The 72089-nt window shown below is 39.6% G+C and overlaps 1 protein-coding gene and 1 pseudogene across 1 annotated transcript; one reads left to right on the top strand and one right to left on the bottom strand.

The window, feature by feature from the left end:
- Positions 1-23614: 23614 nt before the first annotated feature.
- Positions 23615-48269, top strand: LOC109067439 (prospero homeobox protein 1-like). The gene is given in 5 exon segments (XM_042746810.1): positions 23615-24169; positions 24171-25254; positions 26945-27052; positions 27120-27314; positions 45787-48269. Coding segments are annotated over 5 exon segments (2124 nt in total). The 5' UTR covers positions 23615-23618; the 3' UTR covers positions 45973-48269.
- A 1835-nt stretch (positions 48270-50104) lies between these two features.
- On the bottom strand, positions 50105-50278 carry LOC122141145 (annotated as a pseudogene).
- Positions 50279-72089: the final 21811 nt, after the last annotated feature.

Here is a 72089-nt window from a genome sequence, read left to right as displayed (position 1 = left end):
CTGTCTTTAAATACTCTGGTTGTTCTGTCATTGTTACGGAGTCCTTGTTGCATGTCACCCTGCTTTTTCCTGGTTCCCTAGTGGATGTTCGTGTTTCGTGTTTTGGGACTGTGTTTATGTTTGGTTTTGACCCCTGCCTGACTGTTTTATGATTTTGGATTACCCTTTAATAAACACTGGCATTTGGATCTACCTGTCTGTGTGCGCTTACGTGACAGAAGGACTCTGTCATGCCTAGATCCAGCGGTGGTGGGATTTCGAATCTGTTCCCCAGCCACCATGGGGGGAACGGAGGGGGAGATTCCGGAACTTAACCACCCTTCGTCAAAGGGGGAGTGAGGTGGGTGGCCTGGCGCAAGTGTTTTGGACCATGGCAGTCGGGCTAGGTTATAATGATGCAGCACTGAAAGACTTATTCAACAATTGCCTAGATGATCCTTTGCCTCAATGGGAGATGATGGGGCTGGAGATCCTGGACTTTTGGGGTTTTACTAATTACCTGCACCATCGTGCTCGGTGGGATACATCGGGCTGATCCAGCGCCACAGCACAAGATGGCCGCCAGCCCATCGCCACAGCACAAGATTGGCCGCCAGCCCAGCGCCACAGCACAAGATGGCCGCCAGCCCAGCGCCACAGCACAAGATGGCCGCCAGCCCCAGCGCCACAGCCCAAGATGGCCGCGGAGACAGTATTAGTTACTTTTCCAGGATGTGCCAGATCCCAGAGTTTCCCGGGAGTGTTCACACCACGGCCGCTGAGCCAGCGCCAATGGCCAAGATGGCCACCAGTGCAGCACCACAGCACAAGATGGCCGCCAGCCCAGCGCCACAGCACAAAATGGTTACGCCAGCCCAGCACCACTGCACAGGATGGTCGAATCTACACCTGTGGTGGCAGACTGATGGGTTGACTCAATGCCTGAGTCTTCCGTCAAGGACCGCCCGGCACGTCATCATAGAGGCCAGCAGGAGGAGGAGACAGGCGTCAGCCGTTCCTCAAAGCCCGGAGGACGTTCCCCCGAGCAGGCCGCTGCCGTCCAGGAGGACGTTCCCGAGCAGGCCGCTGCCGTCCAGGAGGACGTTCCCGAGCAGGCCGCTGCCGTCCAGGAGGACGTTCCCGAGCAGGGCCGCTGCCGTCCAGGAGGACGTGTCCGAGCAGGTTCCCGATCCCGAGGCCCGGTTCCCGAGATGGCTCGGTTGTTCTTGGAGGCCGAGGCGGTTCCCGATGCAGTGTCCGAGGCGGTGCCCGAGGCGGTGCCCGATGCCGAGGCGGTGCCTGATGCGGTGGCCGAGGCGGTTCCCGATGCAATGTCCGATGCCGAGGCGGTGCCCGTTGCCGAGGCGGGTGCCCGTTGCCGAGGCGGTGCCCGATGCCGAGGCGGTGGCCGATGCGGTGGCCCGAGGCCGAGGCGGTGCCTGATGCGGTGGCCGAGGTGGTTCCCGATGCAATGTCCGATGCCGAGGCGGTGCCCGATGCGGTGCCGAGGCGGTGCCTGAGTGCAATGTCCGATGCCGAGGCGGTGTCCGATGCCGAGGCGGTGTCCGATGCCGAGGCGGTGCCCGATGCCGAGGCGGTGCCTGATGCGGTGGCCGAGGCGGTTCCCGATGCAATGTCCGATGCAGAGGCGGTGTGCCGATGCCGAGGCGGTGCACCCGATGCCCGAGGGGCGGTGGCCGATGCCGAGGCGGTGCCTGATGCGGTGGCCGAGGCGGTTCCCGATGCAATGTCCGATGCCGAGTTCCGGTGCCCGTTGCCGAGGCGGTGCCCGTTGCCGAGGCGGTGCCCGTTGCCGAGGCGGTGGCCGAGGCGGTGCCCGAGGCCGAGGCGGTGCCTGAGGCGGTGGCCGAGGCAGTGGTGTCCCGATGGCGATGTCCGATGCAGAGGCGGTGCCCGATGCGGTGGCCGAGGGCGGTTTCCCCGATGCAATGTCCGATGCCGAGGCGGTGTGCCGATGCCGAGCGGTGTCCGATGCCGAGGCTGTGCCAGGCGATGCCGAGGCGGTGCCTGATGCGGTGGCCGAGGCGGTTCCCGATGCAATGTCCGATGCCGAGGCGGTGCCCGATGCCGAGAGGCGGTGGCCGAGCGGTGCCTGATGCGGTGGCCGAGGTGGTTCCCGATGCAATGTCCGATGCCGAGGCGGTGCCTGATGCCGGTGGCCGAGGCGGTTCCCGATGCAATGTCCGATGCCGAGGCGGTGCCCGAGGCGGCCCGAGGCGCGGTGCCCGAGGCGGTCCCCGACGCAATGACCGAGGCGGTGCCCGAGGCGGTGGTCGAGGCGATGCCCGATGCCGAGACGGTGCCCGATGCGGTGCCAGAGACGGTGCCAGAGACGGTTCCCGATGTAATGCCCGAGACCGAGGCTGTTCCTGGAGGTCGAGGCGGTGCACGACGGTCGTTGTTCCCGATGCCGAGGCGGTGCCCGATGCCGAGGCGGTGCCCGATGCCGTTCCGAGGTCGAGGCAGTGCCCGATGCTGTTTCCGCCGAGGCGGTGCCCGAGGCTGGTGCCCGATGCGGATGGCGGTGCCCCGAGTTGGTTCCGAGACCTAATACTGGGCAGTGCCCGAGTGCGCAGGCCGAGGTCGTTCAATCAAAAAACCCGAGGCGGTGCCCGATGCCAGGCCGAGGTCGTTCCCGAGGCGGTGGCCGATTGCCCAAGGCTGTTCGCCGAGGCCGTTCCCGAGGCGGTTGCCCGATGCCGAGGGCCTAGTTCCCGAGCGGTGTCCTGTGTCCCAAGGGCCGTTCCCGAGTTGCCATTCCCGAGGCGGTGCCCGAGGCCGTTCCCGAGGCGTGTGCCCGATGTTCCGAGCGGTGATGGGCCCGAGCCCGAGGCCGTTCCCGAGGCGGTGTCCTTGTCCGAGGTCGAGCCCGAGGGGGCCGTTCCCGAGGCGGACCGAACGAGCCCGAGGTCCGTGCCCGAGGCTGTTCCCCAGGCGGTGTCCTGTGCCCAATGCCCGTTCCTGAGGCCATTCCTGAGGCCGTTCCTGAGACCGTTCCCGAGGCGGTGCCCGATGCGCAGACCGAGGTCGTTCCCGAGGCGGTGTCCTTGTCCGATGCCGTTCCTGAGGCCATTCCCGAGGCGGTGCCCGATGCTGTTCCGGAGGCCGATGCGGGGCTCGAGATGGTTCCGGAGGCGATACCCGTGTCCAAGGCCCGTTCCCGAGGTGGTGCCCTTGTCTGAGGCCGTTCCCGATGCCGTTCCCAATGCCGTGACCTGGCCATCGCCACAGCCTGCTCCTTACTGGCTCCCCCGATTGGCAGGTTCCGTTCGGGCAACTCAAAATGGCGAATTCCTCCCTGGCCGTCTGCACAACGAGAATGGACTGATCCACCGTGGCCACCTGAACTGCCTGGCCCCTCGTGGTCCCCTGAACTTTCGGGTCCACCGTGGCCACCTGAACTGCCTGGTCCCTCGTGGTCCCCTGAACTTTCGGGTCCACCGTGGCCACCTGAACTGCCTGGTCCCTCGTGGTCCCCTGAACTTTCGGGTCCACCATGGCCCCCTGATCTGACCGAGCCACCTGGGCTACCAGGGGAGCCATCGCTGCCGGTCCCAGTTCCCCTACACGGGCCTGGCCCCGCCATCCCTCCCCCTGTTCTGCCTCCACCAGTCCCCCTCCCTCCTGGTCTCTTTGTTTTGTGTTTATTGTGTTCTGAGGAGCATCTGGAAGCTGCTCCTTAGAGGGGGGGTAGTGTCACGGTGTCTGTTCTGTGTCTCCCTGGGTGGCCACTAGAGGTCTCACTTCCCCTTATTGTCACCCCTTTCAGAACTACATTTCCCACTAGCCTTATCTGTTCATCACTGTTCTTTGGTTCAGCTGTCACACCACTTACCTTGTTTGCACCTGTCTTTAAATACTCTGGTTGTTCTGTCATTGTTACGGAGTCCTTGTTGCATGTCACCCTGCTTTTTCCTGGTTCCCTAGTGGATGTTCGTGTTTCGTGTTTTGGACTGTTTATGTTTGGTTTTGACCCCTGCCTGGACTGTTTATGATTTTGGATTACCCTTTAATAAACACTGCATTTGGATCTACCTGTCTGTGTGCGTTACGTGACAGTGATAAACTGTGGTAAATTTTTTGTAAAAGGCTGCCAGGTGGTTGTTCTCCTAAAGGTGAAACTGTAGCTTTTTTTTGTTTGTTTGTTTTTTTTTTTTCTGAATGATTTATTATCAGCAATTACACAACATAACACAATCCATTTGAACTTTTAACTTGTAATAAATTCACTTGCACAAACTAGGCTATTTAAAATATATATTACATGTACACAAAAGTTTAGGGTTAGTTAGATTTTGTAATATTTTTTTTAAATAAGTCTCATGCTCACCAAGACTGTACTTATTTAAACAAAAATTTAGTAAAACAACAATATTGTGAAATATAACCATTAAAATAACGATTTCATCTTAATATATTTTAAAATGTAATTTAAAATGCATCTGTGATCAAAGCAGAATTTTCAGCATCATTACTCCAGTCTTCACTGTTACATGATTATTCAGAAATAATTCTAATAGCCTATCATTTGGGGCTCAAGAAACATTTCTGATTATTAGGCTATTGCTGCTTCATATTTGTGTGGAAACCGTGATGCATTTTTCAGAATTAATTTTATACATAGTAACAATGATATGTAATGTAATATTGTGGCAATGGTTTCTTATGCTTCTGATGCTTTTGGGAAATGAAGCCCTATTTGAACAAACATTGTGACTGAGCCATGCGTCAGCAGCGAACGCTGTCTGTGATTGATTGGTTCTGTCTTTCAGCATTTGCCTGTGTTCTGATGAGCAGGAGAAATAGTTGTTGAAGCTGCCATCATAACATAAAGGGTAGAAAGCCGACTAAAACATGATGGAGGAATAAACTCACGTAGCCATCGGGTTTCGTTTGACTGGCGTGCCAACTCACAGGGGCATGCAGTCATTTATTAAATTGCAACACCTGAACAGCATAATGAATGAACCACACCCCTTAGACTCACAGTCATAATAAGAGCACATTCAAGGTCACCAACGTTCAACACCCCCACTTGCTCTTAGGCTGAATAACATACAGTTCTACCAGAAAGACTCGGAGAAGATATTGTAGCAAATCATCCCTTTATTAATGACCCAGCAAGCTATACATATGATAATATTTGGCGTAGGCCCCATCCGTAACTAGCAGTCCGAGGGTACGGATTCAGCATTTCCTGCCTGAAGACGAAGGCAGGGGTGCAGCCCGACCCCATGAGGTTTTAGGAGGGACCATCCTGGTGGTGGTGGAGTGGGTTGGAGGGGAAGAACATCCTGCGGTGGTAAGGAAGATGGAGAGAAGAAGCTTTGTTATTGGTGAGGGAGGAAACCATCTTGGTGTTGGAAGGGTGGATGGTGGTGAGTGAAGCGTTCAGAATCTGCAAACTCAGACAAGTGTAAGCACAGGTCCTTTATACTTCTATTATTAGAACATGATTGGACAATTGAGAGGTAATAAGTGACGCTAACAATTGAGTCTTCCCGGCAGAACTTATGCTAAAGCTTCCATTTATCATGTACATTTACATCACACCAAAAATAAAACACGCAAATCTATCAAGCATGGCTTTGGTTACAGGTTTGGTCAGAATATCTGCAACCATGGCTGCTGTAGGACAATATTCAATAGTTATCTTTCCATCTTCAAGTGCAGATCGAACAAAATGATACTTAATATCAACATGTTTACACCTTTGACGGCATATAGGGTTCTTGGACAAAGCAATTGCCCCTTGATTGTCTCATAAATTTGTCACTGGTGTATAAATACATTCATTGTCCCTTTTGTTTACTAAAATGGGACAAGATATAGGCTTTTCGGCTGTGCAGTAGTCTGCCAAAGCCATATACTCAGCCTCACATGTAGAAAGAGCACTGTGGATGTTTCTTAGACCTCCAAGAAATAACACAGGACCAGTGGCAGACAAACTAAAACAGTAACCCAGTTGGACTTCTTCTATCATTTTTGGTCTGCTGCCCAATCAGCATCACTAATGCAAAGAGATTAAGATTTACATCATTTCTCATATAACACAATTCCTTGTTCACAGTTCCCTTTAAATATCGCAATACATGCTTAGCAGCTACGCCAGTGTTGGTTTTCTTTGGTTCAGAAAAGTGTTGTGACAGCTTACTGACAATGAAACCTAGATCTGGGTCTAGTACCTGGTCATTAGATAGATCAAGCTACCCAACCACTTCTCGATACAGATTTTTGGATCGCATACATTCACCTTCATTATCAAATTGCCTTATTTGTTTTTCGCATGGAGTTGACCTTGGTTTTACAATTAATCATATCAAACCTCTCCAAAATCTTAATAATGAACCTTTTCTGGTTCATTTTTATTTCACCATCTCCTTGTGCAAAATCAATACCCAGAAAATGTGTACGTTTGTCACGATGGACTGTCAAACAGTCTTACAACGTTTACCAAAATCTTTCATTTTAAATCTTTCCTCCAACATTCTTTTCGGTTGATTTGAGTGTCTGCGACTATCGCTTGCTGCAAAAAGCAGATCATCAACCCAGACTATCAAATATGATTTTTCTCACCTCCAGTTTGTTTACTGTAAACACAATGGTCAGCAGGATTTTGAATAAAAATCATTTTGAATCAAAAAAAATTCAGCTAACATTTTATTCCAATTCCGCCTGACTGTTTCAAACCATAAAGTGATTTGTTAAATCTACAGACAAGCCTCTCACTTGTTTCTGACTTTACCTCACAATCCTTCTGGCTGTTCCATGTATAATTCAGTATCAATAGGGGCATGCAAATATTGCAGTCTTTACATCCATTTGATGCAGTTCTAAAACATATTGAAGCTGCAATTGCAATATTAAGTCTACTTATTGATGTCATATCAGCAGTTTGGAGAAAAAAGTTTCATTATAATCAATGCCTGCAACCTTGACTATACCCTTTCGCCACATACCGAGCTTTGTATGTTGTTCCAACTGGGTTTTCCTTCACTGTGTAGACCCATCTGCCCCCCCACTATATTTTTACCTTCAGGTAATGTTGTAAGGGTAAACGTATCATTCTCCTTTAAGAGCGTTCATCTCCTCCTGCATGGCCTTACTCCACAATTCTGACTCTGGTGAACTTATAGCCTCCTTTAGAGTGTGGGGTACATCACATGCAACTCTATAACAATAATCAATACTGGTTAGTGCATGGTCATCATCACATTTTATTCCATACTCATAATCCCTCAAATACTGTAGAGGGACTCTTCTCTCTCTGTGGATAACGCCTGCTCCCTCAAACTCTTTCCCTTTTTTCACCTCCTGTATTGGTTGGGTCACACGTTTCAGATTTTATGTCCTGGGAATTTATTAATTCTATTATCTCAGGTTTTGGTAGGTGAGTTTCAGCACTCTCCCTACGCACATCATCTTCACACATTGACTGATCTGTCTGAGTGTGGCATTCTGTCCCACTCTTTGTGAGAAACTCCACCAACCTGCTTTTGAACAAATTTACCCTGTGTGCACACTTCACATTTTAAATTAGACATTTCAGTTGTACCTTTGATTTTCATCCCTTTTGTAACATTTTCCAGCTTCAACACATCCTCATAATTACAGTGACCGAGAATTTCATGCCTGGTGTGGATATCATACATTCCATGGACACTGATCAAACCTCATCTGTAACAGTGCTTAAATAGAACAGTCTATCATACACCTGGATGTTAAATGTTAAACAACACCGTTCTTATGAACAAGTCTGTTCTGACCTTCTTTGAAAATGACCGTCGCTCCCCTGGGACGTCGCTGCCTTGACCTGAGAAGATGTCCTGTGACAAAAGATGGGACGTACAGCGCCCCCATCAGCATCATTTCCACCACTCGACCTTTGTTGTCTCTCAGGCGAACTTTGGCTGTACCTTTCCTCAAGGCGATACCGCTGGTCTTCTCTCCATTAGCCAGCTCTAGGATGTGCTTGTGTGGCTCAAAACTTTTGTCAAAGTCCTTGAACTGTGTGATGTCCCGGGGATAATGTGCAAACGTGGCTCCTGTATAAACCATGGAGGCCTTTTTCCTTCACTCCACTGACCAGAACGGCCTCCACTTGGCCCACCTTAAAAGCAAATGTGTGGTCTCCTCATCCACCACCCGCTTCACGTTTGTCCCGCTTTCTCTGTCTGCAATTCACATCCTTATGCGTGGAACTCTTGCAAAGATGACACCACTGTCACTGTTCTTTATGCTCGCTCGTAGCAGAAGTGCACTCCACAGCACTTATGTCCCTTCTGTCCGCAGTTAAAACAGGTCAGTTTCATGTTCCAACCGTCTCAGCTTGCTTTCACCTTCATCCCGCTGTCATCCTCTGAGCAAAGCAGCACTAAACGTTTCTGTGCTCTCATAGCTCCTCAGCTTTGTGTTTAAACTCCGTGAAAGTTATCGTTTCATCACTTTGGGGTACGTGAATAGAAAAATGGCTTAAAAGAGTCCGGTAGGCCCTTCAGAACCATTTGCGATCAACAAGCCATCACTTAAAGTCTCTTCCGCATTTCTCCAAAGCTGTAATAGCGGTCTCTGTGCGAATGACCATAATCGTTGTGACGCTCTCATTGACAGCTTTTCTGGAGAGACGTAAGCTCTGTGTATAAGCTAATCACTCGTGGTTTCCCTTTACCAGCATAGTGTTCTCTCAGAATCTTCAGCGCCTCTCTTCCATCATCCGCTGCATCTCTCATCACAAGGGAAAGGCTTTTATCATCCAACAGCTGAACCAGTTCTGCATACGGGTCCTCATTTTTCTTTGCGTCTTCTTCTGCATCGTCATCATCAGGTGGTTCGCTCAGTATGATGTTCTTCAAACTGAGCAGACGCAGGTACGCCAGAAACTTAGTTTCCCACAGTTCATAATTTTTCTCATCCCGTCAAAACATAAACGGTTCCACCGGCTTCCAAACTCCTTCCTGGGCCCATAACCTGTTGAAGCTGCCATCGTAACATAAAGGGTAGAAAGCTGACTAAAACATGATGGAGGAATAAACTCACGTAGCCATCGGGTTTCGTTTGACTGGCGTGCCAACTCACAGGGGCATGCAGTCATTTATTAAATTGCAACACCTGAACAGCATAATGAATGAACCACACCCCTTAGACTCACAGTCATAATAAGAGCACATTCAAGGTCACCAACGTTCAACAATAGTTCTATCCAGCACAATTGTTCCCTAGTATAGTGTATTTTTCCACTTAGAAGCATATTTCATGGACAGAATGTCTTGATAAATAAAATTAGTGGTTAAAAAATGCACTTTAGAATTGATATTTTTATGTGAGGATCGAGCCACTGGATTCAACATCAGTATCGAAAGTATCGATACTTTAGGATCGATCTGCCCATCCCTACCCCATGCGCTTGACATGCTCACTGAACCTCATGCACCTTCTACTAGGCGTCTGTATGCTCTTAAATGGGAAATTGTTGCTTCAATAGAGATATCGACCCATATGACAAGGGCTACTGTCTCTTCATGGGCCTGGTCTAAGATCACAGCTACTTGGAATATAGATTTTGCAGCCGGCTGGTCCTCTCAGAATACTTTCGCCAGGGTTTACAAGTTGGATGTGCTGTCCTAAGTGTCTATGTAAATTTTTATATGTGCTTCTGTACCAGTTTGTCACCACGTATAGCTGTTGACACTACACAGGGCTATGTACATTTTTATATGTGCTTTTGTACCAGTTTGTTACCTCTTACAGCTTTTGACATTAGTAGCATAGGGAGAATTTTATTTTTGGGCAGGCCTGGGCAAAAATGAGTGGGCACTAGTAACTAACAGACGGTGGTTAGCTCAATATTCAGGTCATTTCAGTCTTCTTTTCTTTGATCCAATTGAAAAATAAACTGTAGAACACAGTGGAAGACACGCATAGTAAAACACCCCTTCTCCATCACTGTCACGAACTTGCCCATTGTCAGCATATAACTTAAATAATTATTAATAGTAGCAGTAGTTAAATAAATTGTTTTGGATTTTAGTGTGTTTTTCTAAATATATAAATTTAGAAACTGTGTACTGTTGTATGCTTGGTGTGGTCTTAACCTTGGTTCGGGCTGATCTTCACTGCTCTTATTGCAGGATTTTACACTGTTCCCACATTGAATGCTTTGCAATCTAGAGTGAATACTTAATAGGGAACGCCATAACATTGGTTCCCTGAGAGCTGGAACAAGACATTGTGAAGATAGCCAAGCTCAAGCCCTTGAGCAATAGTGCAGCATTCAGTCTAGATTCTAAGGCAGTTGTCGCCCTCACTGCATTATATACTGCCTGCAGGCTTGTCAGTATTTGCATGCAATTTGCAAAGTCAGTGATAATTGGCCAGTTTATTGAACTGGTGTTATCCTATAAAGTTTCAGTAATTTGGAGAAAGGGAGGATTTCCCAGGTTATGACAGTAACTGGAGATGTTTTCTTCCAACTCTTTACAGTTGTATAGGACTTTATAACTCATTTAAAGACCGTTTTTACGAGGTCACTCGCCAAAACCGTGCATTTTGACACAATTTTGTGTGTTGTCTGAAGCAGCTCAGCGCATGCGCACAGCCAAATGCACCAAGACTTTCAATCTGAGACTTTCAAACTACTTCATTTGATAATAATCAAGACAATCATCAAGTAAAGGGGAACAGTACCTGGATCATGACATGGACCATGGAACAATGGGCAAGACCATGGGTCATGGACCAATGGTGGACTTGGATCATGGCATGGATCATGGATCAGTGGGCAAGACCATGGGTCATGGATCAATGGTGGAGTTAGACCCTTGAGCAAGGGCAGGTCAAACTATGGTGCATAGGTGGGCCTCGACCATTAAACACTGGAGGACCTTGGCTGTGGAGCAGTGGCAAACAGTGAAACACTGGAGGACCTGGGCCATGGAGCAGAGGCAGACTGTGGAACAATGGCGGACCTGGGCCATGGAACAGTGGCAGACAGTGAAACACTGGAGGACCTGGGATGTGGAACAGTGGAGCAGGAAACCACCAGGTCAGATCCAAAGGAACATGGAGCCATGGCAGAGCAGGAAGGCAGCGTGGAGCCAGCAGAACAGGAAGCCATGGTGGAATTGACAGAGCAGGAAGACATGGCAGAGTTGGCAGAGCAGGAAGGCAGGGTGGTGCCGGCAGAGCAGACATCCATAGTGGAGCAGAGACCTTGAAAGACCAGTTGACTGTGACAGAACTTGCAGAGAGTTCATGAGCAGTCTCCATAGCCACAACAGAGCAGACTGAGAGTTCAGAGGATGGCATCACCTCTGGAGGATCTGCATCGTACACCGCCACCTATGGAGGCACTGTAGCAGACTTAGGGATTTGAGCAGGCTCTGGAGCTGACTCAAGGACAGGAGAGACCTCTGGGGCAGACTCATTGACAGGAGAGGTCTCTGGGGCAGACTCATGGACAGAAGAGACCCCTGAGACAGACTCGTGGACAGGAGAGGTCTCTGGAGCACAGTTTGCAGCCAACATGCTCAAAATGGCAACCACCATTACAGGAAGGGCAGAAGAGGGTGGCAGGACCTCTAAGATGGCTGGGCTTGAAAGTGCTGAACCTACATGGTTAGAGAGTATTGAGACTGCGTGGCTTGGAAGCATAGAATCTGCGTGGATCGGGAGCATAGAATCTACACAGGATGCTAGTCTCGAATAACTTGGGCCTGACTTAATGGCTCTGGGCATGGTTGACATGACGTGAGGTGTCACTGGAACAGTGGCCATGACTGAACAAGACTCTGGAATGGCAGCCATTTTGTACAAAGTCTCTAATCTGTTAGTCATTTTATGTACAGTCTCTGGGTTGGCAGCCATTTTGTCTGGGGACCATCTTGTGAAGAGGCTCTTGAGTGGTGGCCATCTTGTGAGCAGGCGCTGGCTTTGGAGGCATGATGAGAGCAGGCCCTGGCTTGGGAGGCATGACGAGAGCATGACGAAAGCAGGCACTGTCTTGAGAGGAATGATGCGACCAGGCCATGGCTTGGCTGACATGACGTGAGCAGGCCCTGGCTTGGCTGACATGACGTGAGCAGGCGCTGGTGCAGCATAGCGTAAACAGACCCTGGAGTAGAAGGGATGACGGTTGGGTGATCTGGTTGATCTGGTTTAGTGGATACTGTAGGATAAGAGCGTTCCAAATCCCCAATCCCCATAGTAAACAAGGAATCACTTAAATGGAGTGCAAGGTCAATATATTGTCCCAGAGTCTAGTGCGGAGTGTTGTCGTGGCATTAATTTAGGGATTTCATTTGTGAGACCAAAATTGAAAATGTCCTTGAGTGCAACGACATTGAAGTCCACCTGATGGCACAGTCCACAAAAGTCCTGCACATAATCCTCTATGGCCTGGGTTGACGAGATAAGAAACCAGGAAAACAGCCTGCGGGGAAATTGGTTCTCAAAGAAACACTGTCCATGCTGGCTAGTTACTAGAATTAAGCTCCTAGAATGACATGGTGTGAAAACTCCTTTTGTTGTAGTATCCTTTCAACCCTTAAAGGGATTCCGGAAGATAACGCTGCTCAATGCATTTGTAAGTTGCTTCTTACAAGATGCTGCAAGTAAAAATAAAGTCCTTCATTGCAACCTTGTTTTAGTCCCTTTCAATATAAAAGTCTTTGCTACTCATTCATAAAGATTAATCTAATGGTGTAACAATGTAACTAAAATCACCATCACTGCCACACAGACACCATTTAATACTATTTATAAATACTTCTGTTATTTATTAACAGTTAATAAAATTGTTTATTGAACAATAATATCTACAGGTGCAGTATTTAATAATGACAGCTAGTGGCTGAAATGGGTACTGCGGTCAAAATTCTAAATATTTTTTCTTCTGTCCTCTCCTCAGACTCAATGCCTACATGTGTTGTCACATTGGCTACACAAACGAGCGCAATTGACAATGAAAGGCGACAAACTTTATAACTGGCTTTAGTGTTGTTTTTCAGATAAACAAGTATGTGAACTTGAATTTCTGCAAATGTATTATGGTGTTTTTATGCTTTAGTACAGTCAATAGATTACATACAGCACCATTAAAAAACAACAACAGCCATTATAAAAGTTGGTTAGCAATTCAGTCAAAAGTACTAAAGCTCAAATTTACATAAATATAGAAAGTTATGAAACGTTGCCCTCAGCCAAAGTTATTTACAAAAATAATACATTAATGAGACCAAAGACTGACCATTAGATTTACCTAAAACAATTTATATTTCATGTTTAACCACTATAGAGACATCAGAGCCAGCAGCAAATTCCAGAAGTCCTAGCTGAGGTAAAGCTTTTCTGCAGGGGTTGATAAGCCCTGAACGACCGCTGATGCCCTAGAGCTCACATCTCTGAAAATATCAAAGCTAATTTTCAAATACGTGCTATCTTTATAAACAAATTGCATATTTGAAGTTTAATCAACAATATTCTCACCTAAAAAAAATCTTAGAACTACATTTGGTAACACAACAAAAGCATTCCTAAAATTATAGTGGATTTTGGCATCTGCTATGACACCTGCTGTGAGAAATGCTGTAAAGCGAAGTGATACAAACTGTGAAATGGTTCCCATGGTCAATCAGATTTTGAAGACCTCTCAGCCAATCAGATTTGAAAACCATAAACAAACTGTTGTATAAATATATTCCTGTGACTATAAGAACAATCTCTCTATGTATAATAATATTAATAATAATAATAATTTATTGTCATTGCTGTGGAACAACGAGATTACATTAGAGCATCAATTGACGGTGCAATTTCATAAAAGCGGAAGCGTAGGAATGACATTGACAACAGTGACATAATAAGGTCCAACATTATCAGCCATAACACAGTATGTCAACAGGGCAATACGACATTGGTAAGGAATACAGTGTACAAGGTAGAGAAACAGTAGTAACCAGAAAGATGTGTATTGTTGTGTGTGCTGCAGCAATGCAAAGTCCAGTTGACAGTAAATGCAAATTGTAGAAGAATGGTGCATAATGGATACAAATTAAGTGAATGGAGAGGGGAGAGGGGAACAGTGTTTATTCAGCAGACTGACTGCCTGGGGATAGAGGCTTTTAGCCATTCTGGTGGTCCTGGCCTGAAGGGACATGTACCTCCTACCAGAAGGCAACAGGTGGAACAAACTGTGTGCTGGAAGAAACCGGTCTTTTATTATGTTGCGTGTCCTACGCAGGCAGCGGGAGGTGTACACCCTCTGAATCATCTGCTGTTCAGCTACAGTGCTGCTGGAGAAACACTCTAGCAGCCCATAAGTCAGTACAATATGAATTGCACAATTGTAGAAATTTATCATGAACTTCTGGGGCAATCTCATTCCCCAGCTTCCTCAGGAAAAAGAGATGTTGCTGGGCCTTCCCTACAGCTAAGGTGATGTTATACTGCCCCAGGACAGATTCTCCGACACAGTGAGACCCAGGAATTTAAAACTGTTTACCCTCTCTACTGCCTCTGTGTTAATGTAGAGAGTTGAATGTCAAGGGTGGTTTAATTTACAAAGTCTACTATAATTTATTTTGTCTTTTTGATGTTAAGAGCCAGGTTATGCTTTTTACACCACCCTGCCAGTAGTTCAATCTCCTCCCTGTATGCCACCTCATTGTTGTTTGTTACTAGGCCTAGTAAAGTTGTGTCGTTGTTTGTTACTAGGCTGAGCACAGTTGTGTCATCTGCAAATTTAACAATGTGTGGGATTTGTGGGGAAGGAGGCAGAACAGTCATTTGTGTAAAGTGTGTAGAGTAGTGGACTGAGAACACAACCCTGAGGGGCACCAGTGTTGATGTATATGGTGTTTGAAATGTGCTCGCCTGTTTTCACACATTGAGAGCGGTTGGATAAAAAGTCCAATATCCAGTTACATAATGAGTTGTTCAATCCAAGGTTGCAAAATTTCCGCAGGAGTGTGTTCAGCCGGATTGTATTAAAAGCCAAACGAAAGTCAATAAAGAGCAGCTTTGCAAAGTTGTTTTTGTGCTCCAGGTGTTCCAGAAGTATGTTATGTATATGTCTGTCTGTCCCCAAAGGTCATCCTATGAGGGTGGTTAGTGGTCAGGATTCGCCTTGGGACAGTCAGCCTCCATCTGCACCAGAGTTGGAGGATCCCAGATCTCTGTCTCCGGCCTTCGAGACCTTTGGTGTCGCCTTGGCTCAAAGCTCCCTCATCTCCACCATGATCCGTCAATACACTGGCTCCGCCAGGCTCCCTTGTCCCTCCGGCTCCACCTTGGTCAATCGTTGACCCGCCTTCGCCTCAGGACTACACTCCTCTGGCTTTTTCTCATCCCTCCGTCCCTCCGGCTCCATTGGGCTCCTTTCTCCCTCTGGCTCCGCCTTGGTCCTTGGTCGCTCCAGCTCCACTGTGGCCCTCTGATCCCTCAGTGTCACCCTGGTGCTTCGGCTCTCCGTCTTTGCCTTGGGCTCCCCTTCCACCGGCTCCATCTCCGTCAGTCTGACCCCTGATGCCTCCGTTTTCACACCCTTCATGGTTACTGCCTCCATCAACTCCACCGTGGACTGAGAGTTGGTCTCTTAATTCTGTTTGGAGTGCCTGGAAGCCACTCATAGTGGGGGGACTCTGTCACGATAGTGGGTCTCATTTTTGTTTTCTCCAGACTCCATTTCCCATAACCCCTGCCTAGGAACTCATTATCACACTTCACCTGTTTCCCATCAGTGACACTATAAAGGTTGCACTCATGGAGGATATTCTGCTGGAGCTCTGATTTGACGTACCTTTCTCGAATGTTTAATTATAAGATTAATTACTAGATTTTAAAAGCATTAAAGGTGCCATAGAATGCAAAAATCACTTTTATAAGTTGATTGAACACAGTTGTGTGGCCGCAGTGTGTGAAAACAACCAGCCTATAATGGTAAAAATCCACTCACTCATTGTTTTATAATCTCAAAAAATCATAAACAGTCTCTCCACATGAGCAGTTCTAGACTATGACATCATGCTCGGTGAAAAACCCACCAATTTGTGACCCTCTCTGCCTTATGAGCATATACACAGCCCTGAGTCAGAAGCAGCGGTCCGCCATTTATGTTTTCTTGCTGTAGCTGCGGCAGATACAATGTCAGCACCAAAGAGCCATTAAAAGTTACATGTGATGGGATGCACAAATGAACATAGGAGTCTCCATAGACCACTGAGGACATGGTGGTTACATTTCATTTTTCGAAGGAAATGTCCCAAAAAAAAAAAAAAAAAAAAAAAAAAAAACAGAAAAGCCCTATACGTTTGTGCTAACATTTTACTCTGGACTGCCTCACAAATGAGGGTCAGTTTAGCACTGGAGTTGTGCAAAGATTGCTTCTGAAAGAGGGATCGATACCAATGCTTCGTGCACAAATGTCCAGACTCCAGACAAAGTAAGCATCACGCATCGTATTTTGTTTTCCAAAAGAGCTTCTTGGCTCTCTGTAAGGCTAATGTTGCTAAAGCTATTATTGTTTCTGCCTGTTTTTACTAATGCTGCCTTCACGTGCTACCAGAATGATCGTGAATAGGAATATGGTAGTTAAAAATTTTTTGTGTATTGGTGTGAGTGTGAGGATCAGTTACACGGTCACCACCAGTTAAACCATAACACTGGTATGCCCGCGAGCATGAGCTCTTGAAGCTCCGCACTCTGCTCATTTTCATTTAAAGGGGACATACACATAAACGGTATGTTTTGGCATTTCAACAAGCTATAAAAAATTATCTGTGGGGTATTTTGAGATAAAACTTCACATACACACTCTGAGGACATCAGAGAACAATTTAAAATGTTGAGTTCCAGTGCATTCTATGGCACCTTTAATTAATGTTTTTTTTAATGCTTTCTGTCATTAAGACAGATAATTAAGACAGGTATCTGTGTTTCTTTATTGTAGAAATATTCCTACATTAAAAGACTCAAATAGGGATTTTAACAGATGAAAAGAAAGGAAAATTAAGCTTTAAAGCATCCATGTGAAATCCAGGTGAGAGACAAGACTCATGCTTTAGAGAGAGAACAATTTGGAATTGAGCAGAATAAAAATGAACACAGTGCAATATCAACAGTTTTGATGTGGTATTTAAATGTGGATTTATGTTTTTATAACACAAGCAAAATCACCTCTGTGCATAGGGTATGATTTGATAGTGAATGATTTTGTTTGTATCACCCATAAAATTTGAGTAACCATTATAATCTCATAATACATGCTCTTTATCTAATGTCCCAGATATGGAACACTTCCTTTGCAGGACCACAATTAAAGTCTCACATCAGTGGGTCTGGCACACGACAGGAAATGGGTGTTTGCATCCTCCACTTTAGTACCGACTTTCCTCCATTATGACATCACGGGGATCAGGAAGTCATTGGAATGGAAAAAAAAAATGCGTTAAAGCCCTCAGCGGAGGACAGCCATGAACCACACAATATACAAACAGATGCCAGGTGACTGAGGAAAGACTGAGAGATGAATGAAAGGGAAGGAGACGCGACCTGCCCCAACACAGAGTGCTGCTGGTGATCCACAGGCTTCGTCTGGGGCCTCTAGAGTGCTGCAGAGAGCAGGATGTTTTGGTTTATTTAGCGCTTAATGTGGGTGTTTCTGACAAGGTGTGCAGTGCCCTCCTCACCACAGAGAAGTAGATTTATGAGAATGATGGTTGATGGCTCAGGGGCAAGAGTAGATTACAATCTCTAATATGCTACTGCTATGCCACAAAGTGAAAAAGAATACTTATACATTTGTTAAAATTAAAACATCTGAAAGTGAGCCTATTTCTGATTCCTCTGATAAATAATAAAAATAAACTTTATTTTATATAGTGCCTTTAACACAAAGTGCTTTATATTAAACAGTTAAACAATGCAATCATCACAAACTAGTAAAAATACATAAACAATAAATCGACAGTGTAAAATGACAGGCCAGGCCATGCAGTGCAGTGTATGTAAGCATAAGAACTTTAAGATCAACTAGAGCCAGTGCAAAGATTTTAAAATTAGAGTAATGTGATCACTTGCCCTGGTCCTGATTATGATCCAAGAGAAGAATAATAGTTCACATAAATGTTAATATTTTCAATCTATTTTTGGAGCTTGTCAGTTTCTGGACAATATATAATATATGCTTTCACTGTAAGGAAAAGAACAGCAAAAACAAACAAAGCATTTGCATTAATTTACTCATGTGTTGCTTCAGGTGTGGGAAACAATAACAAAAAAATAATTTACAAATCTAAATCACTGTCTGCAAATTAAATGTAAAATGGACATTTTCACTTTAGAAACAACACAAGGATGAATACATTATAAGAGATTTTTCCTTTTTGAGGCAAACTAACTCTTGCATGGATTCTCACTGGTGTTATTTTTTGAAGTTAATGTATTTTCCAGAGTGTTGTCTTGATGTCTAGCTGCCATAAAAATTAGACTTGTAGATTCTGGCAAGGCTTCAACTGATTCTCTGCTGTGATTGTTACAAGATATCGTTTTACTTTCTTGTATAGATGGCTAAATGAAAGGGAGACAGTTTAACCTAAAAGGTACTGTGAGGTCAAATATAATTACCACACATGTACTACAAACGCACCGCTCTTATCTATGTTATTTCACTTAGTCTTTATGAAAATAACAGGTACAGCTGGAGTACTGTTTGTAGTATTCTGTCTGGTGACCTTCTGTCACACAATCAGTAGGTCAGGAGAACATCAAAGCACTGGAGCAAGACACATAATGTGAAAAGCAATTAGACAGCCAGATAGACAGCTAGATAGATAGATAGACAGACAGAGAGACAGATAGAATAATCTGCTATGATGACCATCACAGATTAGTGGCCTTTCTGTCATTGCACTCTAGTATGTGTGTGTGTGTTTACAGAAAGCATGTGAGCTGAGAAGATAAACAGCTAGTTGGCCATTAAGTGTCCTGGACATCAGACCCTCAGTTTTTCTCTCTCTAACAGTTTTTTCTCATTTGATCGGTCATGGACCGGTGTGGCTGGCAGTCTCCTCTGGGGCAAAACTGGCATGCTTACCAGCTGCTTGTTCTGGGGGTCTTTTCTTCATTTCCCAAATTATCACAATCAAAACCTGTATTCAAAATGAACATTTCTATTCTGTATAGACAGTTGTTATATCTGATGATGCAAGCTTCTCATCATAACAGGCTCTGGGTTTGTCAAGATCTTTATCTGATTGTTGTTAAAAAGACAAAACACATGAGTGTGAGTTATTCAGTGCAATAATAAGCTCCACTCAGAATACGGTCATCCTCAAAAACCACTAATTTGCAGCAAGGAAACTCAATATACCTATCTTTTCTGTAAACCAAGAAAATAGATGAGAACAAGAATTGCTTAAATGGTTAAATATATCTTTGATTCACTTTGTAAACAGATGTGATATTTGTGTTGTTTGGTTACAGCACGCCACAACATTGTATAGTTGATAGTCCCATCTGCTCATTTTTTATGATGATTATTTTCAAAATTTTAGAATGTTGAGGAATTGTATAGTGACCAAAACTGTAGTGGAAGCACTTGTCACTTCTAACTTATATTAGTGTAACCTGAACACTGCTAATGAATGTGGAGTTTAATTATAAAGGTGTGTACTTTTTCCACAAGAAACCAAGTTAAAGTTGTTATTTGATTATCCGGACATACTGTACAATGTTATTATCATCCCTCATATTTGTGTCTTTTGCCAGATAAAGATAAGCTGTTTTTTTTCATGAGCACACAGCTCTGAGGTGCAGAAAATAGTAAGAAAGTACCCCTCTCCCCATTCCCCTAAGCATCGCTTTGTGGACCAAATCTAGCTTATTTTTGCCCTTGTGGTTTGGTTCTTGCAAAAAATAAATAAATACATAGTAAATAAAAAATAAAAAATAAACAAATAAAGGAACACTTAAGGTCTGTGCGTTGAGTCTAAACCCCTCTGGGGTGAGTCTGGTTTGTCAAATGAAGGAAAAAGACGCGCATTCATTTGAATACATAAATATCACGCTTGGTTCGTAGTGTGGTCATCAAGGTGCTCTTATTGGTGGGTACTGCGTTACATCACACTGATTTAATGACTCCAGTCTTCCTGTTTCCTTTATTTGAGTCCTTAAGTGCTCTTACAGCTGAAGGAGCGCGTGCAGAGCGCAGGACAGAGGCTGTTCACATCATTATCGCCTGTCACTCACTTTTCTTTTTCTTTTTCTTTTTATCCACACCGTCTCGTCCACTGGGAGATTTTATTTCGTATTATACTATTTATCATCTCACAATCCACAGAAGCCTTTCTGCAGTCATTTGTGAGGTAAGTGACCTCTTGTCCTGTACGACAGTGAATGATGAAGTTTATCGGTGAGGGACGTTCACTTGTCTTTTACTGTCATTTGAAAACGCACCATCTGTCATCGCTTCATAGATTTAGATTGTTTCCCCGTCCTTGGATTGTTTATGTTTCTTTTGGACTTTTACGTGATTGTCGCTTCTATTATATTATTTATAGTATTATTAATTTATTTATATGATTCCGATCGATTTGGATGCTTATAGGCTATGTGACGTGAAACGTAATATAAAACTATATGTTATCATTGTCAGTATATTTGACATATAACTTTTCAAGTAAAATGAATAAATACAAAGAACACTCTATCTAAGCAGTTCACAAATAAAATGACTTGAATTCACGATTTCAACTCTTCTATGTTGAGCTTTAAAAAAAAAAAGTCAGGGTGATACACATGTACTATTAAAAGAATGTCATTCTCAAGAGCAAAACCTTAGTTTGGCATAATGTTTTATTATTATTAGTAGTAGTAGTAGTAGTAGTAGTAGTAGTAGATTTTTTTTTTTTTTGGGGGATTTTTTTTTGAGATTGCTTATTAATATGTGCAAAAATTTGATTGGTCTGACCAACAAAGTCCAGCGGTCCAACCAGCATGCAGAAACATGCAGAAAAAAAAAGAGCAAATGAGATCATAGATACCAATAATGCATTGTATATATAAGTAAGTAAGTAAATTGGTCACACCACATGACAATTTTAGTCATTTAGATAAAACTTTTATTAATAACCAACCATGATTTAATGAAAGATCTTATAAATTGGCCAAAACTTCAATGTTTGTTTGTTTGTTTGTTTATTTGTATTAATTAATACATTTATTTTATTGTTTGCAGAGTGGGTCTGCACTTTATTTTTTAATTCTTTTTAAAGGACATTTAGATTTTATTGGGTTGAACTTTGGATGAGCATTTTCCTTTTATTTTTAGTCCTGGTTATTTAGATTTTTCCATATTTTTATTGTAAAGACACTTTTGTCCACTTTTAAATGTTTTATCATAAAAAAAAATAATAAAAAACACTTTTTCAATAATTTCAGTAAATTCAATAATTGTTGACTGAGGGTTGTTTAGTTTCAGGGTCAGATGCCCTCACTGCTGCATGTTCAAATTAACTCACTTCTTTAAAATGTTTGCAGTCAAATCTCTCCCCTTGCTTCATAACAAATAATAATGCTTTAAGACTTAACTACTAATTAACAATAGAACTAATATAAAATATAATATGCTGTGTGTGTGTGTTTGTGTATGTGTGTGTGTGTGTGTGTGTGTGTGTATATATATATATATATATATATATATATATATATTATATATATATATATATATATATATATATATATATATAAGACCAAATATAAACTCTAAAACAAATATCCACCAAACACAAAACAAACAAAAAAAACGATATATATATATATATATATATATATATATATATCTATATATATATATATATATATATATATATATATATCGTTTTTTTGTTTGTTTGTTTTGGTGGATATTTGTTTTAGAGTTTATATTTGGTCTTTTTATTAAAAATGCATATACATTTTGGAGTTTGAAATATTATTATTCCAAAGATGCTAGATAATTTTGTGTTTCTATGGAAGTAAAATAATGCCATATGTCTTTGAAAAAAAAAGCATGTTGAATAGCACTAACTGAAAAAATTATGCATTGCATTAACAGTGCTTGCATTTTAATGCCTTGTATTTTCAGGGCTTGCATTTTTAGGTCCTGCGATTTAACATAGTTGTTTATTTAAGCTCTGAATATTTCAGATCAAAATATTTTACACACATTTTCATAATTAAAAATTCATTAATTCTTATTCACCTTCCAGAATTCACTTCAAAAATATTCAATCTGTTTAAAAATACAATGTATAATATTCGACAGACAAATTTCGGATTTCAAAATTTGCCTGTTGAATATTATACATTGAATTTTTAAACAGATTAAATATTTTGGAAGTGAATTCTGGAAGGTGATTAATTTTGAAAATGTGTGTGAAATATTTTGAATTGAAATATTCACAACTTAAATAAAAAAAACTATGTAAGATTTCAGTACCTAAAAATGCAAGCTAATCATCAATAAAGTGTATTCTGAGATCTGAGGTCTTATATCACTGTATTAAGCGCGTAACCCGTCGCTGGGAAATCCTGGAGTGTGATGTGAGGGGATCCCCAGTATTACAGCACAGCGTCACATAAGCCATGATACAAAGTTACGGAAACTAAGCAACCGGTAGCAATATATGTCTTCCTCAGATGTAATGTTAGTTCTGTACTTAAGCATTGGGTAAAATAGCATTATAATCTCCTTTGTGGTAGAGAAATCTGCTTACAGGCTACAGGAAACAGCAAAGATGTTGAATTAAACACACACAATCAGCTTTTCCACATGTTTATACTGGCCCCGATAATCAAAACTACTTAGCGCTTGCTCCATTTCTGCAGATCAGTTTTTGTAAATGACTTCATTAACAGCCGCTTGCGCCACCTGCTGGTGAGTGACTGACAGCAGCTGGAGATCATGCATCGGTGCTCTACTGCTATTCCTGTAGATCCCGGGTTGTGCAATGGCGAATTTTCTGCCGAATTTTAAGCACTGAATTTGTGGAAGCGAATTTGTTAAGTGAAATAAAATGGACCGAAAATTTGGTCGTATATTATACATTGAATTTTTAAACAGATTGAATATTTTGGAAGTGAATTCTGGAAGGTGATTAATTATGAAAATGTGTGTGAAATATTTTGAATTGAAATATTCACAGCTTAAATAAAAAAAAAAAAAACTATGTTGGATTTCAGGACCTAAAAATGCAAGCCCTGGAAATACAAGACATTATTATGATGGAAGTGTTGTTGATGTGTTTTTTTTTTTTTTGTTTTTGCTATTTTAAATGTTTTTTTTTTTTTCATTAATATGGAATTATTTTTAATCCATATGTTTCTCTCACTTTTCTGTCCATAGGTGATTGTGATAAAGGTGTGAAAGTTTAGGCATGTGGGAAATGGATCAGTAGAAGCACCAGAAATGCCAGACCATGATACAAATTTCCATCTGAATCGACAGACAAAAAGAGAAGAGGGTTGGCATTTTGGTGTGGAGAGTTTTTTGGTTATTTTGTCTTATAAACAAAAAGATTTTGTGATTTTGTCTGTGTCAAGTGTGGAGAAATATACTGTGTTATTTTTTGATGTGATGATCTCTTATGAGTGTGAAGCAGGATGTGCTTGAGTGCCAAGGGGCTCAGCTCGGTGAGGCCAAATCAAATGTTCTCCGCAAACTGCTTAAAAGGGGCAGCTCATATGAAGATAACATGATACCCTTTTCTGGTGCCACTATCATCACGAACCTACTGAAGAGCAATAAGGCAATGAGAGGAACAGGAGGCAGGGAGTCAGTGATCCCCAGGAAAGCAGAACCTGAACTAGTACAGGAGGACACTTGCAGCAACTCATCCCAGGAGAGCTCTGAAGAGTGTCTCTCACCATTTGGAAAAATCTCACTGGACCACTTGGACTCTGAGCGGCTAAATGAAGAGCACCTTCGGGCCAAGCGTGCTCGTGTCGAGAACATAATTCGTGGAATAAACCACTTACCAAATGTGATGGCAACCTCTATCTCTAGTGGAAAGGATTGTGAGCGGGAGTTAGAGGAAGAGACCAACATTACTGCACAGTCTGTCAGCCCAAGAGAAAGCAATCGAGAGTGGGAGAGAGAGGGAGGAAAAATTATTATCAGTAGGAGGAGGATGGCTTTGATTTAGGTGGTTTGTTTACATAAATAAGCAGAAGAATTTTGAAGAACGCAGGCAGCTGAAACTACAGCTGGAAGACATGCAGAAACAGCTGAAACAGCTTCAAGAAAAGTTCTTCCAGATCTATGACAGCACAGATTCAGAAGCAGATGGAGGGACTCTCTCAGAAGACAGTGCACGATCTAATGGGATGTTAGGTGATGGTGGCATCAGTGAATATCTCATTCAAAATTCTGTGGCTGATCGATCTGATAATGAGATAGCAGACTTGGATCCAAGATGCTTTCTGGATGAAGCGAATTCCCTGCACCGTGAACAAGTATTGCTGGATGGAGAGATGGCCAAACAGGAAGGTTCTTTGAGGAACAAAGGTTTGATGTCTATGCATGAAGCAGGCAAACGTCTGGCAAAAACCCTTAAGCAGGAGCTAAACTCTGCCATGTCTCAAGTGGTAGACACCGTGGTGAATGTTTTTTCGAAACCTCCACAGCCACCGTTACAAGTATTCCCATCACTCCCAGCAAATGAGGACCACTTTGCTTTTAACGGGGACAACCCAAACTTCCACACTGCTAATGAGAGACTGCAGTGCTTTGGTGATGTTATCTTTCCAAGCCCACTTGACCCGTTTGTCGGGGTCCGTCTTCCTCGTGCCAACGATCAGACGGAGGCACTACCACTGGTAGTACGAAAGTCTGCATCTGAACACCACCAGTCCTCAGATTCTGGAGCTCAGAATGGTCACCCTCATCCCTCCTTACACCCTTCTTCTCTTTCTGGAAACACAGGCTTCATCTCCCCATCATTCCGTCACCCATTTTCATTTCCTCTTGTGGGTTACTCATTTCAGAGCACACTTGGTGCCTCATCAACAGGATATTCTAGTAAAGACTCTCCTGGCTTAACGGATCTGTCAAGGGAGACCACCAGCTTACGAACAAAAATGGCTTCTAGCCAGCATCTGATGCTCAATCATTCTTGCTCACCAGTTCTCCCAGGAAGCACTGCTGAAGGGCTGTCACTCATCAAATCTGAATGTGGGGACCTCCGGGACATGTCAGACATCTCTCCATACTCAGGCTGTACAATATCCTTTTCCTAGTAGTAAAAGTTTTCCTTTCACTTACTATTTACGTCTTAAAAATATTCCTGGTCAGGGCACATTATTGCCAAGAATAAAGTCTTATCTAATTATTAATTAATATTTCATTAAAATGGAATTACATGCTTCACCTCTAAAATGATAGCTAATGTTGACAAATTAATTAATAGCCAAACAGCACAGGAGCAAATGCTCTTTTATTTTATGGACAAATTCATTGGACAATGGTAAGAATAACTTCAGTTTTGGGTGCGGAACTATGTGTACAAAAAATGTGATTGACAAAATGCAACTGCTGTTTTTATTGTTCTGTGTGCCAAATGCATTAAAGTGTAACTGCATTTTGTCACAAAATACTGTCACATAATTCAATAAGTCCATGAAGCTATCCAGGTTACACATGGTGTGCGATAGCTGCTATTAACATGGCAAACCTAGATGGAACCCATTTCTAGTCTCTTAATGGAATCTGTAAGTAGACAACTTTAGTGATACAATCAGTCAGAAAACATAGAAGAATAGGAGGAGTTGTGAAAATTTTTAACCAAAGTATGTTATAGACTTTTCATTCATAAAGAAAAATGGAAAATGTGGAAAATGGGCATCCGATGACCCCTTTAAGAGTGACTTTTGTTAAACTGGTTAAATAATTCTGTAATTCTTGATAGCTGTGCATCTTTCAACCAATCAGATTCAAGCATCCAACAGTATTTATTATTTATAGCTCATTTCTTAAGTACAAAATAATGAACTGTGACCTTTAAATGTAGTTCTGAGTCAGATAAACTTGAACCATATGGATTTGCTTGCTACTGACATTTTAAGCAGATAAAAGTTCTCCTGTCTTTCCAAAGTTATATTGGCAGCGGTTGAGTTTTTTGTTTGACATTCACACAAAAGGCTTTGCACTGATGTCAAAGCTCAGAGAGGCCTTAAAGGAGGTAGCTCAGTCCCCTTTGTCTGGAAAATTTGCCCACTCAGCCATTTTGTTGTCTGGCGGAGGTCAGAGCGGGACAACAGCAGGAGTGTCACACACAGTGCAGTTCCAGTGTGTGCTCTTATCTTAAATAGATTATTGATGAATGCTGAAAGTATGGAGGAAAATGCAGCATTGGCAGACAGCCAAACTGTTTCCCCTTCAAGGTCTGTCATAGTAAACCTTTATAATTTATTTGATAACATCAGCAACACTATGTAGTTTTATACTGTTTGTTTGCTTATAATTTAATTTAATTCCAAACCAGTTATTTATTTATTTTTTTGCCTTATCCTGATTCACTACAAAAAGTCTCTAATAATGATTTATTTTTAAGAATGTCGGATCAGTTTATTGTCACCTATGAAAAACTTTTCTAGCTTGCCATGCTCAAAAGAGCCTTCCAAAACCTTTACCGCTATATTTGTGTTCTGTCCCTGCTAAAACGAAGGTTACAAACACATTTGAAGGTGATATGCAAATGCTGTCTTTATCACTTTGACATCTGGAGGTTTGGGATCAGGGCATAGAGAAAGACGTTGCCCGCTTTGCCTGTAAAATGAGTTTCTGATGTAAAATATGTTGGTGTGGTGTTTTTCATGTTTTATTGAACGTGACGAGCCAACACCTTGAGTGATGAGATGATAATGTCAAGCAAATCTTAGCACTGGGCTTATTTTCCTTTATTGCTAGTGTTAAATCCAGGAGGGACTGTCCCCAAATCACCTGAAGAAGGCCAAACTGATGTTCTTCTACACGCGGTACCCAAGCTCCAGCATGCTCAAGATGTACTTCTCAGATGTGAAGGTGAGTGCAGACTGTTAGAGATTCTTTAAAACTAACTAATTCGTATTTCACACTCTTTGTGTTTTAGTTTAACAGGTGCATCACGTCTCAGCTGATAAAGTGGTTCAGTAACTTTAGAGAGTTCTACTACATCCAGATGGAGAAGTTTGCCAGGCAGGCCATAAATAACGGTGTGGCAGCAGTTGATGATATCATTGTGAGCCGTGATTCAGAGCTCTACAAAGTGCTCAACATGCACTACAATAAAGCAAATGATTTTGAGGTATGTGCTCACTTACAAACACACACACACACACACACACACACACACACACACACACACACAGATTTAACTTTGGTTCATGTTAAATGTCATCTGTTAGACAGCCATTGGTAAAATGACTTCCTGGAGAGTGTAACCATTGTGTAGTATTTTCAAATCATTGCTTTGTTTGAACGGCCCATTTCACACTCTCCTGAACATTTGGTGCATTGTGAGTTGCAGTTCATTTATAATGCTGTAATGCGATGCAGTGCATTATAAATGACGGTAGTGTATCACAATGCCTAATGTATTGTGAAAAGGTCGTGTTTATATGAAACAAACACTATTTATGTGTTTTCATGCAGGACACACAAAGACAGTAATTACAAATATAAGGACATAGTCCTTCATCTGGGTAACTAAAAAAGGCAGAAAAACTAAACCAAAGTCTTAATAAGAAATGATTCAATATTAAAAGGAGCAAAACATGTAACCTGAGCTCTTGTACTCATGGTGAAAACATAATTAGCTTATTATAAAAACAATGGAAAGTTTCTGCTGTCTTCACTATAAAGAGGGTGGTAGAAGACGTCATTTTGCAGCAGAAGAGTGGGACAGAATGCTGTGGAAGGGTTTGTTTGAGTGTGTTTATAGGGGAAGGTGACCTGTCACTGCTGAGTGTTTCTGTGGCACAAATGTGCTGGAGTCATGTGATAGAAATCTACCCTCTCCTTCTCACTGCAACAGAATCTCTTCATCCCTCATGCATTTTCTGCCTCCACAGCCCTTAAGACTTAATTTATGTTTGACTAAAAATAATGTAGATATCATTGCTAATTTATTACTTAGACAATAGTAGACACATATCAAATATGTCAAATTAATGAATCAAGAGGTTCAATTATCTCAGTGATCTAATTTTTCTTACCTGTGGCTGTCCTTTTCTAATTTGACTGAACCTAAGAAATGGTCATTCTTTTACACACACACACACACACACACACACATACAGAGACACAAGTCACACTGTTCTGGTTCCAGGAACTGCAGCAGCACTGTTATTTACATAAATAAATAAGGAATTTGCAAATAGTGCAGAGATCAGTATACAAATCTACTGTTAGCTCCGTCACATGCTTCATCTGTGTGAAGACATGGAAGCGAATATGTTTTGCATGTTAAGGATTTTCTCAGTAGGTGTCTAAGAGATGGGATTGCTGATTAACACTTTGCTTAGGGAAAGTATGCCAAGCCATGCAAATCTCACACACAAATCAACCGCCTTGACTTTTACTTGTGTGTGTGTTTCTAAGTCTGTGTTTATCCACTGGAATGACAAATTGTACTTCTTGTGAACATAAGTGTCCCTTACCAATGTAAAAAAAAAAAAAAAAGCCAATTAAAATCAATTGCAGGTTGCAAATATTGCCCTTTAATGAAAAAGTTAACTTCTGACCCTGTTTGGGTCCCTGAATGAAGTAACTAGATGCTGCTTCACATGCTAGAGTACTGGAAATTTTTACTATGGGTTTTTATAATGGGGTTTTTCAATTAATGAGTAAATTAAAGGTTTGTGGTAAACATAACTTGACGGCACTCTACAATGTGAATTACAAACATAAACATAATACATTAAAAAAATTATGTTTGTATGTCACGACATAAGAACATTTGGGGTATGAGTGTGTGCAGTATCTTTTTTGTCGAACAGAACATCAAAGTTATGTTAACCACCCACCTTATTTTACTCATGAATTGGAAAACCCCATTATAGAAAACCATAGGAAAATCTTGAGGCAACCAGTTGCGAATTAGTCTCCTGGGTTTTGAGATCATGGCTGCAGCACTCAAGGAACTGCACCCAAGAGTGACGACTTCTAAAGCCTGAATGCAATCATGCCAGTAGCGTAAACACACTTATATGAATAAATACAAATGCATAAATAAATAATTACCATTAATATCAGCCTTGAAATGGTGAAGGAAAAGATGCCAATGAAACTAAGTGGACTTTTTGCAAAAATGGAGCACAACCTGACATGCAAATCGACCATTTTGGACACAAGCTGACACCATGCATTCTACAGTATACTGTAATAGTCCTTTGGTTTTGTGCAGTTCAGCTAAATGGTGTCTGTCAGGGGCTGATAAGTCAATTTAGGTAAAGGGCAGAATAAGACCATAAGGATAAAAGAAATCAGCCTGAAAAGTGTAGATGGGTCTGAATGTGATATTAAGGTTTTGTCATTTTTCCGATGTGTCAAAACATACAGTAGCTCTAGCAGTTATTGGAAGATGTGAGTCAAGCTTGCTGACTGTCCTTTTTCAGTGTATTTATGTTCCATTTTCAGTGAGAAATTGTGCTGAATTCAGGATTCAGATTTCTAAAGTGATATCAGTGTGTTCTTTTAGTTGTTCCACACTATTACCTGAGGGTGAAACACAGTCTTTTGGATATCCACACCTCTGACCTTGAGCAGTCAAGGTCTCTTTAGTGCAGTGGAAAAACAACACACTACAGCTTCAGATGTATGACTGAGTTTTGTCATGTCCCAAGATCCCCTAGGCCTGGGTTCATTATTTGTCTTAATCAGTGCTAGAGTCAGTGTGATTGGACCACCACGGTGGGACACAATAATCAGATTAGTGGTAAACCTTTTTTTTTTTTAAGGCAGACTGCATACAGTGGATAGTTATTTATCATTACTAACACAAAGCAGTGACATTATTTCAAATTTGTCAGTATGAAATGCATTTACACTACCAAACAAAACTTAATTCTGGTCATTTTATTTATATGAATAGTGCTACTATATAAATGTGTGATGTGGAACAATTTTATCACACACACCCTGAAAAAACATGCCATCATGACACTGTGTGAAAGTGAAATGCAAGGCTTAACTCAAGGCCAGAGTTCAATGTGTTTACTTTCTTCATCAAGGCTCTCAGTTTGATGCCTTGTTTCCAGAAAGGCCATCTGTGAGCCCTCAAATCAACCAGACAAACAGAAAGACAGTGTGACCGAACACTGTATTATACCTGTGTAATTCCCAGCTGACATGGGAAGTGTTCTGGACAACATTCCCATGTTGGTTGGTTATGGATTAAACGGAGCAGTTTAGAGTGTGTGTGTGCAGTTCATGGATTCTTCAAGTATATCGCTTCCTCTATCTCTCATGGTCAATGTGTGTTTGGTGAGCACAGATCAAATAAAAACATGTTCCCAGAAGAAGACTGAGTCAAAGTACTGTCCTCTGTACACTTTGACAAGGTCAACTCCAAAGTTTTGGCAACTATTTTTAAAGGAACAGTTAATCCAAAATTAAAATTCTGACATTATTGGCCAATGCTCTGACATTCCAAACCTGTATGCATTTTTTTTTTTTTTTTTTTGCATATTGTAAAAGAGGAAGTTTTGAAGATTATGCTATAATGCAGTGTTAAATATCTGTCTCATTGGTTGGTTTTAAGAGTTCAGAAAGCTGGTTATTTTTTGGACATTAAAATACAGTATTTGACTAAAACAATACACAGACACACACACACACACACACAGACAGATGTATGTATTAGGCAATATCACACAAGTAGACATGACATATGGCTGTATATCGGCTGAGTGCTGTAGGCAATCACAGCGTGCCGATATACAGCCATATCTTACGTGATATTGCATTTATAAAGCAGTGTCTGTATACCAAAAAAAATAAATAAAAATAGAGTGTCTTTAAAAGCCCTCTTTTGTGCAGAACTACTTCCTTCCGCCACAGATTCAAATCTCAGTTTGACAGTTTAACAGCTGAGCCCAAGCCTCCGTTACTAATTTGACAATGTCACTTTAGAACTAGTAACGAAGGAACGTTGATTTGCTTCATTAAAAGCTTATTGCATTACTACAGTAAAAGCAGTGTATTATGTGGAGTGGAGTATTATGAGAGAGAGATTAACTGAGCAATCATGATTACTTGCATCTGATACAGCATTGATTTTTCAGATCAGTCTCATATTCAGAATAAAACGCTAGTTTGAATGTTCGAAAGGCTCCTACTATCCAATCCAATCCAATCCACCTTTATTTATAAAGCACCTTAAAAACAACAGTGTTGACCAAAGTGCTGAAAACAGTCTATAAATAAACAATAACATACAACAGAAGCACAACAAAAATAATAAAACAATAGATAAACATAACAATTAATGCAACAATAATAATACAAAACTAGAAAGTCAACCCCTCAAACTGAGGTAAAAGCCAAAGAAAATAAATAAGTCTTAAGATGGGATTTAAAAACAGGAAGAGACTCAATCAATCTGATGTGCAAAGGCAGCTCATTCCAGAGTCTCGGAGCTGCCACGGCAAACGCACGGTCACCTCTGGATTTTCGTTTTTAGTCTTGGGGACGACCAGCCAGTGCCTGGCCAGCTGACCGGAGCGCGAACGAAGGGGGGTGTAAGGCACGAGCAGATCTGACAGGTACTGGGGGGCCAGGCCATGCAGACATTTAAAACAAATAAAAGAATTTTAAAATCAGTGCGAAAAGTGCACACACTCACAAAAATAGCTTGTTGGTCTAACTTAATAAAATTATGACACACATTTCCACGCATTTAAATTGATTTATTTGAACTTAAATTAAGTTAAATGTACTGATGAGTAAAATTCATGCTAATTGAATGAGCTCACAACAATTTCACTGGACATATTCTGTGAATGTTCCCTGAACATAATTCACTCTTGTTGATCCAAGCAGTGTTGTTGCTATTCATACTGGTTCCTTTGTGCAGAGTTGCGTGAGTTTTATGCATTTTTATGAAAATAGAAAGGCCTGTTAGAGTTTAAGGTTTTAATGTTTAGTTATTTGTTTATATGTTTAGTTCAGACAACATAAATGTGTTTTTTTTTTTTTTTTTTTTTTTTTTTTGGTTACCATTGTGGTGAAAAGAGTAGAGCTTGAGCTTAGGTTGTCAATAGGTGTCATACACACATTTAAATGTTCTATCATCTGTTTGTTTTGGTTGTTAGGGGTGGTGATGATGTAGATTTTGAATATGATGTTCTTGTTCTGGTTCTGAGTTTGAGTTTTTTAGACTTTCATATTTATTTTTATGAGAGTATAACCGCCAGCATAACACTTTCAACATATGCAAGTAATGATCATGTAAAAATGTTCTCACGACAGTAGCATAGTTATAGCTCTTTCAGGACATTAATACAGTTACAGCATTATACTTCACCATAATGGTAACCTCAAAAATAATCATTAACATAAACTCTTTTAAATGTCAAAAAAATAACTAAACAACAAACTTTAATATGTCTTTCCCTTTAGGGTTAGGGTTAGGGTTAGCCTTACCCTTTAGCAAAAACACATTAAACAGCACTTAATTTCAACATTTACCCTCCTATGCAAAGCATGCTGGGAACTAGAAATCCACTGCCCAGCATTAGTCAATGCAACATAAATGATTCATGTAGGCCCTACTTAACTTCAATGGTTTAAGTTAACATTTTACAAATGTAATTTCATTTAACATAATAAAATTGAGTGTAAATGACAACTGAATAAAAAACTAAAGGTTTATGTTGTTTTAGCTTATTTTATTCAAGTAAACTGAGCAAACAACTAAAATCATTTTTTGAGTGCAGGGAGCCAGTGGAGGGATTGGAGGATGGGTGAGATATGGTAAAATTTTCGAGTTCCAGTTAAAAGACGAGCAGCTGCATTTTGGACTAGTTGTGATCGTGACATAAGTGATTTGCTAATACCAGTGTAAAGTGCAGTACAATAATCTAAACGAGTGTTGATACACTGTAAAATCCAATAGTTTACCTTACTTAGAATTTTAATTAGTTATCTTTACTTAGTTGTTATACTGACTAGGTTTTATTAAGTTTCAGCTACTTTCAAGGCAAATAAAACAATTTACTTACTGTTTTGAGTGACACTTACTTAAAATATTCAAAGTAGCCACAAAGGAACCAGTGACATTAACAAACCAGTGAGAGGCAGCAGTGCACTAATATGTTGCTAATTGCCGTTTTTTTTTTTTTAGCTCACCATTATATTGATTAGTGTTCCCTTTAGTTGGGCACTTGAAACTTTTTGTTACTATAATTTTTCTCTCTGTTAATGCAGCAGTGCATCATGAAATCAGAGTTATTTTTTAATTAAAGCATTTTTTTGTGTGCATTTAATAATGACCTATTTGAGATTTTATTTTTCATAAATACCTTGATATGTTTTTTATATAACTCCTTAAATAGTGGGTGGTAATATGCTGAAGTCACACACAGACTTAAACATTCATCACGCGAATCACAACAATGGTAACAATTAAGTTTTTAATTTATTTTCATTAATTGTAACAATAGCCATTTTATTTGCTCTTTTTGTTGTGCTACTACTGACACAAGACAGCAAATAAAATTGGCAAATAAAAACAACAACTGTAAAACAAAGCAACTGCATTAATTTATTCTGCGCAATGCATTCTGGGAGTCAGTGAGTAGCTATACTAAGTCGTGAGTAAACCTAAATGAAAGGATCAAGTAGCCCCTACAGTTCTTTTTTAGTTACTAGAACTCTTGTGTAAGTTAACTATACTAACTAAGCATTTGTCAGTACAACATACTATTCCTATTCACTTTACTTAGTTTTTTCAAGGCAATCAGTTTGCATACTTTTTTTAAGCAAGCCCAGTTTATTAGATTTTTACAGTGTAAAAGCATGGATTAAAATTTCAAAATCATGTCGAGATAAAAACCGGTTTTACTTTGACTATTTGCCTCAGCTGAAAAAAGCTGGTCTTCACCACTGCACTAATCTGGGCATCAAGTTTTAACCGACCATCCAACTCGACTCCCAGGTTTGTAACCACAGGGCTAATATCTCGGGTTAGACAACCCAAGTCAACAGGACTTGGACTATCCTTCATCTGTTAAGGGTGATTGCTGATGACAGTGCTGCTCAGTGCATTTGCTGCATACAAGCTGTTTTTGAAAGAAATAACTTCCTTTTTTGAAACTGCACTTTAGCATTTTTCAATTTAAAAGTTTTTACTGCTGACACACACACACACACACACTAATACGTACATACACATACGTTTCCTAATACTAAATACTACTGTTATTTATGTAAAATATTACTGATTGAATAATAATATTTAATAAACAATAACAACCATCATAAAAGTTGCTAGGCAATTCAGCCAAAAGTTCAAAGGCAGCGCTCTGATATACAGCATTGAATTTACTTAAACATGATGAGATTTTGCCAAAAGTACTTGCTCTGGAACAAAAAATAAATGAATGAGACCAAAGCCTGCCCATTAGATTAAGCCAAAACTAATTATAACTTATGTTTAACCACTATAGAGACAACAGAGCCAGCGGCAAATTCCAGAAGATCCAGAATGGCTGCTGACATCTTGGAATTCACATCTCTGAAAACGTTGAAGCAAATTTTCAAATAGAAGTCCGAAGTTCAAACAAGTACTAAAAAGCTCTTAAAACTACATTCCATGACACAAAACAGTATTCTTTTTAAAATTATAGTAGATTTAGGCATCCGCCATGACACTCGCTGTGAGAAAATATGGCAACTTCGGCAAGCAGAGTGATACAAATGGTGAAACGGCTGTTGGGGTTCTGTTGAACTCTAATACCAACACTCTTATCAGCCAATCAGATTTGAGGACCAGGAAGAACTGTTGTATAAATAAATAAATATACACTCACTGGCCACTTTATTAGGTACACCTTGCTAGTACCGGGTTGGTCTTCAGAACTGCCTTAATTCTTCGTGGCATAGATTCAGCAAGCTGTTGGAAACATTCTTCAGAGATTTTGGTCCATATTGACATGTAGTTGTAGCATCTTTTTGATATAAGAAAAGAAAGATCGCTGAGACAGGAAGCGTTGTTATCATACGTGTAGTTTACTTTCTTAGGCTGTTCACTTGCCTCATGGCAATCACACAGGCTTAGCTTCTTGTTTCCTTTCACGTGCTTACGTGCTTATGTCAGAGTTGTATTGTTGAACATAAAACATGGAACAGGACTACATGCAAACACTACATCCCTCTGTAAGTCGCACTTTTTTTCATAGTTTGGCTGGTCCTGTGACTTATAGTCAGGTGCGACTTATTTATCAAAATTAATTTGACATGAACCAAGAGAAATGAACCAAGAGAAAACATTACCGTCTACAGCCGCTAGAGGGCGCTCTATGCTGCTCAGTGCTCCTGTAGCATACCCCTGAAAACATTAACTGAAAACAACTGAAAAGTGTTAACTGAAATATTAACTTAAAGACAACTGAGAAAGACTGAATGCAAACAAAATGCCCCCCAAAAAGAAAATCCTATTCTGCAGATTACAAACTGCAGGTAGTAAAATATGCAGCCGATCTGATAGGTTACAGGAGCACTGAGCAGCATAGAGCGCCCCAGTAGTGTTGGGCAAGTTACTCTGAAAATGTAATCAAATTACTGATTACTCCTTTTAAAAGTAATCACGTTACTGTTCTGATTACTTTATTTCAAAAGTAATTAGTAATTAGTTACATTACTAGTTACATTACTTTTTTTTCTCCATGAAATTTATGAAATCCCAGCATACACGCTTCCGATAAATATTTGTTATCAATGCATCAAGTTTCACAGAACACTTTTGTTTTTAACTAAAGTAAGCGGCTGCTGCGTGCATGGTTTATATGGCATGGAAGAATGCCAGCAAAGAGTGCTACATTTAATCTCTAAAATACATCTCAGCTCATCACAATCTCACAAAACTCTGTTATGGCACAATAAATATATGCATAATGAATCTCTCATGTCTACAATTCGTGTGTTATAATGAGAGGATTCGTGAGCATGCAGATTTGTTCATTGCATTGCTCAATGCCGCACACACGTGTATAGCCTAAATAGAAACTCTGCATATGCTTGCGCCTGTTAATCGTTTATATTTAATATTAGTTCATGTTGCTTTTGTGCAATAGATGAATAACAATTAATTTGTTTTTAGATATTTTATGTTTAGATTTTTCTATTTTGCGGGAGTCCCATGAATCATTATATTCTCCCGCATCCCACACACACACGAGTGTCTGCCTACTCGCATCAGTACTCGCTCATCTTGTCCCGCGCCATGCGCTGTGCTCTGTTGCGTCGGGTCTCGCAGGGGCAGGTCTCTGATCCACTGGCACTTTACTCAACAGTGTGTGTGCTACATCCTTTTTACAATCTCTAGATTATAAAACACTGCATTCTGTCAGCAATGTAACATGGCAGTAACGTGTAGAGACCTCGGCTTGTAACTACAATCTAATTACTATTTTGAAAAGTATAATGCATTAGATTACTCCGTTACTAAAAAAGTAATCAAATTACAGTAATGTGTTATTAAGTAATGCGTTACTGCCCAACACTGTTGACATGATAGCATCACGCAACTGCTGCAGATTTGTCGGCTGCACATCCATGATGCGAATCTCCCATTCCACCACATCCCAAACCTGCTCTATTGGATTGAGAACTGGTGACTTTGGAGGCAATTTGGGTAAAGTGAACTCATTGTCATGTTCAAGAAACCAGTCCTAGATGATCTGAGCTCTGTGACATGGTGCATTATCCTGCTGGAAGTAGCCATCAGAAGATGGGTACACTGTAATCATAAAGGGATGGACACAGTTAGCAACAATACTCAGGTACACAGCAAAATCCCCAGTGTTAAATTTAACACTCTGAGAGTGGACTCATATAAACACCGAAGTAGTGTTAAAACTAACACTGAAGCAGTGTTAAAGTTAATGAGATAATTAGGTGATTAATTGAGTGATGATTGACCATTATTGAAGACACCTGATGTTAACAAGGCAGAATCACTAAACGAGAAAAAACACAATTTGTGTGTCACCATTATAGTGGTCAGTGTTTGCTTTAGTTGGGATCTTGACCCTTGACTTTTTAACATTAAATTTTGTTTGGCTGATATAACTGAGTTTTATAACAGACAGATAAGCTGAGAGTAAAAGTCATCAGGTTGTGATGATTATGTTTTAATGTAATCATTATGTGACCTGAATCCACTGAACTCATTCAGAGTATTTTCTCTGAATTATATTTCCTTGATTGAATATAACAACTTTTAATGCCACAGTGAAAAAGTCTGTATCTGCTATACATTTTGTAAGGGTCGCTTGCAAACTGTTCTGATTTCTTTTTCAAGATTTATTATTTTAGGCGCACACAGACATCAGGAATCAGTGTATGAATCTCAACAACGGTGACAAACAGCATATTCAGATAAACAGATCAACTCTGAACATCACAAAACTAAATACTAAAAACTCACATAAAAACGGCAAAAATGATGAGTTTTTATTGGCTATAACATGCTTTTTTTTGATGGTCACCATTGTTGTGATGCTCACTGCTGATTCTTGATGTCTGTGTGTCTAAATAAAAACTTATTTATTAATTATGTAGCTGTAACTTTTAAAAACATCTGTCTGATTAGACCAAAATGCAAGGTCTTGTATTTTTCATTTAACTTATGTAATAAATAAAGACAATCAAACTCAAGTATTCAGACCCAAAACACAACCAACAACACATGACCACATTTCCTCTGGTTTGTTTGTCTGTTGTAACTCAGTTACCACAGCCACACAAAACCTAAAGTTAATCACTTAAGGGTCAAGATCCCAACTAAAGCTAATACTGACCACTATAATGGTGACACACACAAATTGTGATTGTATTCTTTGGTGATTCTGCTTGTTAACATCATCAGGTGTCTTCAATATAATAGTCAATCATCACTCAATCAAACACCTAATTATCTCATTAACTTAAACACTGCTTCAGTGTTAGTTTTAACACTACTTCGTGTGTTTATATGAGTCCACACTCAGAGTGTTAAATTAACACTGGGGATTTTGCTGAATACTCAGGTAGGCTGTGGCGTTTAAACGATGCTCAATTGGTAAGTATGTAAACACTTGATTGAAGCCAACCAAAAAAGCATTTGAACTTACAGCTGAAATTTACAGGATGATACTGTAACTCTCAGGGTTGGAGACCCCGGGGCTAGAGAGAAAGAATACTAAGAAATACTAAGATATAAAAGTTGAAGGGACACCTAAAGCAGTGGTTCCCAACCACAAATTTTTTTGTTATATTTCTTGTTCACTCTTTGCTTAAATCCATCCCTGCAAACAAGCCTGCACTGGCCCTTTACAGGCCCACTTAGGGCTGCCAGTGGAGGGCCTCTGAGAATTTGCTCATTGGCAAAACGTTGGCATCTTAGCACTGGCCCTGAACGGGCAGCCCTCACTTAGCCTCCAGGAAGCCTTAGCACTCTTTAATTGAAAATAATAAAGTTTGAGAAGTCACCATTATGAAGGTAAGCACTTGCTTTAGTTGGGTTCCAAATTTTTCTCTAGCTGCTGTTTCCCATGAAAACCTAACGTTGATAATAACAATAGTAATTAAAGCTGCAAGCAGCGATGAATGGGCCCTTGCACCCGGGCTCACCGCCAGCGGGTGGCTTTAGTAAAACAGTAAACAGCGGCATGCATTTAAAGTGGTAAATATAAGAGGAATTTGTCAAAGTCATTTATGTGTGCCAATATTTCTGCTGACAGCTGGTGGCGCTATGACTATAACTGTATTTTGGTATGCAGATTTCTTCAGTCCAGCACTTTTATCAAACATATGAAATTTAGTGCAGATTGAACATGGTATGTTTGAGTTAGTATAAAGCATGAAGTGTCTATTGCCAACAGGTTTCCAACATTTTGACTTCTGAGGCGTGTGCAAAATTTTGTGCCTTTTCGAGCCTGTTTAGGCCCTCAAAAATACAATTCATTTTGGTGGAAGAAAATAAAAAGAAAAAATAATAATAAACGGAGCAGATACAAGAGGGTCCTCGCACCACCGGTGCTCGGGCCCTAATTATTACTATTGTATTCTGTACTTGTTCATATATTTGCACTACAACACAGCTCAAGCTCAAAACAGCTTTATTCTCCTGTTGCCATGTCTTTTTGCAAAAACATCGACAAAATCTTCCAGGTTAATGGCCCGAGCTCTTTCTGACTCTACACTCAAAAATCCTAAATTACTTTTCATCAGTCTTTCATCACTCATGGTGCTTCTTAGGTAGGTCTTAGTTCGCTTAAGCACAGAAAAGCTTTGCTCACAGGCTGCTGTGCTGACAGGCAAGGCAAGTGTAATTATACACAGTTTAAAAAACTCATTAAACACCTCTTTGAAAGGCTCAATAAACACTGTCATTTCTAGTAAATTGTCTGTTGTTTTTGATGCATTTTTCTTCTTTCTCATAATCAGTCTTTTTAGCTAAGGAATCTCATATGTCAGGTCATCAATGCTGCAGTTGTATTTTGAGGCAAACACAGAAATAGCATCTTGACCACAGAATGTTGGGCTGGAAGGGTTTACAGCCTGTATTCCAATCAGTGTCACAATTGTCTTTAGAAAATCTTCTCTTTAATTCGCAGAGCATCAAGGACATGTATGAATGTGGATGTATGAAAGGTATCTTTGTCCATTTTCATTTGTCTTTTTACTACTGGAGAGGATACGTACTGTCCGTGTAGTCTGGGGCTGACTTTTACTTAGGAGTTAAAGGTGAAATGTTGAACTGTTGAGCAAGATTCATGCTATTGTCCCAGATCTGCTCAAAGTGTGATTTCTGTCTATAGTCATTAAAAGTCTCAATAAGAGAACCAACAAGAGCAGCTGCAGTGTTAGGAGTTAAAGGTGAGGACTGTAAAACATCAGACAAGTGTTTTGCATCTCCAAAAGCTTGAGATTACAAGCAGCCCAACAAACTTCAAATCAATTTGAGCTTACAGGCCACGTGCCTCAACAGCCCTCTCTCCATTGGGATCTTGTGAAATTTCTTCAAGTACTTTGATGATAGCCGGTAGTCTGTCTTTCACAGTTTAACAGGCAAGATATCAATGCGCAGCAGAGACTGTTTTAACAATGTCCACAAGTACAAGAATTAGGCAATGTGCATCTATAGTCATTAAAAGTCTCAATAAGAGAACCAACAAGAGCAGCGCTAATACCCCAGATTTTTTCCCACTCATTACTGAGGGACCGTCGTATGCTTGGCCTACTAAATTATTTTTGTAATCAAGGCTCTGTTAGAGCGGCAGCATCCAAGTGTTGCGCAGCCTCAAAAAGTAGTAAGATTTCACGCACAGTGAAAGCTTAGTAGTAGTAACATCTTAACTCCATCGATATTTGCTCCTTCTGACTCATATCTTTAGTTTCATCAACCATGATACTGAAACACTCACTTTCTTTAACCTCCTTAATTATAGATGAACAGAACATTTCGGCAAGACAATCCAAAATTTCATTTTGTGTCCCGTGACCTGTGTATGTTGCGTTGTGTTGTGTTGACATAATGTTTAGCGATCAATTCGATTATAGCAAGGAAATTACCCTTATTACCATCCGTATCTCTGTGGCCTCGCTGAGCTATATTCTGTGTTGCTGTAAGTAGCAATACCTCAGCAACTGTCTTTATATATTTACAATTTGCCTTGACCAATTTATCATATTTATTACCTAAAGAGCTCAGCAGAGAAGAGCTGGTTGTAGCTGATCTTTTATACTCTGTCCATGCTAGCATTGCATTGTTGTGAGATTCTGATTTTGTGTGAGCTGAAAACCCTCTGTCTTTGTAAGTTACCTTTTTCCAATTTCAAAAACTCTCAACAGGTGTAATGTCTGAATCACCAGAGTTTCGGAAGACTATAGTGTCTGCAGGTATAGCAGTAAGCAGAGTCCACTCTGAGGGTATTCCAGCCATTTGTGAGTCTTAACCCATTCTGCTTTAAAACAGCATCTTCTATCCCCATGGGTGGTTCTTGGAGAGAGCTTTAGATGAGGCTGTTTAGGATCTCTTGATTTTAATATATCTATAATAAAGAAAAAAGCAGTATTAATAGTGAAATTCCTGTAGCACTTTATTTTACATTACATGTACTTTTCTGGTACATACTGTACATGTTAAATATATTGTACCTACAGTCAAATGAGTGGTAACACAAGGTACTTACCTGAAGTGTATGCACATGGTAAGAAATAAGAAACACAGCTATACTTAACAGTTGTCCATGCATGTTAATTAGTTTGTACATACAGACAAGTGTGAGCAATAACGGTCACTTACACTTAGTGCCCGTACATGGTAACTTATTAGATACTTTGCTGTACTAACTAATGTATATACATGATAAATGTGTAGCACCTACAGAAAATTGTTGTATTGTGTAGGACTGTTAATGCTAAATTGCTCTCCACAACTGTGCTTACAAAGTTTGAAGAACTGGTAATTCCTGTGTAATGTTTATGAAAAATGCTGCACTTCATTTTACGGTCCTATTTCCATATACTTACTATGTGCATACTGGTGTATGTACCTACTAATTAATGTACAGAAAAAGTTGTGCGGTACTCAAGTTGGGGGGGTGGGGGGTATAAACATGGACCAAGGTACTTATTGAGTAATTGATGGTAGTTGCCATTGCAGTTTGGAACTTTGGAAGTTGGTTGGGAACATGGCAGTAACTGTGCAGCACTGCACAGTGTTAATATTTAGCAGGTACAGTCCTTTTAAACAAGGATTTTTACACATGACAATCAGGAATTGCAAGTGCAAATACAAGCCCGGTAGCTACTGTATAATTCCAAAATGAAATCTGTCTACACTAGGGCTGTCACGATATTAGATTTTTTATATCACAGTTATTGTGGCCATAAGAATTCACAGTATCGATATATATCTTGATATCTATAGAAACCGAGGGGGGGGTGGGGGGCACAAGGCTCTGGCTTTCTCCGTCTTCTTTGAAGCTCCTATGAAATAACAAGAGAGAAAATGCTGTCAAGTTCAACAGTATGATGAATAAATATTAATGGTAACACTTTACAATAAGATGTCATTTGTTAACATTAATGTATTAACTAACATGAATGAACAATCAATCAGTCTCATCAATAATGGTCAATCATCACTCAATTAATCACTTAATTATCTCATTAACTTTAACTCTGCTTCAGTGTTTATTTAACACTCCTATTTTAACACTTTCACACTCTTGAGTGTGGTCTCACATGTACTCCCAGCAGAGTTTATTTCACTTAGGATTTTTTGCTGTGTACGATCAATTACTCAGTAAGTACCTTCGTCCGTATATACCAAGTACAGTATGTGTCTTGTTTGTTACCACATAATACCCCATTTCTCCGTAGTTACATATTTACCATTTATATACCATTAGTAAGTATAGTAATGTGTCTTATTAGTTACCATATCCTCTTCCAGATCATGCCTGGCTTGTCTGTCTCTTCCAGCTGCTGCCTGTTTGTCTCTTCCAGCTGCTGTCTGTCTGTCTCTTCCAGCTCCTGCCTGTCTGTCTCTTCCAGCTGCTGTCTGTCTGTCTCTTCCAGCTGCTGTCTGTCTGTCTCTTCCAGCTCCTGCCTGACTGTCTCCTTCAGCTGTTGCCTGCCTGTCTCCTCCAGCTGCTCCTGTCTGTCTCTTCCAGCTGCTGCCTGTCTGTCTCCTCCAGCTCCTGCCTGTCTGTCTCCTCCAGCTGCTGCCTGTCTGTCTCCTCCAGCTGCTCCTATCTGTCTCTTCCTGCCTGTCTGTCTCTTCCAGATCATGCCTGGCCTGTCTGTCTCTTCCAGCTCCTGTCTGTCTGTCTCCTCCAGCTGCTGCCTGTCTGTCTCCTCCAGCTGCTCCTGTCTGTCTCTTCCTGCCTGTCTGTCTCTTCCAGATCATGCCTGGCCTGTTTGTCTCTTCCAGCTGCTGCCTGTTTGTCTCCTCCAGCTGCTCCTGTCTGTCTCTTCCAGCTGCTGCCTGTCTGTCTCCTCCAGCTCCTGCCTGTCTGTCTCCTCCAGCTGCTGCCTGTCTGTCTCCTCCAGCTGCTCCCTATCTGTCTCTTCCTGCCTGTCTGTCTCTTCCAGATCATGCCTGGCCTGTCTGTCTCTTCCAGCTGCTGCTTGTCTGTCTCTTCCAGCTCCTGCCTGTCTGTCTCCTCCAGCTGCTCCTATCTGTCTCTTCCTGCCTGTCTGTCTCTTCCAGATCATGCCTGGCCTGTCTGTCTCTTCCAGCTGCTGCCTGTCTGTCTCTTCCAGCTCCTGCCTGTCTGTCTCTTCCAGCTGCTGCCTGTCTGTCTCTTCCAGCTCCTGCCTGTCTGTCTCCTCCAGCTTCTGCCTGTCTGTCTCCTCCTGCTGCTCCTGTCTGTCTCTTCCTGCCTGTCTGTCTCTTCCAGATCATGCCTGGCCTGTCTGTCTCTTCCAGCTGCTGCTTGTCTGTCTCTTCCAGCTGCTGCCTGTCTGTCTCTTCCAGCTGCTGCCTGTCTGTCTCTTCCAGATCATGCCTGTCTGTCTCTTCCAGCTCCTGCCTGTCTGTCTCTTCCAGATCATGCCTGTCTGTCTCTTCCAGCTCCTGCCTGTCTGTCTCTTCCAGCTGCTGTCTGTCAGTCTCTTTCAGCTCCTGCCTGTCTGTCTCTTCCAGCTCCTGCCTGTCTGTCTCTTCTAGCTGCTGCCTGTCTGTCACTTCCAGCTGCTGCCTGTCTGTCTCTTCCAGCTCCTGCCTGTCTGTCTCTTCCAGCTGCTGTCTGTCTGTCTCTTCCAGTTCCTACCTGTCTGTCTTTACCAGCACTGTCGGTCCTCCACCCTAACTGTCTCATCACCTTTCTCAGAACTTACAGACCTTTTGCTGAAGAAGGTGGATATAACGACTGCCTTCCTCTTCATTTTGAGTATTTATCATAAACCCTGCATTTGTGTGTAAATATGCTGTCAGTGCTTAATTTACATATTTTCTGTTTCTGTAGTCAGACATAAATTAATAAAATAGTACTCGTCTGTCTGAGTAACAAAAAATAAGTGCAGATGAATCTACAGATGAACTACATTCATGTTCATATATCTAAACAGTAACAAGTTTTTGGAAACACTGTTTTACTAATTCAATCACAAGCAAGCTACTGTCTGATCAGTTGAATGTGGTTTCCTCTGCCGGTGTTTCAGGACACCATTTGCTGCACAGAGTACGTTAGATGAGGAGAAGGACTATCCTGCATCGGGAAAGCAAGACTTTGAACTTGCGGGCAGTACCAGAAATATTTTCTACTAATTCACGAGTTCACCATTACATTTAATCTGATAGCAAATAGTAAGCATATTTTGGCGTGCTGTCCTGGGGGAGGGCTCCGAGCCTGGAATATGGCCCGAACACAGAGAACTTCCCCTATCCCTAATGTGGGATAAAAATAGATTAGGAGTGAAGAGTTGGGGTGGAGGAGGGATGCCTGAAAACTGTCACAGGACAGAGGTAGGTAGGCCGCATATATATAAGTATTGTGCTAGTTAGGATGTTTAGCTAAACGAGTTGCATCTGTGCCAAATTGGTTGATTATCTGATCGTGCTCCTCCCAAACCTTTTTAATAAAACATCATATAAATCTGTTTTGTCTGCAAATGCCGCATCACTGGTTTGTGTGCATGTCTCTCTGTCTGTGTGACGTGAAAGTCTGAGGGACTGTGTGAGTGACAGACAACTTTTAAAACTGTTGCGGAGGAATTATGGTGGGCTGGACACCATATCTAATCAATGAATGGTAAACACTGGCAAACTGTTCTACATATGTGACTTTAAGTGCCAATGATAGTGCATCAAATCTGCACTTATACAGATCGACTGATGGAGTAATATTAATCTACAGAAACTTAAAACATTGTAATATATGAGTTTGACACAAGTTTTATATTACATATGAAAACTAAGTTTTACTTAAATTGTAAGTTTCCTCTCCCACGTTGCTTGCTCCTGTCGAATTTGAACAGTGTATGTGAGTGTGTAAAGTTGCCGCAAAGCACGTAAAGAGGGGGAGGGGTTGAGAGCGTATTCCACAGTAGCACATATCAATCATACAACTTTATTATACTTATTTTTAATATAGCGTATCGTCAATATCTGTGTTAATTTATAAAATAAAATTATTATTCTAAAAAAACTCCACTCTTTCTGGTTGGGGGAGCCAATGGGGTGGCCAGTGTCATTTTAGGGGTGCCCCCCCCACACCCGCCCCCTCTGCCCCCTGACAGTAATCAGAATAATAACTTCATTGAATTATGTTCTCCTGACAAACCTCTTCACACTTGTTTACATGTAGTTTTCCATTAATATGAATATTTTTAAGAATTGGGGTGGGTTTAATACTTGTATCCTGATATACAACACAAAAAAAAACTTAAACACAAATGCAATAGACCTGTATATTTTAATTTACCTAATTCAAATGCAAAAGGCAGTGTTATAAGAGTATTCTGATAATTATGTGGTGGATTTAGAGTTTCTATGATGAACTAACAGTTAACACTTTTAACTTCATGGTATATTTAACTTGCTCTCCATGTGTGTTTTGCAGGTCCCTGAACGTTTCCTGGAGGTAGCTCAGATAACATTGCGTGAGTTCTTCAGTGCTATAGTGGCTAGTAGAGATGTGGATCCATCATGGAAGAAGGCCATTTATAAAGTTATCTGCAAACTGGACTCTGAGGTTCCAGAGATATTTAAATCGGCCAATTGTCTTCAAGAACTCTTGCAAGAGTAATGTGTTAAAAACTTCATAGAATTTTTTTCAAATGTATATTGATAATTTGAGATGCAGGATTTTACCTGTTTTTTTCTGCCTTTTCACAATTTAATGTATTATATGAAGTAGCATTATATTTATTGTTTTTGTTTTTATTTTTTCATTGGGTAACCTTTACTGTGTCTCTCTACAGTCCATGCAGGCTATTGATTGTGAATCTCACAGTCCTGGGGCCTCGATTACAAAATGTGCATATACACAGATTTGATTTTAGAGTGTGCATACACTAAAATACATACCAACATTCAAATTACAGAGGAAAAGTGCTTAGTGCCACATCAGGGTATAATCAGATGTATGCACTTTTCCTTGTGGTACAGCCAGAGTTCTGCAAGTATTTGGATATGTAAGCAATTCTTATTGCTCGCCATACTCAAGTAAAGGATTTGGACATTGACTGATGCTCTGTTAGATCAGTGGTTCTCAGTTCAGCCTCGTTCAGACTGTCAGCTCAAATCCAGTTTTTGTGCATATCCAATTTGAATCCGATCATATTTAGATCGAATAGCTATCCGATTGTGAAAAGACCAGGTGTAAATGCCCTCCGAAAAGCATTCGAGACGGATATAAAACGGATCGCTCAAACCACTTCAGGAGGTGGTCTGGGATGCATTCCAGATGAAACTGGACAAGTGTAAATGCATCTAGATGTTGAAAAAATCTAATTTGGACTGACAATCTGACCAAGGCATCAGTCCTGGCGACCACCCGCTCTGCATATTTTGCATGTTTCTCTCATTTAACAAACCTGATTCAGATAACAATCTCCTGTCAAGATAACAAGATCCTTCAGATAACATGGCCCCTACACAGTGTTTATTGCTCCCAAGTTTACTTTACTTCGGAACATTCATTCACAGATTTTCACTATGCCACTGCCTGCTGCATCTTCACACACAGACTATACTCATAAGAAGTGTGACTTAATATACCTCATACAAATTATATATAATAATATACCAAATACAAATTAAATTCATGTCTCACACTCTTTAAAACCCTATGAATGGAATATATTTGCTCTCTTCAAATTAGAATCATGGTGTTATATCCTGTGAAGTCCACGCCACAGGGCACTAACGGTCAAATAGTATAAACGTCTGACATAATAAGAGATACATACAGAGCCGGGGGTCATGAGGATTGATGATCAAATGTATGACAGTTTCTACGCAACATTTTATAAAAGAGGCCCCAGGGGTCTAATTCTTTGTACCTCACTTAATACATCTGAAATGATTTGACCTGTGCCAGATCTTCTTGTTATAACTGATCTCTGGCTAATTTGTTTTTTTTTTATGAATTTGCAGATTTGATTTAAAATATCTGGATTAGGATTAGGAGATTACGGTGCACCCTGTTGATCACAAAGGGCAAATATGTTTATAATCAAAAACCCTGCAAACAAAAACCCTTCAAATGGCAATGGTGACATGAGCAAATATATATAAAATAACTCTGCTTTGCTGAAAATACAGGATTGTGTTAAATACAGTAGCTTAAACATTGCCACTGAATCAGTATGTAATCAGTGACACTGATTATATACTATATCACTGTAAAAAACTGTGCTATAAAATAATGGTAAAATACTGGTAGCTGTGGTTGCCAACATTGTACTGTTAATTTACAGCTCTTCATTGTTACAGTATGTTACGGTTATTATACCATGTGGTAACTCATTTCATTTGGAAACCGATTGTTTCAAACCATTCAAGTTTAAAAAACGAATGTTTATATGGTGTTAGTACAGTGAACTTTTTTCATTTGAGTACACTAAGAAATATTTCTTACTATAAAACCACAAACACAAAGTATAATAATAAAGCAACCAAAACATGACTTTTAGTCAAATCTTCATGGATTGTCATTAACTAGCACACATTTATATACTAAAATGCTTAGTAAAGAAATCATCACTGTATTACAACTCCACACTTACTGTCTTTTAATAAAGCAGCAGAACATCAGTGTTTGTGGCTCATCATTGACTGAAGCACAGGCTCTAATCTCCAGCACAATGGTGACCCACAAAACTACATTAACAGATCTCTCTTTTGTAAAAAAACACATTAATACAGTTCAGTTCAATATTTACTCTCTTTATCAGTTTGTCTATAAACTTTTTTCTATGAATATTCACTAATATTTCAGTGAAATTAACTTGTTTTGTTTGGTAAATCTGACTTGTGTTTTACTGTATATTGCTGTTTTTTCCATGAATTAAACTGGCAGCTTTGGTTGCCAACATGTTACTGTTTTTCTACAGTTTTTTGCCACAAATTAATTACAGTTTATTTCTGTTAAATTATGTGTCATCCTGTTTTTCTTTTTCTTTTTTCATCTTACATCTTTAACCCTTTAAACCTCACAGCAAAATGCTCAGTTTTAAATGAACACTTATAATGTCTCCAAACTACAGAGTGAAGCAGTGCTCAAGGTAATGAGATAATTTTGTGATTAAGTGATGATTGTGCATTAGTGATGAACACCTACTGTTAACAAGTAGAATCACTGAAGGAAATATATACAAGAAATACAACTGACTTCCAGCCACAGCCTTGGATGAAATCAACTGAAATAAAACCTCTCATTAAATCTCTCAAGATCTGATTAAACAACTCCTAAAACAGCATTACCAGCTTCACTTATTACCAGATACTGATCACAACAAAGGTTTGAAAAGAACTTTTGTAGATGTCTAAAAAAATATATAAAGCCAACCTGTTTTACAATAAGTGAAGCTGGTAATGAATTTTTTTTTTCTTTTTTTTTTCTTTTTTTTTTTGTCGATTTTACAAAGGTTGGGTTTTCACTTTCAACCAAAATTTCACATCCACAAAGTCCACATCTAAGTGCAATGTGAAGCTTCCTGCTGAAATATTTATTAGAATGTTAGGATGATGTTCTAATAATGTTACCAATAAACATTTGTAGAATGTTTTTAGGGAATGTTATCCTACATTTTAGCAGGACATTTTGGGATTAAACATAAAACTTGCCACTGAAAACATTCCCAGAACATAAAAAAATTCTAGATGGGTGGTTGATGAGGCCAAAAAGAGTCTATGAACTACAATACATTTTTTATAGCACAATGTGTCATTGAAACCTTAATAAAATAAGTCAATTTATCTGAGATCAGTGAATTGGCACATTGTGTTTCCTCTAAAAGATTTTCTACATAAGCTTTGACGGGTAGACCAGAAAGGATCACCCAGGGGGCGATATAGACAGGTTGGTATTCCACACCTTAGGTTGACACTAGACTTTGAGGGGATTGGGAACGTGCTTTTAGCTCTAAAATGTTTAGCTCTAAAATCAACTACACAAAACATTTTAGCTCTTTTACTTGTTTTTTTTTTTTTTTTGTTTGTTTGTTTGGGGGGTTTTTTATGTCAACTATCACTTTTACTCTTTTACTTTTTATTTTTAATTTTTAATACTTTTTATTTTTTATATTATACATTTCATATTATTTTATTACTTAATTATAAAGTCAGAAGAACAGACTGCAAGAAAGCAGGTTTTAGGAATCAGTGGTCTGGCCTTGCAATTTAGACTCCTAAAAAACACCAAGCTCTCCATACCAAAAAAAAAAAAGAAAGAAAGAAAGAAAGAAAGAAAGAAAGAAAGAAAGAGAAAGAAAAGAAAGACTTAACACATATTACACAGACACTTAATATTTAATGCTGTTCGATGATTTGTACATTGCATTTAATATATTAAAATTTTTTGCAGATGGTTTGTATTTGTTTTTGTTAGATTTTTTGAGATGGTTTTGAGTTGGTTTTGATTTTGAAGCTTTTGTCAATGGCATGAAGAATTTATGCAGCGTTTAAGTTTTGTCAGGCATTTGGTTTAGTCTAATTAAAATTTTGAAAAGCTTTGTAGCTTTGTTAAGAGGTTTATGGGTTTATTTTTTTTTTTTTTTTTTTTTTTTATGTTTTGATAGTTTATTACTTTATTGGAAAAAACTAAATAAAAAACAATCAAACAAACAACAACAACAAAAAACAGATTCTCATCAATGTTTGTTTGCAACCAAAAACACTTAATACAAACTGTAAAATCACTCACAGATCATACCACAGACCATACTGCTTTCGTCAATATTGCCAAAAGCAATAGAAAACACTCATCAATGACAGAACTTGCAAGAACTCCATCTTTGATTCAGAAATGAGTATCACAGCTCGTCACAGCTTTCAAAACACTTTTCCAAATAAAGAGCTATAGAAATGACCCCTGAAAATACAGTCTTAACGTTTGTAGAAACTATTTCTCTAAAAGGCTTTCTAAAATTAAAGGGGTGATATGATGCTGCTACAAAACAACATTGTTACACCCCTTACCATAACTGTGATGCATGTCCCAGTCCCAGAACAACGACAGGGCCGTGATGATACAATAACAAGTAAAACCCATTACAAACGAGGCATTTGTTGTCATCCAGTTGGTGACATAAGTACAGATAATTACAGATTATAATGACTTATACTGTGTTTTTACGCATTGCAATGCATCGTGCCACATAAACATAAAACCATGTCTGCATTTGTGATCGGAGAAACGACAAACAAGCTTTACTCTGCTCAAAACTCACGTTTGAATCATCAGTGGCAAATCCTTTATGAATGAAAACATACAGACTGTGAGTCAGAACAGACAGAACATTGTAGTCTTCTCTCCCAGGTTCAGGAAACAGTCCTCCATAAAATATGCTGCATGCTAAATATTTGGGTTGAACTGTTCTGGAACAGTGTTGTAAATACAACTTAACCACTGATTTCTAGTCGTGTCCTCTTTTGGAATGCCAAACAAAGTATTTTTGCTTTCACAACGAAACACACAGCATCTCCACGACATGGCGGTGGTGGCAACAGCGAAAATCAAAGGTTACGCCTTCTTTCTTTGCGTGAACATTTGGGCGGCGTTATGCAAATCTTCCCACATCACGATGTAGACATGTGAGGGCATGTTTAAACGAGGCATTTAAGTGGGGGGGTGGTTGACTTTTAACTTTTATAAAGAATATCTCTTTGGGTTGGTTAAAATCCATTAAAAGTTATTTTAAATGCTGATAGTGAACTAGTAGTTGTGTAGATTTCCACAGAAGCTCGGTTTTATGACGAATACGTTTAAAAGAGCGGATACTATCATTGATCCAAGGGGTGGAATTTATCAGATGAGCTGCTCTGGATTTCACTGGAGCAACTTCATCCAAAATTGAAAGGCAATGCTCATTGACTATTTGACATATTTATGGACAAATTATCAAAAACAGCAGATCATTTTTTCTGCAGAAAGGTTATTCAGGATGCGAGAATAAATAACTCGACTATAGGATGATGAATATAAATTACAAAATAAGTTGAATGAAATGCAATTATGATCTGAAATATAAATATCCTCAGACAAAACAGAACCAATATTTAAACCACAGCTGAAAAGAAGATCTAGAGGATGCCCTCTTATATGAGTAGGACCGGTAACATATTGGATGAGATTAAAAGACTAGAGTAATATTTATAAAATCATTTGCAAATTTATCAGAAACATCATCAATGTGAATGTTGAAGTCACCAAAAATCACAATTCTAGTGAGCTTAAGAACAGATGATCAAATTTTTTTTCAGTAAGTCAAGTCACCTTTATTTATATAGCGCTTTAAACAAAACAGATTGTCAAAGCAACTGAACAACATTAATTAGGAAAACAGTGTGTCAATAATGCAAAATGACAGTTAAAGGCAGTTCATCATTGAATTCGGTGATGTCATCATGCAGCGCAGTTCAGTTTTAAATAGTATCTGTGCAATCATTTGCAATCAAGTCAACTATATCGCTGTAAATGAAGTGTCCCCAACTAAGCAAGCCAGAGGCGACAGAGCCAAGAAAACAAAACTCCACCGGTGACAGAATGGAGAAAAAACCTTGGGAGAAACCAGGCTCAGTCGGGGGGCCAGTTCTCCTCTGGCCAGGACGAAACCAGCAGTTCAGTTCCAGGCTGCAGCAAAGTCAGATTGTGCAGAGGACTCAACTGGTTCCTGTGGTCTTGTCCCGGTGGTCGTCTGAGACAAGGTCTTTACAGGGAATCTGGGGCTCATCTAGGTGTCCTGGTCTCCACTGACATTCAGGGCTGTAGTGGTGCTGATCCACCATCTGGGCTGGATACGTACTGGATCTGGTGGCTGCAGTGACCATCTGATCTGGATACAGACTGGATCTGGTGGCTACGGTGACCTCGGAATAAGAGAGAAACAGACTAATATTAGCGTAGATGCCATTCTTCTAACGATGTAGCAAATATATCAGGTGTTATGGGAAGTGTTCCCGGTTCCAGTTTACCTAATTAATGCAGCCTAAAAATCCTTTAACAGATTTGGATATTAGAAGCGTATTAGTGTGTAATGTGTAAACCAGGTTAAAGAGATGGTTTTTTAATCTAGATTTAAAACTGCAAGAGTGTGGTCCTGCCTCCTGAACAATGTTAGGTAGGTTATTCCAGAGTGTTGGGGCGCTAAATAGGAAAAGGATCTGCCGCCTGCAGTTGACTTTGATATTCTTAGGTATTATCAAATTGCCAGAGTTTTGAGAACACAGCAGACGGGGATGACTATAATGTACACAAGAGCTCATTCAAATACTAAGGTGGCTAAACCATTCAGGGGCTTTTATAAGTAATAGAGCAAGATTTTAAATCTATATGTTTGATAGGGAGCCAGTTGCAGTGTTGACAGAACTGGGCTGATAGATCATACTTCCTGGTTCTAGTAAGAACTCTAGCTGCTGCATTTTGGACCAGCTGGAGTTTGTTTATTGAGCGTGCAGAACAGCAACCCAATAAGGCATTACAATAATCTAACCTTGAGGTCATAAACGCATGGATTAACATTTCTGCATTTGACATTGAGAGCATAGGCCGTAATTTAGATATATTTTTGATGATGGAAAAATGCAGTTTTACAAATGCTAGAAAACGTGGCTTTCTAAGGAAAGATTTGCTATCAAACAGCACACCTAGGTTCCTAACTGATGACGAAGAATTGACAGAGCAGCCATCAAGTCTTAGACAGTATTCTAGGTTATTACATTCAGAGTTTTTAGGTCCTATAATTAACACCTATGTTTTTTCAGAATTTAGCAGTAAGACTAAGACGTCAGCATCTAAACCTCTGTTAATTCTCAATAAGAACTTCTGTAGACGTGTGACATAAATAAAGTCAGTCTGGTTAGTAATAACTGAAGCTGGTAATGCTGTTTGTAGAGTTGTTTAATCAGATCTTGAGAGATTTAATGTCTTTTATCTTCAGTTCATCTAAGGCTGTGGCTGAAGAAAGTTGTAGTTTGTGTTCTTATTTCTCTTTTTTTTCAGTGCTTGTTCACAGCAGGTGTTTGAATGATTGAAAGAATGTTTCAGGAACATCATACTAAACTTTAAATAACATTCTACTAACATTAAGGAAACAGGACATTTTTATGTTCATGGAATGTTACAAATCAATGTTCCTAGAATGTTGAATTTTAAATCAAAACTAAATTGAAAGAATGTTTGAGGAACGTGGTACCTTTTTAAATTTTTTGATTTTTGATTTAGAATAATGGAAATTTGTTATTTTTTCATGTTCCAAGAATGAATATTTGGTGTTTGTTGTTATTTCTTATTTCTGTTTTCTGTTAGTTGGGATGGGTTATGTGTTAAATAGCTATTTTACACCTCATTGCCGAGGAATATAATTTCGTGATCTAGGATCTAGGTTATTTTATTAAAACCTGTTAACCAGCACGCCCCATTATGGGACTCACAGCTGAAAATGGCCTACCTAACTTAAAATTGTGATAGTTCCTGACTTCAGTGTGCTACACACACAGTTTTGGTGTCTTTGGAGAGAAGACCCTTTGGGCTTTACTGTCCACCTTCCAGAGTTGATAATGCTCAAAAAGATAAAAAGTTATAGACACTAAAGTGCCTTGGAAAAAAAATGTACCACACTGAATTTTTTTATTATTTCATATAGAAATACATGAAATCAGTCCTGGAGCAATCCAGAAAAATGATAAGTTGAAGGTCACATGTCTCATGAGTTTCTATTTCAAATCTGAAGAAGATACCATGAAAAATTAGATTCCTGCAACCATTTTTCTGAGACTATTTTTAGGTTGCCGATCGGGAAGTTACACCTCATCAGATGACAGGTGAGTCACAGCACGAGTCAGAGCCGTCACAAGAGAGCGCCAGAATTCCAATATACAATATTCTGCCTATCTTTGACTTTTTTTAGTGGATGGACTCATTCTGTTTGTGACACTGTATACTACAAAGAATTTCGGGGTTTGAGATGTTCTATTTTCTGCCTATCTTTGACTTTTTTTAGGGGCACTGTCGTTTGATAAATATTTTTTTGACGCATTGGCCAACATCATAGTAGCATGAAAATCCAGAACTAAATCTGAAAGATCTATATAGAATGACAATGAAAGATTTAGACTTGGGTTTTTATCTAAAAGAGGAACAGAAGACAGCGCTGAAATTTGCTGTTTTGCCGACCGGATACGGCTCCAGTTATCTATATAGAATGACATTCTACCCTAGAATGTTAGCTCCAATGATCTATAGAATGTCATTATATAATATATATTTTTTTTCCTGTCTTGATTCCTAATACACAACAGATGACGATTGTGTTAGGTTAAACGTTCAGAATACGATTCCATATAAGGTTAGTATAGCCTAGTTCAGCACGTCAGCGAATGGACAGCGACTCAAGTAGCACGTAACCTATTCTATTGTTCTACGAGTTCAGTAGCCTACATTTTTGGGAAAATGTACATTTTTGGGAAACGCGCGAAGAATTGCAGCTAACGTTCATAACCTTGCACGTAGAGAGCGCTTTTAAGAGCTAAGATAGGCTAGGCTACATCGATATGGGAAACCCGGCCCAGAACAGATAGCCTAAACAACAGAACAGGACAGAAAATAATAGTATAAATATATATAGGCTAAATAAAAAACATATTAAATAGACCTACACTGTAAAAAATAAGTGTCATTTTAACTGTACAATTTTGTAAAAACGCTACAAAAAAAAAGTGTTAATAGTTAACAGTAAGTTCCTGTACTATATACAGGGAAAAAACTGTAAAAGATCTAACCAGACATTTCATGTAATTTTACAGTAAAATGCTGTTAATTTTACACTTTTAGAAATAAAAAAAGAACAAATCAATGTATAATTTACAGTCAAAAACTGTAAACTGATATTCCCCAGAATTCCCTGTGTGACGCTCCACATTTGAAAGTATTTTGTTTAAATAATCATGTTTTTTTAATAGTTTTTTGTTATCAGTTGTACATTTGGGCTTTATGTTACATCTTCTGCTGTTTAATGAAAGTTTATTGAATTGTTTAAGTATCGTGTGTCACCATGATGGTGTTTTGTGTTTTGCATGAATGACTTTGTGCACCTTCTATATATCAATATAAACTTTCTTGCTTGTGGCGAAGCTACTTTTGATGTACTTCGATTCTTCATGTGGCTTTTTTTTACCACCTGCATTATTATGGTGGTTGTCAGTATGTTAAAGGTACAAAACAGATTTTAATAGCAGTGTGCGTGTTGAATTTACTGGTTTACATTAAAAATTTTCTTGTTTGTAAATAACAGTTTTATACTGTAAAAATTTACAGTTTTTTGGCCTGCGTTAATTGTGTTTACAGTTTTTCTGTATTTTTTACAAAAGTATTCTGGCAACCACAGCTGCCAAAATTATTTTGTAAAAAACTACAGACTTTTTTTTTACAGTGTATTTTTTACAAAAAGTATTCTGGGCAAAACCACAGCTGCCAAAATTATTTGTAAAAACTACAGACTTTTTTTTACAGTGTACCATGAATAGCTATATAATTTTTTATACTTAAATAATTAACAAATTACGACGACAAAAAATAAAACACTGAATAAGTTTTTGAAGCTTTGAAAAAACCGGCAAAAAAAATGTCCCCATCAGACAAAGTTTTTTTCGTATAGATGTTAACTTCTTCTGAAAACTTGAGGCTTTTTTCTTCATAAAACGAGTTGGACATCATCATACAATTGTCTGCGTATGGACCAGTTAAATCAGAAGACTAAAATTTGCCTGCAGAGAATAAGGATGTCACAACAATAATGAGCCACTCACACAAGGTATAAGGCTTAACTGATTTTTTAGTTTTTGATTTGCGTAGAATGCAAATTTTGTAGAACTTGAGAAATAGATAAAAGATAAAATAAAATACAGGAAATGGAAAAAATAAAATACAGAAAATACAAAGTGTGCTTCAACAAATAAAATAATTTCTTTGAACACCACCGTTTTTTCTTAGGGTTTCAATGACTTTTAAATACTCTAAAGGACTCATTTTCTAAACAAAATAATAAAGGACAAAAATAAATGTATATTCTGCTATTACTTTATGCTAATATTTGTTTTTAACCTGGGTTACACACCTCCCAGCAGTTTATGCACGCACCAAGCAGAAATGACATAAGCCCATATCTTTACAGATAGCCAAGTATAAAACACAAATGCAGTTAGAACCCACAAACATTCATCAACAATTCACCTGCTTTTTTTTAAATTAGCTGCTAACAAACTGTCTATAATATAGACGGACAAACTGTTCTTCAACTTGAAATGGATTTTGCTGCGCGCGCGCTGCAAATCAAATGTAACAAAGTTTACTCGGCGACCATAAGCATTCACCATGGCGAAGCCTAGTAACGTGCCATGAACAACCAAAATTATGCATTTTCCCCATTCTTTTTATTTTATTTAATTTAAGTTACACTTTGAACAATTAATATTAAAATAATAACTAAAAGGGTATAATTTTTTTTTTTTGGGCCACGCCATGGCCTGTAGGAGGGGCATCAATGACCGCTAGGGGGGCACGGCCCTCGAATGCCCCACCACAGCGCCGGCGCTGCTACACAAAATACAATATTCTGCGTATCTTTGACTTTTTTTAGTGGATGGACTCCTTCTGTTTGTGACACTGTATACTGTCCCTGAAGAATATGATGTAAACAAAGGAATTACCATCCATATTAGTATGCATCCATTGAGTATGCATGTTTTGATGTGTACTGCTTACATTTAGCAAATACATTCCTCATAAGCTTTCAATTGAAAAACAGTGATCTGTCGTCGATGCTTGAGTTTTAGTTGTTTATAATTGTTTTTTCGTTTGTGTTTGTGGTTTTTGTGTAGTTTATTTTGATATTTTCGTAAACATTGACGTATGCAAACCGAGAGTTCAGTGCGTGGGCCCTAGTGGGTCGCGATGGTATTGCAGGTGGGCCGCCAATTACTATTAAAATAAATAATAATATTGTTAATATATGTAAAAATGTCTAAGTCATAATATAATAACATCATATCATATATATAATTAAATAAGCCCGAGTTATTTTCTGTTCATTGCCAGTTACATTCTAGGGCTGTGAGATAGAAATCGTCATAAAATCACGATTTGAGCGTCTGGTGCGCCATTTCTAAATCGCTTTATAGCACGATTTTCCGCGGCCCTGACCTCCCGCAGTATGCCATCCGATCTAAGCAGAATGCAACGCGCCTATATGGAGCGCGAGAGCAGAACAGACTGGGAATATGCCTACGTAACTCCAGGTTCACATACTGTCTGTGATGCGCCTTTTTTCCGAGCCCATGTTAACGGATCAGAGAGTTCACACTGCACGCGGTAAAAGGCTAGAAATAAAAACGTGCGAAAATAATTAATATCTAGCACATGAGCATAGAGAGAGTTGTGAGTGCACAGGACGCAGTTTAAGTGAGAGGAGACACGTTTTAAGCGTGTATCTGAGCAAGCACTCTCTCCGGGTGAGAGCAGCGTGTATCTGAGCAAGCACGTCTGGTTTTGTGACAAAGCAAAGGAAATCTGCGTGCGAGCGGAGAGATTCCCGCTCGCGCATTATTTTAATGAGCTTTCGCGTTACAATAACAGGCTCTTGCTGCTGCTTCTGCACAGCATACACATACTGTATATGCACTGCAAACGCAGTAGGCCTATGTGTGAACCTGTATAATGTATAACAAATCTATTTCAACACCTGAGACACCGCTACAATTAATGAGCTCTATAAACAATGTATGGCAAAAAAGTCCCTGGACTGAGGATTTATTTATTTATATTTTTTTGCCATAAGTCTAGAAATTTTGTTACACCTTTACTATAGTGATTATTTTGACTTATGTCTCTTCTAGAGACGTTACAACTTTTTGATAAAGCTCTAATTGGTTTTCTTTAGGAAATATGTTTCAAATTCATCCTGAATGCATTTATGACTGTAAAGCATATCTGTGTGTGTCAAAATTGTGATTAAAATCGAAATCGCAAAATTGATCAAAGAAATCGCGATAGGTTTTTTTTTGTGTCCATATCGCACAGCCCTAGTTCATTCAATAAATACAGTTAACAATCTAGCTTCTGAGTTCTAAGTTATTAACCCAACAATAGCTGGGTCAGTTCATTTTTTTGCAGTGGGCCACGCAAACATATGTGTTTGGTTGTGTGGGCCGCAAGTTGAAAAAGGCTGGGAACCACTGGTCTACACTGTAAAACTTTTCAGTGTAAATGTGCAGTAATTCACTGGCGGCAGGTTCCCCCATTAAGGACTGTTTATTTATAGTTTTTACTGTATTATGAATAACGGTGTATTAAAATTGTTGTATAAATTAACAGTAAAATACTGGCAGCACATTTACCTATACTTTACCTACTATTTACTGAATGTTATTGTAATGAACTAAAATAAAATGTTATTGCCTTAAATTGGCCAACTGCCATTTACATTTATAAACTAATATTTATAATGTCAGCATTTTAGTCCTTCAAACATTTTACATTTGAGTCTACTAAAAAAAGAAAACTCTTAAACTAAATTAAGCAAAACCATTAAAACTGGAGTCACTATGTGCAAAAACACATGAAATAACATTTGATTTCAGCATTTACTCTTCTTTAATTGAGTTCACTTTTTTTCTATTAAGTGCAAAGTGATTTCTCTCGCAAAGTGAATTTTACAGTAAACTACTGCTTTGCTTGCTGTAAATATTTAACCCCAAAGGAAAACCACACTACAGTAAAAGTAACATTAAGGCAGTGTTGTCATTAATAAGACCATTAAGTCATTAATTAAACATTAAGCAGGAGAATGACTAAACAACTCCACAAACAGCATTACCAGCTTCACTAAACAGAGGTGATACATTTCATACAGTTTTATACAATATTTAAGAAAAAGATTTGTTTAATTTTTAAAGAAGTGCATGAATAAATATAAAAAAATACTAAATTTTAGGAATTTTATGTTTTTGATTTTTGCATTTAAAATACAATAAAAAAAATGTTTTTTAAAGTTTTTATAAAATATCCAAGCTTTTGTGGTGTAGGCGAGGGACATAACAGATACAACATAAAGCATAAGAGATATAATTAGCTTTTTAAAAGATGAAAATAAGAAAGTATATGTAAACTTAGATTTTGAGAAGGCATTTGAGTGTTTTATTTATTTATTTGTTTATTTATTCATTCATTCTTTTTTTTCATAAGATCACAAAGTCATAAGATCGATAAGGAAAGGATATCTGGTAAGAGTAGAGGATTTTTAACAATGTAAAGAATGCAGTGGAAAAAGTGAAATGGTTTTGGAAAAATTTGTGTACAAAAAAAAAAACTGTTTATGTATTTTGGAGGAGGGGCTAATTTAGCTGAGAGTTTTGTTTTTAAGAAGGTAAAAGAAATTAAGATTTAGGAAGGGTTATAAACTAAAAAGAAAAGTGTTAATATAGGCACCAATCAATGGCTGAGCACCCACAGAAAAACACAAGATATTCTCTGTAAACTTTAACTTAAAAAAAAAAAAATCGCTTAAGATCCAGGAAACTCTCTAATTTGTGGATTTCACATCGGGTCCCTGTAGGTCGTAATACACACTAATGCATCTTTAGAGTGGCTAATTAATTGTGTTTAATTCGTTCTGTTACCAAAATCAGTAATCTCGAAAAAATACAGGTGTCAAATAAGACTGGTTAGAATTTATATTGACCTTTATATTGACCTTTGTTCATTTCATGTGATTCTGTGCTGTTTTTAACATTAAACAAAAAGACTGTACAGATAACACTTGTCTGTCGGGGCAGTTTTCAGTATCAGTTAAATTAGTCATAAAGCCTACTTAATGCACATGGGCTTCATCCAATTTACGTGTGCATGTTGAATTCATCGTTAATTATTTGGTTTTATTTGGAAAACAGAAGCATGCTGAATGAAGAAATTGAATAATTGTATGATTGAGTGGTAATGGATTTATAAGGAATGTTTTTTTTTTCCTCAAAGAAGTTGATTTTCTTGAACAATAACTTTTTTTTTTTTAAGAAAAGTGAAAGATGTGTTGTATGAGTTTAAATGAGTACCATGGCAGAAGAAAAAGAAGAATACAGTGTGAGTAGTCTGGGGTTCCATGCAAAGCATGCTGGTAAATACAGTTTCTGTTATGTCAATATCAAAAATTTGTTTTCACATATAGGCTATTTGAATGGTTCACATTCACAATACCTAAAATATGATCTTTCAATAGAAAATGTAACCTTTGTAGATTAATAAAAACAAAAGATTTTGAGGAACTGTTTTTTGTTGAAGTGTTTTTTATCGGAATGTTTATAAGAGAACTTATATGATGAGTTATTTTGTGAGTTATTATTTGTGTTAAGATTTGTGTGAAATTAAGACCAATTTTCTTTAATTTCCTGTTAACTCTAAATGCAAAGAGGTGCACTTTAAATTTATATACCCAGTCATATATACCCTGCAAAAGAATTTTTAAGAATAAGAGTTAAAGTAAGCGATAGAAATGGTTGAACACTTGCATGCCGATTAATGAGTAATAAGGATTTGTTTTTTGTTTTTTAAGAATGTCCTAAATACTCTGAGCGATGATGCAGGTATGGTGAAGCGTATGCTCTGCCATATTGTCAGTTTTACGTTTGTAACGGACTCTCGACAGAAGAGGGCGAGATTTCATTAAAAACAGCCAACAGGCTTCTTCGACCAGAGTCCAGTTGTTGTGAATCAGCTAATAGGACGCCGCCCTTATGATCTTCGATTTTTAATGAGCATGTTTCGTGATCATCTTCGGTGCTCAAGGCTGGAGCTCAGATCATCGCTCTTCTCTAATTAGCTGATCGCCTCCGTGGGCGCACCCACAACGATCTTCCGATCTTCCCTACAGACACGCTAAAAATAAGTATCTTTAAACGAGTACAAGGGAGATTATTACGGGGATTTAATTACTTCTTCCTGGGACAAGAAAGCGGTCCGTGTTTCCTTCACACGGTCTCGGGAAAGAAAATATTTCATCTTTCATCTGGCGCTTTACAAAGAGTAACAGAAGACTTTACGATTATAGAATAGCGCTTTTTTTCTACATGTGATTGTCTCAGATGGTGTGTATGATGAGTGGGATTATGCTGACGTTTACTCGTTGACAAGCTGGAATGAAAACTGTCCAAAACCCTCCGGAGGCGGGACAGTGGAGCAGTTACTGAAACATGTACTGACCCGCCACCTGCGCACCTGTCCTTTCTTCACCGGATAGCCAAGCACCATGCCGAACAGGTATTGCATGTTTTCTGGGTAGTAAATCAAGTCCTTGAACAGCCGACATTTTCATAATTTAATATGAGCTTGCATGTAGTTCTTCTAATGTTCTCAACATAAGCAACATCCAGATAATTATATCCTACATTATACATACATAAAATTATGATTATACAACTGCTATTGTTGACTAGCTATATATGAAATATATGTAATATAAATGTAATGTACACATGCAGTACCATCTCTTATCACATGTGCATCTGTGTTATGAAGTGCATTACTGAATATAAAATTACATAGTACATTATGATATAAAGTAAATTTATTGTCATGTTTTTCAATATATGAAAAGCAGCAATTCCTTATGTATTATTAAAATATTTTTACAAAATATTAGTGTATAAATTTTCAATATGCCATTAAATAATTGAATATATTCATCATGTATATATATATATATAAGGAATTATTTTCTTTGCGTAAGGGAATATATTGATAATAAATAAATGTAAATATATTTTTGTTCCGTAAGGGATTATTCAACTTGCTTTCTATGAAACAAATGCTGTTATATTACTGTAAGAAGATGAATAGGTAATGTCTCTGTTCAAAGTGGTCTAAACATCTTAGACATCAACACTTAGACATCAACACTCATATAAACCAACGTACATGGAAACGCATGAGCACTGAGCAGTGTGGGGACTTTGCTGTGAACGATTACTATTAAAGTATCTGTTTAAGTATTTTTCATTGGTTTGATGGGTTGGTGCTTAGATATTGCGTCCTCTAGGGGTCGCTATGGGGAACACCTTGTCGTGACCCTGTGTCTGAAGCATACAATGAAAAAAACACCAACGAGTTGGCCGGCGACAGCCTCTGACGTCACTAACCCGGTGCAACTATAAAACAGGCACCGGGAAAACATGTCATTCACTTCTTCGTCTGAAGCTTGCGTCCGAAGCATGGCAGGAAGCTAGAGGACGCAGTGTCTCTTTCCCTACTCAGTAGGGCTGCCCCCGACTAAAGATATTCCTAGTCGACTAACACTCCTGCATTTTAGCGATTAGTCGAATAATCGTTTATTTATGATATTAATATAAAAACTTGCGTATATACAAGGAAAGGTATAATCCAAGTTGAAGTTTAACACTTCTATATGACAGAAAATGCTAAAGCATGTTATTAGCGCGTTCAAAATGAAAATGAAGGCTTAAAACAGAATAGTAAAGCGTTTAAAGTATACAGCTCGGACATAAAAATCAGTGGCCGGAACGTTATAGGCTAATTATAACATAAAAACAGCAATCAGACTGCCTGTGCATTTTAATAATTTATTATCAAAAATACAAACTGTAACAGTTACATGTCAAAAAAAACAAAAACTGTTTTGAATAAAATAAACTAAAATTCGTTCTTTAAAATAAATTAAATAAACGTATTAGTAACTTAGGCCTAGTACAAAACAAGGCAAAAAATAAAATAAATACTGTAGCAAAAACGCTGTTTGGTATAAAAATAGTAAAATACTTAAATAAAGTTTATATTAAGTTAGGGCAAGTATTAAAGTAATTAATGTAGCAAAAACGCTGAATAAATGCACATGGCACATCATTGCACAACGCCAAAACTTAGGAATAAAAAAGAAGGCGGCAAACAAATCAACAGCCTAAGTATTTGATTAAATTGTTTAGAACAACTATATTTAAGACAAAATGTGGAACAAATATTTTTTTAAAGATTTTAAAGAACACTAATACAAATCAAAAATATCAGAGCAAAGCCGCAAACTGCCATTAAGACGACGGATGAGTCTTGACCTGAAACAACAAATTGCAAACATCAGACTAATTTTTCTTACAGAAGAAAAAACAACTTCTGCATTATATAAAAACGAATAAATAAAAATAATATGAATTTATTTATTTGTATAGCCTATACCCGTTATAAAAATACCCGTTTTTTTTTTTTTTATATAGCCTAACAGATAGCAAACAGAAACACTACAAAAAGGAAATTAAGCATTCTTACCTAAGCTTTCAATTCGATTTTATTTTTTTTTTCATATTATGTGTTGAGAGGAACACCAGCTTGTCCACATTGTTGGGAAGAAGGGAGCTTCTCGACTTGTTCACAATGAAGCCGGCCTTTGAAAAGATGCGCTCTGAAGTGCGCCTTGGTATACCGCGAGGCACGAGATCTCGTTGATCTCTCGTTGATCTCTCGTTGCTTTGATGTCTTGTCATACATGAATAAATGGTAAATGCAACCACTTGGAGAAATCAGACGTCAGCTTCTTATTCTCTATCACAATTGTGTATTTATTTAGTAACATATTTTATCTGTCATAGGTCTCGTCTCGAGAGTTTAGCTCTGGCGTAGCATGTCATCAAAATATTAATAATGTTTTTTTGTTTGGGAGCTTTTATAAAAATAGAGTTATTATCATTCATTCTAAATGTGACGTATATAGGCTACTGTGGCTACAAATAACAGAAACAGACTCGACTGAATAAGCAGGCTCATTTTTCATAAGCGTTAAAAATAAAAAAATAAAATAGAAATACATTTATTTCTGTGTGATTAATTTTTGAGTCCTGATAATTGAATCATAAATCAATGTATTACTTATAGTAAAACATTGATGCTTTTGAATTTAAATATTTAACAAAGCATGCAAACAAAAGGCGCTGTTATCGTGTTCATTTTGTGATCGCGCTAGTTCCAGTGACTTATTTCTCATTAGTTTTCTGATAACTTCTCTTTGTTGATGGGGTTGCATGACGTTGTTCCTGAGAGGCGTGTAAAGGGCGTGTTTTAGTGACGCGCAGCGGAGCTTCTGGCCCGACTGTGGAAATGCTGCGCTATTCTGGCCTCGTGCTACTGGCCCAAGGCTATTAGCCCCGCCCGGCCCGTTTTAAGCCCTGGCTCGCACTGGCCCGACAGTGGAAATGCAGCTACTGACTGCGCAGCCCCTGATTGCGTAATTTTTTCACGTGATTTTTTTTGCGACTAACCACCTAATGAAAATGTATTCGACCAAGCCCTCTTCATATCGACTAACGTTTAGTCGACTATTTGGGGGCAGCCCTACTACTCAGGGAACCATGGTTACATTCGTAACCTGAGATGTTCCCTTTCAAGGGAACTTCGAACTGCGTCCTCCAGGGGTCGCTATGGGGAACAGTATACCCACGGCACCATGCTGAGGGGAGTGCAGGCCAGAATCATGGCGAACACTAAGTACCAACTCTACCATTTCAATGGGAGTTGCCCCCGGGACGTTTAGACGGCTGTCTGTGACAATACCCCTTACGGCCAAAGGCCTAAGCTACATACCCAACTTAATTGTTAGGGGCTCGGCCCGGTGGTAGAGCTAAAGGCTTGGAATCAGGAAAGATTCCTTTAAAGGGAACTTAGCATTTTTACACTAATTCTTGTTTGTCACACAGGGGCTACAGCTTGCTTCCACAAAAGCTTGCTGAAGGAGCTGTCTCAACAGATCTCCAGTAGCAACACCCTGTTTAGATAGGTATCCGAGGATACATGGGTGGAGTGGCGCCCAAGATGAACGGGGCTTTTAACAACTCAAGAAAGGGCACGAAGCAACCGCGCGAAGCCCTCACCATGTAGGATTTTAGAAAGAACGCAGAGTACTAGCGTGCGAACTTACCACAGTGTGGATTTCAGAAAGTGTGCAAAGACTTCACGTGCACACTTACCATAGCATGGATTTTTAAAATACTGTTCTAAGGAAGGGCTCTCGTGGCACTCTGATAGAGCAGCTCATAGATGGAATGGTGCATCTCAAAACTGTTTAGATGAGAGTCATCAACTCGATCTGTGGAAATAATGCTGGAGCGCTCTGGGGAAAAAACTGAGAACTCAGTCTCATATGAGAGGAGAACTCCTGAATCCAGAGTAGCGCGCTCATAGGCGACCCTTCTTGGAAAAGGGAGCGCTGCTAAACTACCACGAGAATCGCCCAAATAGCCCCTCATGTTGAGGGAAGCGATGCTTGAAGTGTATAAACGAACACACACTGGCTGAATGAAGCCCAAGGAACCAAGGTCTAATCATCTCAAGAAAGGGAACGAGGCGGAGCGCGTAACCCTTACCATACATGATTTCAGAAAGTGCGCAGAGTCTTGCGTGCACACTTACCAATATGTGGATTTTTAGAAAGTGCGCAAAGTGTTCACGTGCACACTGACCACCATGTGGTTTTCAGAAAGTACACAGAGCTTAGCGTGTGTACCTAAAGGTTCCTAAGCATCGCAGAGGCGCTGAACCGCACGGGAGAGGCAAGCTCAAATTTTACAAACCTCTAGCGAGGGGAGCATCACCTGAGGCAGCATATACAAGAAGACTTTTGTAACTGCCACCTTCACTTCCCGCTGGATGTGACAGCACCTAAGCGGCCAGGAGACCCGTCAGGGTGACCTGGCTGGACATCCATGAAATTCCCTGCAGTGCTGTGCCAGGCCTGATGATCAAGGAGGCTTTCCCCGCAGAAACCTGTGATCTCAGCCGCCTAATACCGGAACATGAAGCCGGATGGCTGGTTCTGACGAGTGTTTATTAAACACTGTAACTGAGCACTGCAAAGGAAACTCACAGAGTTTTATTAGTAACACACATAACCACCAGCAATTTTACACATAAGTATATACAGAAAGGGTTATTTTTATACTCCCACCCTCCTGCGCTGGAGCCCCGCTCAAGGGGCGCCTCCTTTTAGTCCGGACCATCAGTAAGGTGGTTTCTATGAACATAGAACCAGCCAAAAACATTATAGGTCCAGCATAGGAGACTGTTATGCGTTAGAGGTTTCCACCTAACCTCGATCAGGTGGAGAGCTGGTGGTTACAGGGGAATTAGGAAGGGGGGTTGATTAAAAGCAGAAGTTAAAAATCCCTAAAGGGAACGAGCAGATACCTCAGTATCACTCTGACTCAGACGAGAACGCTGTCTCGTCTGGATCACATCCCTTAGGTTTTGCTTACCTCCTTGTGACCCACAATTCCTCTTAACCCTGCCTGCATGTGGGGGAGGAGCGCGAGTCGCGACACTAGCCTTCTGTGCCCGTCTTTGATCCTCAGATCGAGACAGGCCAGGACCCCTGTGTTGTTCGGGCTCAGACCTGGACCTTCGTCGAACGAAGGATCTTAAAGCAGCGGAGTGCGCCTTCGTCTCCCCGAACTTCTCTATCACCATCTCAACGGAAATACCGAAAAGTTCAGAAGGCGAAACCTGAGCATCGAGAAGAAAGCCTTATCTTTCTTCCCGATGTCTGCCAGGTTCATCCACAGAAGTCTCTCCGCCACCACCATGGCCGCCATAGTCCTGCGCTTGGCAGAGGCGGCCTGCTTGGTAGCCCGGAGAGAGGCCTGTGTTGCGGCGCAGCTCGGCTACCTGATCAGGAAAAAGGCCTTCGCCTCTATCCAGGTCTCTTAGCAGATCAGTCTGATATGCTTGAAGCATTTATTTTGTAATAAAGCCACAGCCTGACCTGGCTGAAGGGGCTTAGATGGCAAGGAGGGAGATTAAGAGAGGATGTGTGAGGTTGTGTCCCCTAGCTCTTTCTACAGGGGGCATCCTCTCATAGCCGTTTTTTCGTGCATCGCCTCGATGTCAGCAAAACTCTTATGCTGAAACTGATGGATGCGAGAAGAAAACGGCCTCTTTCATTTTCCTTTCGATCTCTGTATGGAGATCAGGCAGAAATGGAAGGCTCACCTGAGCTGGAGGGCTATGGTCGGAAAGATAACACTCATTGAGGCGCGATCCATAAACTCCAACAGCCCTACATACGCAGGGCAGGAGAATTGAGAAGGCTCAGCCTCAGCTTCTTCACCATCCTCAAATATCTCCTGCTTTTCCTGGGTAAAAACCCAGCAGAGCACTAACCTCAGTATCAGAAAGTGTTAAAGATATAACATCATCCTCCCGAGGCTCTCTCTCATCCATCGCCATTATGAGCACGAAAGGGAAAGTCCCTCTTTAAACCATTCAGACAGATCCACCTGAAATTCTCACGAGCTCATTCTCCTCCGTGCCTCAGCAGCGGTGGGTCCTGAACCGCGGGAAGCAGATGGCTGCCTTTTTTTTCCTCGGAAAGAGAGATGAATGAGAGCGGAGCTTTTTCCTTGAAAAAACGCTCGCAATGCACGCAGATTGCCTCCTCAAAGACATCGCGTGGGTGCTCTTTACCCAAACAAATGATGTAAAGATCGTGTGTGTCATGGGGTGTCAAATAACGCCGACACGGATGCACACATCGTCTAAACGCTTGCTAGTAGTCGCCATGATAGACAGAGAAAGAGCGCTCTTACCGGTTCTTTCAGATGCACGCTTCAAACAAAACGGTCAGTTTTGAAGACGAAGAAGAGAATGACGTGTTTTCCCGGTGCCTATTTTATTGTCGCACCGGTAGTGACGTCAGAGGCTGTCGCCGGCCAACTTGTTGGTGTTTTTTCATTGTATGCTTCAGACACGGGTCACGACGAGGTGTTCCCCATAGTGACCCCTAGAGGACGCAGTTCGAAGTTCCCTTGAAAGGGAACTTACCTGTTTCATTCACGTATGACTGCGTGTTTAAAGTTTATTGATTTGTTTATTTTAAAACTATGTAATCTAAATGGATGGAAAATTGTTATGCAGTTGAATTACATAAAATAATATTTACATAACTATAATATTTACATAACTATAATATAATTACATAAAAAAATTTTGAGTGTGCTAAGCCTTTTTCAAGGCGCAGCCAGCACAGGCATGCACACCAAACTCTTCTGCATCATGTCTAAAGCTGTGGAGGAGCTGGGTTTGAAGTGATCCCCACCGGAGGAGCCCACCCGCAGCCACCTGGATAAGTGGTTCTTGTCGGGCTGCCATCAGGCCCCTCGTCAACGAGCTTCACCATTCTTCCCCGAGTTTAAAATTCAAAATCCCTTTAAAATTAAATATGTACACAGTTTGGATTAAATTAAAGTATAGTCAAATTTTTTTAATTAGCATGTTTTTGTGTTTTGCTTTGGTACTGAAATTGGTTCCGAGAACCATGGATTTTGATTTACCGTGACACTACTCAGAAATGTCAGTCACATCAAAACAAGACTTTGCAATGAATGAGAATCCGGAAGCAGTTTAAATAGGCTAGGATAGTGGCATCACCTGTGCAGGTGATCTGTCCGAGGCACTGCGTTATGGGAAATGAAGTCCGAATGAACAAATACTCCAGAGAGGGTGCCCTCCAGTGGCGATCAGAGGGAGCCACAGAGGCCTGATTTGTGACAGCCAGGATGCATTGCCACATGAAGCTATTTGTCAATTAATTCAGCACTTAATTAATAATTTAATTATATAATTAACTACAACATTGCCTAAGTGTTACTTTTTCCTCTATGTATTGTGCATGCATAAGATACAATTACAATTTACAATTAATCCAAAATGCGGCAGCAAGATTAATTTTTAATGAGCCGAAAAGAATACACGTCACACCTCTATTTATCAATTTGCACTGGCTACCAATAGCTGCTCGCATAAAATTCAAGGCATTGATGTTTGCATACAAAATCACCACTGGCTCTGCACCCCTTTACCTAAATTCATTACTTCAGACTTATGTGCCCTCTAGAAGCTTGCATTCTGCAAGTGAACATCGCTTGATTGTGCCATCTCAAAGATGCACAAAGTCACTTTTACGGACTTTTTAAATTAAATGTTCCCTCCTGTTGGAATGACCTGCCCAACTCAATCCGAGCAGCTGAGTCCTTAGCCATCTTCAAGAATCGGCAATCGATCGTCTTCTCTTCCATCTTTATTTGACCCTCTAACTTTTTCCCTCACTATTCTAATTCTATTAAAATATATAAAAAAAATGTAACTACCTTTCTAATCTTTTTGTATCCTATCTATTTCTCTTTTCATTTATTATACAATTATAAAAAAGACCTCTATCACTAGCTTGCTCTATTCTTTTTCTATTCTATCTGTTTTCTTTTTATTTATTATATTATTTAAAAGCCCTTGCTACGGTATACTGTGTTTAGGCTAACTGAGACTTGTTATAGCACTTATATATCATTGCTCTTTTGTTGTTTTTGATTGCTTCCATTGTCCTCATTTGTAAGTCGCTTTGGATAAAAGCGTCTGCTAAATGACTAAATGTAAAAGTAAATGTAATAAGAACATGAGTGGTGTTAACACTGGGGATATTAATGTGCATGATACATTTGTTGTTTTTGATTGCTTCCATTGTCCTCATTTGTAAGTCGCTTTATACTGGATGATCTGGTGCATCTAGATATGTAATGGCAGTCTCTGTATCATTTAGAATCCTTGGAAAAGAATTTCAGTCCCATGTTCAAGTCCACCGTGGATCCCGTGTTGATAGTCCACTAGATATTCTACTGACTGAAACTAACTTTGAAACTGTGTAAACTACCGGTCATTAGAGTATTATTAGTCTGCTTAAAGGTATATAGTTCACACAGAAAATGAAAATTTGCTGTTAATTTACCCTTGTAGGTGACATTAGTATAGTGACAACTAGGGATGTGCCCGAATCCGGTATTTGTAAAAGGTAATGATGTGTACTACGGCACCCCTAAAGGGAATAAATAAATAATATGCGAGAAAAATATATTTAAATGCTTTCTTTCACAATTATCTTGTTGGGTAATTATCCTTTATATAAATTGCGAGCATCACGGAGCCGTTATTAAAATGCAAGACATTGAGATCACTTATAAATGCACCTTGGCTTTTTATGTTCACTTTATTTTCGAGATTCACGGTTACACGTAGCCTACTCTACTACAGAGCGGCATTACTTACCACACATTTCACAAGATTAGATGTTTGTCAGTGGTGCTCAGGATGTGCAAATCATTTGCCATCGTCCTATCAGTCATCTCTCCGTACCTCTCTCTGTTTATGTGGTAAGTGAAATTTTATGTACTGTTATGTAAAAGGCAACCACTAGCAAGCGGCTAACCATATCCCTTTAGTGGGTCCGTTCAACGCATTATTCATTTTCCGTGCCTTTCTGAATACGGATTTGCTATTCAGGCACATCCCTAGTGACATTCTAGGAAAAGCAGAAAAAGAGAAACATAGAAGTTCTGCAAGAAAGGAATTTAAAGGGTTTTGGAAAAGCTAAAATGAAAGCATCCTTATAAACATGTTGAAAATGTACCAAGCAGCTCCGTTTCATCTCTGGAGATGCGTTCTGTCTTTGTACTTGCGAATTCCACCTTGTAAATAGCAAATCTGCCATGGCACGAGCGCAACTGCCTCTTAAAGGGAATGGGAGATGACACTCTGATTGGTTTATTGCACGTTACGCCCAGAAAACACCCATTACTCATTAAGAGAACAGGGAGAACCCGGTTAGACCATGAGCCTGGCCGCACCGACCGTTTTCCCGTCGTTAAACTAGCAAATGTGGATTCGGACACGCCCTGAGTGCACCTGCGCCGTGCGATTAGATCATTAAAATAGGGCCTGCTGCCTGGTTGGTTAATGTTTACTTATCCAATCAGATAATTTCCTGTTAAAACAGAGTGTTTGAAAAAAGACCCATGATGGCATTCACATTGTAGGTGTGCTAGGCTGCATGTCATTCCTCCTTTAAATATTCAATCAAGGACAACTATCACGGGAGCCCAGTCTAAGTGAAGCCATGGCAGGTCTTTGTGTTTAATAGTGTGACTCATTTTGTGTAAACATCAGCTAAGTAATCCATCAGACACAGAACAGCTATTATTTAAGAGGACAGTGAGACAATTTTGTGGGTGTGCTTGGATGTAAGCAGTATGAGGTCACTTTACTCCATTACACCTCATCAGCATCACTCCATACTGCTTACGCACACACTTCTTTCATCTGTTTCATCATCAGTTTCTGTTTCATGCCTATCTTTCCTTTTTATTGCTTCATTTCGAATTGGATAAAATTCAGGGGTTAAGTTTTAGTGTATAATTTTAGTGATGGGGGGTATAATTTCAGTTATTTTATTATTTCTAATAATGAAAGTAATATTCATTAATATTCTTACATTTAAAAAAATAGTAATTGTAATCAGCTGTTAAAATCTTTTGGAAAAATTATGATATTAGAAGAGAACTGGATATTGAGTAAAATTTTGAAATGATTAAATATTTGTTTATCAAACAAAACTCAGTTGAAATCTAGCAATGTTTCTGAGATGAAAAAGGGCAGATATCCAAACCATTTTAATATGAGTATCAAATAACGATTGGGAGTCAAAAATAACACCAAGATAACGCACTTGTGATGATGGCGACAAGAAGTTTGAATCGGTAAACAACTTGAGACTGTTACATTTATGCAGACGGTATGCCAACAAGCAAAAGTTACATTTTTGATTAATTTAGTTTAAT

Source organism: Cyprinus carpio, chromosome B20 (genome assembly GCF_018340385.1).
Source record: "Cyprinus carpio isolate SPL01 chromosome B20, ASM1834038v1, whole genome shotgun sequence".
NCBI classification, from domain to species: domain Eukaryota; kingdom Metazoa; phylum Chordata; class Actinopteri; order Cypriniformes; family Cyprinidae; genus Cyprinus; species Cyprinus carpio.
The sequence above is the reverse complement of the archived record's forward strand: the minus strand, read 5'-3'. Positions and strand labels throughout refer to the sequence as shown.